The sequence below is a fragment of the Coffea arabica genome, chromosome 2c, assembly GCF_036785885.1.
Source record: "Coffea arabica cultivar ET-39 chromosome 2c, Coffea Arabica ET-39 HiFi, whole genome shotgun sequence".
In the NCBI taxonomy this organism is placed as follows: domain Eukaryota; kingdom Viridiplantae; phylum Streptophyta; class Magnoliopsida; order Gentianales; family Rubiaceae; genus Coffea; species Coffea arabica.
Genome location: NC_092312.1, coordinates 54816425 through 54888513, shown reverse-complemented (window position 1 = coordinate 54888513; position 72089 = coordinate 54816425). Strand labels below are relative to the sequence as shown.

Sequence of the window (72089 nt, the reverse complement as noted above, 5' to 3'; positions counted from 1 at the left end):
GACGAAACTCAACCTAAGTACCACTTATCACCCTCAGACGGATGGACAGTCGGAGCGAACAATTCAAACTCTCGAGAATATGTTAAGGACCTGTATTCTGGATTTTGGAGGTAATTGGGGTCAACATATGACCTTAGTAGAGTTTGCTTACAATAACAGCTACCATTCGTCAATTCAAATGGCATCATACGAAGCGCTGTACGAGAGGAAGTGCCGGTCACCGATCTATTGGGATGAAGTCGGCGAGAGGAAGATGCTAGATCCAACAACTATCCCATGAATGGAAGATGCACGAGAAAAAGTCAAGTTGACACGACAAAGACTCCAAACAGCTCAAAGCCAACAGAAGAGCTACACAGACAATCAAAAAAAAGATCTAGAGTTCGAAATTGGGAACCGTGTGTTCCTTAAGGTCACACCATTACGAAGCATCACAGCGGGTAGAGGAAAGAAACTTCAACCGAGGTTCGTCGGACCTTTCAAGATTCTCCAGAGAATTGGTAAAGTAGCATATCGACTTGAACTACCATCAAGTTTGTCCAGGATTCACGACGTCTTCCACGTCTCGATGCTTAAGAAGTATTATCCCGACCCATCCCATATCTTACAACCGAAGGAAATCGAAATAGATGAATCCCTCACCTACGAAAAGAAACCTATACAGTTGCTTGACCGAAAGGTTAAAGAGTTGAGAAACAAACGAATTCCTTTGATGAAGATCTTGTGGAGAAATCATGGACTTGAGGGGGCTACCTGGGAGGTGGAAGAGGAAATGCAGAAGAAATACCCTGAACTATTTGAAAATCAAGGTGAGAAATTTCGAGGGCGAAATTCTTTTAAGGGGGAGAGTGTGAGAACCCGTAATTTTCTTATTTTCTAGGTTTTATTTTATTTTATTGCACGTCTTTTCTATATTTTCTTTATTAGAAAAAGTTTTGAAATAATTTTTATGAGTAAATATGGTTTTTAAATTATTTTTCTAGTATAAGTTAGTTCATGAGGTTTTAGAAGTGTATACCGGACGTGGGACCCGCTAGTGCGGTAAGTTCGATAAATTCGGCCAATTAGGTTAAGTTTTGCATATAGGGATTAATTTATTAGGTGTTAAGAGATAATTAGAGGTTACTACATGGATTGATGTTGGAGAAACAAAGGGATAGCTTTGAATTCAAAATGTGACAAGTGTCACTTTCCTATTCACCCTTGGACTTTGACCATCTTACACTAACTTTACCAAATATAAAAAATTGACCCAAAATTCATCCCCATTTCTTTCCTTCTTGGCCGAGCTCTTCAAGAGAGAAAAAGAGAGCAAGCTCCAACTTTCATCTTCCATTTCTTGCACCAATCTTGTGACTCAACCATCAAAACTTGAAATTTCTCCATAAAAACCCTTAGTTTAGTAGTAGTGAGGTAGTTGGTGGAGTGGGTTGGAAGGAAGAGGTGCTAAGTTGTCTCTTTTCTTGAGTTTGTAAGGTGAGTAGTGAAGGAATGCTTTCTTTGGTCTTGTTAATGTTAAATTAGAGACTTGTGTTAGTTAAAGAGGTGATTTTGTGGGATATTTCATGACTTTTGGTAGAGGTTGTTGAATTTTTATTTTTATTCATAATTTTTCTGTTTTTATATGTTTAATGTTGGTTGGCCATGGAAGATGGCTTGGTATGGTCTAGAATGAACTTTTGGATTGTTAATTGTAGCCATTTGCGGAAAATTTCCGCTTTATACGGAAAATTTCAGATTTAGGGTTCTGAATTGGAGCTTTTCTAGGGTTGCTATAGAACTCTTGAATTGGCATTATTTAAAGGGTATTGTGACCCTAATAAGTTGTATTGAATGGCCTATGGCTTGCAATGGTAAGGGTGATTGTGCTTGGAAAACAAAAGTGAGTGAATATAGGATGGAAATTTGAAATTATAAGGGGAAATGCTGTCCAAATTGTAGGTTCTTATGCTTTCTTGGATTTGGGTTGCTTTAGAAGTTAATTGGTGACCTTAGAGTTGTCTAAACCTTTAGCACCAAGTGTACCTTATATTATTTTCAAGTGATTACGGTTTTACATTAGCGATGTGTGGTTTGGATTTATGACTCGTAATTGAGTCTCATTGTGTTTTATTAAATGTTTTAGGACGTGCCGGTGACGCGGAGCGCTCGTTTGACAGAAATTTGTGATTTTACTCTTTGTTTGCTTGGTGAGTGTACTACTCACATGATTGTTACTTCATGGCTTTGTTATACTTGCAATCTATGACATGAATGCTTGTGTATACTGTTGAGATTGATTGAGACGAGGGTATACTTTATCACTCTCGCACTCTATGACTTATGTGACTGTTTACTCTATCGATTGAATTTCCCTTTAATATACTTGAACTGGTGTCGTTTGGACTTGTATCCAATGACCTTTACTGTTAACACTGAGCTCAACCCTATTGGTGGTTAATTGAATCGAGCCAGCAAAGGCTTAGTTGAGGAAATTGACAAACCATGGGGACTATTTCTGTGGAATCTTTGAGTATGAGACTCTTGATTCCGGTATACTCGAGTATTACCATATCTGAACTGATTGGATTTCAGGCCCGGTAGGGGTATGTGAGGTGGAAGGTATTGGAGGAAGTTGGGTCTACGGTATTGGTTACTCCTTAGGCGTTGACGGAGGGTCAACAGGGCGAGATCAAGAACAGCAATCGAAGGAAAAGGGCTCTTGAGGGCTATCCGTATCCTTTTGACAATCTTTGTTGAAATGTGGTGTTAACTGGTTCATTTATTGAACGAATTTGGAATGAGTGGCTTTGTGCTTATATGAACTTCGTTGTTTGGGTAATAGTACCTCACTAGGCGAAAGCTCACTCTATTACCTTTGTTTTCCTTACAGGTATATGAATATCTTTTGGGAGGCCATGGTGTTTTGTCGCTGAGTTGAGCTAGTTTAACATTGTTTTGTATAGCTCCTCAATGGTTGGAAAACCCTAAGTGTTTTAGATCCAACATCTCTTTTGAAGTGTAAATTTGAAACCATACTTGTATAATCATGTTTGGTAACGTTTGTAGGTTATTTTGGCCTGTAAATGTCTAATATCAGTGTGTACATGATTTGTTGGTGTTTGGTTGGATTTCTGACAGGTTCGGATTTCAAACGGCAAAAGAAAAAATTTGGCGGGAAAGGGCATAGGCGAATCCGGCCAGAACCTAGCCGGATTTCCTTCGACATTTTGGAAATCCAGCCAGTGCTCTCTGGCCCCAATTCGGCCAAGAATCCGGCCGGATTGTGACGTGGCCGGCACTATTCATGTGCGGCTCCAATTTTCGTTTTTCCGTTTTGTGATTTTTGATTCGTTTGAGCGCGCTTTTATTTTCCGGAACGTTTTAGATTGTATTTAACTGTCTCATTAGTCCTGGCGAGAGTTGGGCAGGCAGTCCGCTAACCCCTTTGGTACGCCTTAGGGGAAGGTGGGGCTGTCACAGGTTGAGTCTACCAAAGTCTTCAAAAGTCCACCCTGTCTTACATGTGTCTTTGCTCAAGAGAAAGGTGGGGAACGAGGTCACTCCTATCCTCCAATTGCCAGAAACAAATGAGAAGGGTCACTGGAGGGTGGAGCCAGTAGCAGTACTAGACGAAAGGATGGTAAAAAAGAAAAATGCTGCTGCAACTCAGTGGCTAATCCACTGGTGGGGTACGGACCCTGCAGAAGCCACCTGGGAAGATGCTGAGGAGATTAAAAAACAGTTCCCTACATTTCAATCTTGAGGACAAGATTTGCGGTTGAGGGGGAGGTATTGTAATGAAATAAGAAGCTAAGAAGTGCAGGAGGAGAAAAGGCGTGAAGTAAAACTAAAGGGAAGCGTGGCCAGGCAGGAGGTTGTAAAGAGAAGACGTGAACTGAAGAAGTCAATCATCAAGCAGTGCACAAGAAAGACAAAGGCGTGAAAGCAGGAAAGGAGAAGGCGCGAGGAGAGCAAAAGGCACGAGCAGGGAAGAACGTCTTTTTTGGGTTCATGCTATTCTTGCTGATGGTTGGGACTAGTCGATCCAGAAGATTCCCACTCACGTGACAACCGCTTCATTAGCAAATGGGAGGAGTTAGTTAGAGTAGCTTTCTATAAATGATGTGATCATGTAATTGTTTAGGGATCATCCAGTTAAAATCTTTGTTGTTGTAATCAGAAAGGAGAATATCCCTTCTATTAACTTTTTCCCCAAGTTCTTCCTGCCTTCTTCTTTCCCCTTCTTCTTTTTCCCGCCAATTCCTTTTCTGTAACCAATTTGAAGCTTATCAATAAAAATGAAGGTGTTTATTGAATTCAATACAGCTTGAGTGCAGATTATTCTTTTCTGTCAATCCATTACTTCCATTCCTGCAATATTTCTGGTTCTGTACCACAACACCTAGTCTTTCATTGACAGTCACAAAACTTGTATTAGCACCTTAGATCTCTTGTATCACTACCATCACAAGAATTTGAACATGACATTTGGAGTTGCTGCCTATTTCACTTCAATAACACAACATACTGCAGTAATCAAGTCCCAGTAATCAACATGTGAACATACCAAATAATTCAATATGAAAAATGAAAGTTGTTACCTTTAGAGCCAAACTTCGATTGCCACTAATATAAATCTCTAAATCCACTTCAATCAAAGGCACGAATCTACTCTCTCTCTCTCTCTCTCTCTCTCTCTCTGCAATATGGCAAATATAGCAACTTTTGACATAAAATTTTTTTGCCGCGCTTTTATTTTAGATGAAAGGGTATGTTAGATAAATTGAGTCCTAATTTTGCATCAAGAATGTTTTTTAAACAGCCCTACCGCACAACCAGAGCATATCCCACAAGTCCTGTTACTTCCAATGAGTTCTGTTAGCTTTTCATAACACTTGAAACCACGTGGTGTTAAATTGTAGATTGTCAAAATACAAGAGATACAATGTACAAACGCTAAATCATAGGCGGGTATTTTATAATTTAACTAATTATTAAGGCTGTATTCCGTGTGATCAAATCACAAAATAAAAAGTGTAGCTAGGGAAGGGCTCTTAGAATCTTCCCTGCTATCAAGTTCAGGCTTCAAGATTCAAATCCTGAGCTTGACAGTTGGGGTGAGAAAGGAGTGGAAAGGAGCGGATGGGTTAAAAAAAATTTTTTTAAAAATTAAAAAAAACCTCTTTCGAACCAAAATTCAAACTATTGGCATCCCTACTTCTTTCCAAGTATGTTAAATGATCAAATGTAACTAAAATAGGAAAACCAAATGAAAAGTAGACAATTATCACTAATAAATAATTAATAGGTTGCTCTTATTGAACATAACAGTATACAAGAATATTTTACAAATTTAATACTGTTCCTCGATCACATAGTAGTTATCATTTCATAGCGACTTGTATTTGTGCCAAAGAAACTAACCAATCCAAACACATAAGCCTGTATAGCGGATATTTTTCTTAGCGCCAAGAATCACGAAATACTTGTTGCTGGGAACAAACACAGACATTGTTTAGACCAAAAAGTGTACGAGTCTATCACAACCTGCACTGGGATAAATATGAGATTATAAACTTACAAGGCACAATGGAAGCCACAAGAGTTCATAAACACAGTTACTGGAAGTTTCAATTCAATTGTATAGCTAGAAACCTAAGATTAAGGGTGCTAAAACAAGTATCCAATAAACTTCACGGCTAAAAACTTAAGGATTGGTTTGAATTTTGAAAGAATGGCTTTCTGTTATAGAGCTATGAAAAAGGTCAGATAACATTTTAAGGGCACTAAACCAGAAACCATATGTGATACTTATCACTTATTTCATAGAGCATTGACAAGAAGGCCACATGTTTGCCTCCTCAAAACTGTTTTGAAACAAATCCCAAAACACCCTAAAAAGCTCTAGCAGTAAGGAATGCTCTACTGATGGCCAAACAAGCTGGATGGACAAAAATTATAGTACATTCAGACTGCAAATCAGTAGTTGAGCAAATTAACAGATGCAGTGAATATGATTACAGCATTGCAACTATTCTAGAAGATGTACAGGATCTTAGAACAGGCTTTGACCGGTGTTCTTTTGTGTTTATTCCTAGAACAGAAAATGAAATCAGTCATGCACTAGCTCATTTTGCAGTTAAACTGGTGCATAATATTGAATGGGAACATGACTTCCCAATATGGCTGATTGAGTTAGGGAAGAAGGAAATGAGGGTAGTATCCCCTTTTTGGAATTAATCCTTGTACTATCAAGTGTTAATATAAATGAAAGCTATTGTTGTTTGTTGGGAAAAAAAAAAAGATATGGTCACAGAAAAACCCCCAAAATGGTGCACATCACAGTCAAGATCAACACAACAAAGGAGAAAAACCTTGAGGGAAAAAAAAGGAATGCAAAGGAAATATGTTTTGGTAAGAATGCACAACAACCAAACCAATAAAGGCCAGTCGCAATCATGCAAAAGTGCAGCCAAAACGCATACACAAAAGAGATTATCAAACCACCTAAGGCAGGATACACAGCACTATCAATCAAATTAAGAAATTAATGCAAAGAAGGAAAATATGCAGAAGTACAAGCCAAATAAACCCAGCCACATAATGCAGCATGCACTGCAATAACAAGCACAACCATGATATTCTACTTTTACATGTATCCATGAAGAGTCTCACTTAAGTCAAACCAGAAAATGAAAATAAGGAGAGATATCACTTCAAAAGGATACTATTACCTCAACTGAGAGATGCACTAAAATTTGTGTTTAGCATGTAGACAGCCACTTTGATTTGCGAAAGGTTAAAGCATCTAATATCTTATAAAGTACAAGCCTAGACCAACCCGAGTTATATATGTCTTTGCCCAGCTTTGGGGAAAATAATGTGAAATTGTTTCAAAACTGGACACTGATTTGGTTGATTCCAACGTCATTGACCTGCAAGCAAGGTTACCTCATCTCAGAAACCCTTCTATTTTTCTTACCAATTTATGATGTAATTAACAATTTCAACGATAAAAATCCAACTCAAGTTAATGTGGGGAAAAAAACTGTCTTATTCTGTTTCCTCTCATATTTTTAAACTTGTTCTGAGTGCTGAGAATATAGCTTTTTAACATAAACTATTTAATCTGACAGTAACTTAGTATGCATAAAAATATCTGTAAGCTATTTATCTGACAGTAACATAGTATGCATGGTAACTTAGTATGCAAATAAGTATCCGTGAATAATTTTTCACAAAACAAGCAAAAAGCAATCAACACAGTTTCTATCTTTAGATAAAAATGCAGTTTAAGTGGTACCCCACACATATTGCCTAATCAAGACTTGAAAAACATGTACAAATCCAAATACCTCTTGAACCAACAAAAACTACTCCCGTAGTCCAATGAAGTGTTGCTTCCTGAAATTATATAGCTTAATCATACTTGCATTGCATAGAAAAAGCACAGGATTGGTTAAAACATGAAAATTTTGACACTCTAAAAAAATACTTGGGTGATTGTCTAATGAAAGAAAGTGAAGTTACCTATGTAGCAGTATATTCTTCAACAAAATCACGTCATCAAGGAACTCTAGAAGTCTTCAATATTCTTAAAATTTCAGCACTAGAATTCTTTTCAAACCTTCTACCTTGCAATCCTATTTGCAAGCAAAGTACAGGCTGAGAACGAGCTGAATGCAAAAAATGAAACTACAGTGGTCCTTGGTCCATTCATTTCTGTTTCAGTTTCTCTGTTTCCCTTTTTTTTTTCCTTTTTGACACACAGGAGCGTTGGAAGGGTATCAAATTGTAGAAAAGCTGAAAAACTAAGACAAAATCATTATACAACATAAATTTATACAAAATCATTTCAAGACAATTTCAACCAGATCAATCTATCTCTGTAATGCAATTGAGTGCATTCATTCTTATTGTAGTTTATAAACTACATAATGAGTATTGAAATTCTGGGGTGAAATAGCACTATACTTAAATTTTTGCCTTTTACTGAAATAATCACAATAATATTACTCAAACCCTTACCAAATGCAACGACAAAACGTTACATTGTTGTCTCCAGTTTCTAATTTAAGCCCTTACCTTAAGTTATTCAACGGATTTCAAAAGTAGCTTTGTGGATCAGGTCATAAATCCTCAGGTTGGGATTCTAGTAACCATCTTGGAAGACATTGAGGATCTAACACTAGATTTTGATTACTGCACAATATCTTGGGTGCCTAGAACATCTAATATAGCAAGTCATAGGCTAGCACTTTTTGCATCAAAACTAGTTAATGACATAGATTGGGTAAATGACTTCCCAAGTTGGTTGATAGAAGCAAATAGAATAGATGAATGGGCTATTTCCCCCTTTTGTAATTAATCCTTGTATTATCAAGTGTTAATATATATAAAGATATTATCGTTGGTTGAAAAAAAAAGTGAGAAGTTGGAAGGGGACCACAAATTATTTATACAGGATATCCAACTGTGATTTAAGATATCATCTGTTATAAGCTGAGGATGAAAGCTTGTTCTGCATCTAAACCTTGTTTAGGGGAATTTATGATTTCTCCGAACTCCAGTGAAAGCCGAGAAAGATGAGAATCGTGAGGAAGTTTAACCACTCAAAAGTGTGTTCCAACTTCCAAGTCATCATGAAAAGATATAGGATGAAATTGAGCTATTTCTCTAAGTTCAAAGCAATAAATCATCTTGGTGTCAAAATCCTTTAATAAACATGAAAAGAACAAGAATACAATGAAGCCCTACTCCTTCAAATTACTCAACTACAAGACACTTATTTCATGGAGAGTCACAAGAATATTTTGTACATAACTCATAATATGTTGAACATGTCCTATGTCCTATATCATGTATAGACCACAAGTAAATTCCAAGTGACAGAGTCGTTAGAGAACCACATTTAACTCAAAACAGATTTGCTACGTGTGGAGTATCCAATATCTTATCAACATTTTCTTTCTTATTTCCGCTAACTCTTATACTTACATTATTTAATTCAATAATAAATCCAAAAAAGATCTGATACGTCTGGAAAAGTTGATATTAAGACTAGGAATATCTGAAGAGCAAGTTCAATAATTGTTACACTTTTTAACAAAAGAAAGGGCTCAGAAATTCCCTTTTTGGTGTCAAAGACCAGATGGACAATCTCTTCTAAAAGAAATCCTTGCAAAACAGATCTAAATTTTGTATTGCAATGCCCTCTCTCAAATGTGACTCGGAATAAACTTGCAAACTTAAAATGAGCTACCAATACTTCCTCGAGTATGGTGTTTTGATTAAATGAATCAAAGATTTTAGAGCAATCGTATCTAAACAAGGAGAAACCATTTCATTCACTAAAGGATAGAGGAACATTTGAATGTATTGAAAACCCAATGGCCAACTCCAATACAATGTTAAAGACTTGAGCACTAAAATCGGTCAAACTGTTAATAGACCAAGAGAATCTTGATCTTTTTTGAGTAATTAGGTAACTAAAGGAAACTAATTTAGCATAATGTGTCCAACAAAGTGAACATCATCTACAGTTTACTACATTACACATGCTATTGAAACTTAAACTATAAATCTTTAACATTTGTATAGTACATAATCCCTCCACACCCCCCTCCCCCCGGCAATAAAATAAAGGAATAAAAAGGGAAAAGAATGTGGCAATTCTTGAAAGGGATGTGCTAACACTATTTGTAAAGTGCAACAGTACACCAACAAGGTTTTAGATATAAGAAACACACTTTTGAGTTCAAGTTTTGACGGCCAAGTTTTTTCTTTAATGGCATACTGACATATTCAAGTTTTTGTGTGGCACTAAATAGACTCAGTTCAATCTCTGTGAAATTCCTAAGAGCATTGTGTAGAAGCTATTCTGAATAAACATGCATAAAATTACTTAAAAATTTTCGAGAAGCCAATTATAATGAAAAAAAGAAGCACCAGGAAAATATAAGCAAGGATAACCAAGTGTGAGTGAATTTATAGGTGTCACCTTTTTTTATAGGTGCATTGTAATATGAGCAATAGGCGTCACCTTTTGTGTAGATTGTTGTGCTCAAATTATACCTATATCTTCTAATGGTTCTACATTTATTCTTGTAATAAAACCTAATAAATTTAGAGGTTCTTGGAGATTTTAGTTTTCAAGATTATAAGATTTAATTAGAATCATAAAAATTTTCTATCTTAATTAACTTATATGACTTGATGTCCAGCTTTAAGAAGTTACAACAATGCTAAAATATAGAGGATGTCAAACTAACCATGCTGAATTTCAAACTTATATGCCTTGCCACACAACACGTGCATATACTTGATCAGCAAGGTTGTTGAATGCTTCTTAAGCTCATTGGAAAAGAAATACCGTTAAAGAAGTAATCACTCACAATAACCTTAAATCTGTCTTCAATTGTTAATGATTTTCTGTTAAATTCATATTTGATTGAGCTAATTTCTTGTAGCCCATGCATCATTTGTATTACCGTTTTCTAGTAATCTTCCCTTAGAATCACCTATTCTGCAAGATTTTCTGTTAAATTCATATTTGATTGAGCTAATTTCTTGTAGCCCATGCATCATTTGTATTGCCGTTTTCTAGTAATCTTCCCTTAGAATCACCTATTCTGCAAGATTTGGTCGCTCAATTTCTCTTCACTAGGCTAGGTTTTTTAAAGGAGTGTAAGGATCGATATGGCAAAAAATTTGAATAGCAACAGTATGGTTAACTAACAAAATGCAAAGGACCAGAAGCAAATGGTTTTAGAAGGTACATTGGCTTATGAACAATGGAGCTGTGATTCTAGCCAAAAGCTTATTCCCAAACAATCGTTCAGGGAACTCTATGATTCAGAAATCAGTAGAGTCCTCATTTTTTGCTTACTATAGGCGCTTTTTTAAATTCTTTTTCTTGGTAGATTTAAAATCCCGGTAATTTTGTACTATTTTGCTTTCTTTCTCAGAATATCTAACTCTGTTAGGTCACTTGTTCAAGTTAGAATCCTATGTATTTTGTATCATAAGTCTTGATCCACAGTGTGTACTGTATCTTCCCAAATTTTTTGCACAAAATTTTACCTATCCATACAAATCTCAAATACAACTAATAAGAAAATAAACAAATAAAATAAAAATACCCACCACCACCACCCACTGCCTGCTCCCCCTCCTCTTTCCTCGTCCCTCTTCCTCCCTTCCCCTTCTTCCTCCTCCCTCCTCTGCTCCTCCCCTCCCCTCCCGGTCACGGCTCTTGGCCTCGACCTTTTGGTCATAGGCAGTAGCCACAACCAAAGGGTGGGGGAGGGAGGGGAGGGGAGGAGGAAGAAGGGGAGGAGAGGAGGGAGGATGACAAAGGAGGAAGAGAAAGAGAGAGAGTAAGGAGAAAGGAGGGAAAGAGGGAAGAGGGAGGAGGAGGGAGGGGGTGGTGGTGGTGGTGGTGGGTGATTCTTTTTATTTTCAAAAAATACCCCAATAATATATAAAATTTTATAAACACCCCAATAAACAACTATAGTAACAATTTTTTCATATACACTGCTACAGTAAATTTTATGAAAAATAGACCTAAAAACACTTGATCCATATAGAGCCCTAGACATTCTGAGATTTTTCAATATGCATATCATAATTGTGTTTTCAATTCAGATGTTGATAAGTGAATATTTAATGTACATTTTGTACAAGTTTGGCATGAATTTTTGTTATGATTTGAGAGGATTAAAGCTATATTTGAACTCTTTTTTGTGCTAATTGCTTAAGTGTTGTTTGAATAATCAAACTTGCTAAATGAGTGGATTAATGCTTTAATTTGTGATATTTCAAAGGATATTGACATGTGAACTTCATGTACAAGATAAAGAAAAAGCAAGGATCATTTGGATGATAAAGTACAAAAGAAACTAGGAGCAAAAATGAAGAAAAAGGGATGGAATTGAAAATCTGGAAATTGATCACACGGATCCGAGCTCAGATCCGTGCAACAAGGAAAGATCCGAACCATCATCTGTACTTCTGGAGCAATGGATCTGAGGTCAATCGATCCGAGCTCGGATCCACATGAAAAAGGCCTCGGATCAGCCTTGATCCGAGCTCGGATCCAAAGCTCGGATCTAACTTTCTTCTCTGCAAGTGGCACAACCGATTTTTCTACTTTTCACACTATTTTCCAGCTGTATTTAGCAAGGGAATTCGGTTGCGCATGTTTCAGAAGATAAAGGGCGGAAAATATGGCTTATTGTCAAGTCAAAAACATATATTGTTGACTATCTTAACAAATTTTAGATTTGGGAATCCAGAGGTGGAAATTTGACTAATGGAAAAGAGCTTTTGAGCAGTTTTTATGGAGAATAACAAGGGGAGGTCAGAGACCAGACGTAGCTAGTTTTCTTCTTGTAACATTTTCTCTCTAGCTAGAAGTTCTTGATGGAGCACTTGGAGACTTCATCTTGTAATCATCTAGTGCAAGTCATAGCTGAAATTGGAGGGCTGCACCATTAACTTGGCTAAGCTTTTTTTATCCTTCTTGTACTTGTAACTTTTGATGTTTTCCATTAATGAAGTTATTAGTTTGATTGTTATATCATTCATGAGTAGCTAAATTTCTATATCTAGGGAGTAGATGAAACTTATGGCCAAGTGATATGAATTAAATATGATTTACACTTGTTGTATGTTGTATTAACTTATCTACTTGTGTATGCTTGATTACTTGTTGTTGTTTGATCACCAATAGCAGGTTTATAGTTGTATTACTCATTGAGAAATGGTAAAAACAATGGAATAACATGAGCAGAGCTTGAGTTGTAAGTTCATGAGAATAGACATACATTCAAGTGGATGAAATCTGCATTTCATGCATGAACAAGAACAGAGTTAGTTATTTACCAAGAGATTAGGAAAAACTAAGCTGTTCTAAGATCATTATTATCATGAGAATAAGATTTTGGTATTTTTGGAAATGAATCCCTAGTTAAACAAGAGTCGTAACAAGTGTTAAATTCATTTATTTGGATCTTTTGTGCCATAAGTGGAATCTACATCCCTAGATTCAAGTCTTTAGTGAATTTTTCTCCATTTGTATCTTGCAATTATTAAATCAGATTGTAGGTAGTAGTTAATATAAATTCTCTGCTTAAATTCGTTATAAGTCTAAATAATAGAGAAAATAAGGGCCTAGTACTTGTAGATATTGCTCCTCATGGGATCGACCCAATTAATGCCCTAAACTACTAGTTTGGCCTATATACTTGCAATGAACAGGTATAAATTTGAATTAAACTTGCACTCACAGAAAAAACCCGTCAGATGTAACACAAAATTTATTGGAGAACTTCCACCCAACTTTAGATTTTCTGTTATGTATGGGAATCACAGCTCCAATGTAACCAAAGGTTTTTCATTCTTATTTTTTACCCAAATCTTACTTTCTCACTGTACTTCAACATTTTTCAAGTCATTTCTCAATTTGTGGATGTAACTAACCCTTACGTACCTTTACAGGATGTCATTCCTACCCAAGTCAAATAGGGTAAATATTGAGCATGACATCCTGCTGGCATTGATATCACTAATGTAACGTTGTAGTAGTTTCCAACAAATTTTGTGTGTAATATTTTCCTTCTAAAGTTCACATGCTTTTATAAGAAGCTTGGAACTTTACTGTGCAGCTTAGAACCCTGTGGAACCACCAAACTGTCAATAGGCCTAATGATTATCAAAGCAATCTTATCAGCGTGGTAGGTGATTTTTTTACAAAAACAAATAACTAAAGAAAATAGGAAAAATCACAATAAAACCACCTCTTCATTGCAATAATCTAAAACTAAAATTGTTCAATGAGAAAACATAAGTCTAAAACTGACCTTACATGCTCTCTGTGATTGATCACAGAGAGCGGAGGTTTTCACTGTCTAATACTTTCCTGATAGCCCTGTAGCATCTAAATAACAAAAAAGGAATACAAAATTTCCATTTTAGAAACTTGGCCAACTTGGGATAAAGTGCGTCAAGAACAGAAATGATAAATGTTTGAGGCAATTCATAGCTAAGTTCAGGCCACATCTCCACATTCCGTGTTTTGCTAGGAAGGATTTGATTTACATTTAAAATAATGACACGTAATGAATCAATCTCAACTATTGAAATATTGAGTAGTAATAAAATCCATGTAAGAGAGAGAGAGAGAGAGAGAGAGAGAGAGAGATGAAAGCAAGTACCTCCATGGTAAATGGTCAAGAAACATGGATGGTGATACTATAATATCCTTGAAGGATTCTCGTTTTGCAATGTATGCTTTGTAACTACAATCTTCCTCCCAAATACTGAAGCGTTTCAATAAAGGATGATGGACATGTTCTTTTACTGGAACTATATGGATAACAAGTCCCGGTACAAACATTTCAGGGACATTATGAGATGACCGAGTTTCTGATGAAGGAATGGCTGCTGCTAATTTAAACTGATCATCATAGTGACATACGTTAGGAGGACTGAATAAATCATCGTAATTAGGTTTGGAATCAGTTAAGCTAATCTCGGGCTTGAAGCTGTCTTCTTTGGCAATTTCTTCCCAACAAGATTCCAGGTCTTCTTCCCCCCTCCCTGCAATCACATTGAGAACTTTAAGATGAAGATCTTTCATATCTAGACTATAGAAGGATAGCTTCTAAATGATGTTTTTTGTAAAAGCCAATTGCACTTTTGATCCCTAATGTCTAGATCTTATACTAAGGTCCCATAATTTTTTTTGAGAATCCCATATTCTCATTTGTTTTGGAGCAACCAAGGCCAGTCAACAAAACTGACAAATTATTAAGAGAGGAAAAGCATGCAAACTTCGCATAGACATCAACTCACAGTTCTGAAGGGACGTAAGTAGTGTACATAATGCTTTGTTCTAGCCAACTCAACTCCCATACGATGTGCAGTGCCTTTTTTAAAAAAAAAAATTGTTTTAGCAGGGGAGAGGGAAACGGGATTTGAACCCAGTACATCTAAATCCTGGGGCTTCAACCTTAGCTATTAGACAAGGCCCCCTCGGAATATGATGTGCAGTTGAAATGATGTAAGAGAGAATTTCTTGTGAATAGCATGAGAAGTTGAATGTTTCCCTTCAATACTAGAGCCGATTCCACATCTAGCTTATGTTACATTTTCCTTTCAGCAATTAATTTAAAGCTATTTATAGCTTCCCCTTCAAAAAGACTCCATTATTACTAGACCATTAAGTCCAGGTGCAACAATCCCCACTCCCACACTTTCAATATTTTTACTTGGCCTTCTTGCTTCCAATATGTCATGCCCCTCCCAGCTTTTCTTCCACCTATTACCTCTCCTTCTCTCTGGTTTCACCTTTACCCTCCTCTTCCTTACCTCTCTTTTCTTTCCTAACCTAACAGCATCTGCCCATCTCTTATTGCTTTTCTGTAGGTGCTACATGGATGTGGCTGCAAGGAAGATTGGCAAAAGAGAGAAGAAAGAAGGCAACAGTCAATGCAGTAGAAAATTAGAGCTTAAAGTGAACAGGAAATGATGGCTTTTGTTGATTACTATTTAAGTTTATGAGACGTTTGAGTTGAAGGTAAATCTTAGGGTTGGAATAAAGGAGAACGGGAAGTGACTCGAAGATGGAGCTTGTGAAAGAGATGTAGGATGATTTTTTATTGGGCTTAGCATGTGATGATGACAGTTGGTGTTCCCCTAGGGTAGCTGGAGAAATATAGAGCATGGTCGATGGTTCATGTTGGCTATATTATTCTTATAAGTTTTCTGGTCTACTCATTAATGGCTGCCTAACTATTGGAAGAGGCAGGATTTGTGCTGCCAACAATGGGTGGAATGAGAAGAAACAATGACTGGTGCTGGTGCTGCTAGGCTGTATGTTTTGAGGAGTCCTCCACTGAGGGAATAATTGCCTTTTCGTTTATCCATGTGTAAATGATATACTTAAACCAAGGCTAATATTGGGACATCAAGAGGATTGCATCAAAGAGATAAAAACTGAACATTGGGCAGGGAAACTAACACACTTGAACTTTAAGCTGTGAAGTGATAAATGGGATATTCAAGGAGGGGTGAAATTGAAGCTAACGCTCAAATTCAATTCCCATCAGTTGCATTTGATTCACCTAAACTGATAGTTAAGTGAAAAAAAAATGTTTTTAACCAGTCTTCTAGGACAAATATTGGTTTATGATCCAAAACTTGAGGAAGCAAGAGTGCAATTCGTCCTTTAGTATAATTATAAAGTCATAGAGCAACCAAAATTAACCACTACTTCAGTCTGCATTACCATATTGATGGGTTTGTCTCAATGTTTGTGTTGTCCTTGCTTCAACCTTTGACAGCGAACTGAAATCAGAAACCTCTTTAAGCATTTTGTTGTCCTTTACGCTGAAACCATTGAGAGAAAAATAACGGTGTGCCAGTGAAACAATTGCTGATCTGGCTATGCTATCTTGTGATAGTGCATCAATTGCAGCTGCACGAAGCCTCATGATTGATGCAACCGAAAGGCGTGCTGAGAATTCATTGTTAAGGATGACACTGGACATTTGAGCACTTGCGATGTTAACTTCAATCAAAAATTGAATATATACATCTTTCAAAAATAAAAAATATAAGAAATGATCAACCACCATGTGCAAGTCTGAGCAAAATTCGTGCTGCTTAATAACTTTTAATATATATATATATATATATATATATATATATATATATATATATATATTGAGTAATGCATTGCCAACATGACAGAATATGCTCCTATGTATGTATACTTTATTTTTTTAATTAACTTCTGGTATATGACTGTCTAAAATCCAATTCACTGGGTCAACAAGATAGTATCACTTATTCCAAACTTGAAAATATTAAGATTTAAAATTTGAGAGATATTATGAAGCATAACTTGCTTAGCCATGCGCCTGACGTATCTTGATCCTTCTCCTAAGACCGTAACTGTCCATGCTCTCACTAACAAATTCAATACAAAAAAATGTTCACTAAATAAAGCACGACAAGATGCAATTAGAATTGCAAAACATTATAGAAATCTTGTTACCTTGTGACAAAGTTGGAACATGCATCAGCTGCATTTAAATCTAGACATGGAAGAGGTCCATAAGCATAAACGTGTAACTTTGGGTATCGGCGATATAACTGCATGGTAGATGATAAGGAGAATTATGAGTACGTGAATACAATTTAATTTGGCTGGCCAACACAGCCATCACTTTTGAATGATGCCAATGATACTGTAAATTCTGAAAAGTCCTATCTACATTCTTGAATGCAAGAATAGAATACGAAAGTGTGTTCCTCTATTTGAAATGTTGTATTAGATAACATTACCAACAAGGATATATGATGACAATTGTTAGAGAACCAAGGCAAAATGTTTGTCAGATCAAGGGTAATACTCCATTTACAAATCTTCAAGCAAACGAATGAAGAACATGTATGAGAAACTTCTAAGCTTTTCCATGACTTGCTCCAAATTAACTGTCAACAACTTAGCCAAGTAGTAAAAATTGAAAGTACTTTAATTCATTGGTAGATACTTGGCCTCAGCATATATAAACACAATAAAAGAACTATTAGCAAATTCAACATCACTATATTTTGACCTTCTTTGTTTCAAACAGTTTTCATCCAGGAGTTCTGGTAGCCATAGATGAGCATAAGAGGCATACCTAAGAAACAAGATCAAGTAATGTAGAGAAAGTACAGAAATATGATTTCATGAGCTTACGCTTCCCCGGAGTGGGACAAACTTTTTCTTTTAAATCATGTTGTAGTTATTGGTATCTAAGTTTGAGGTTACACAATGTAAGTGCTAAGACGCCTTTGAACTACTTTAGGTACAATGAATTGTGATATTATAGTTCTAAGGGTAAATATTACGCTGGTCCCTTTAGGTTTGTTGAAAAGATATGGATCTGTCCCACAGTCTTCATAATATCAAAGACCACCCCAGCAGTTTGTCAGAATTTGAAGACTAAGATTACTAGGTGGCAGTGGCGGAGCCAGAAAAAATTTTCAGTGGAGGCAAACATAACTTTAAAATTTTTTACTTACTCTTTTTCTAATTTTTTTAAAAAAAATATTCACCAATAAGTACAAATGATGCATATATTCCATGAAAAACATAAAAAGACAAACTCAAAATTATTAATATAATAATAATTTTATTTCAAAAAACAAACTAAATCATTTACAATTGCTCATGACGAGTTTTCGTATTTTGATAACAGTTTACTACCTTTTCATTTTGAACTTCACGAAACATATTTTTCTCAATAAAAGTAACTAAATAATCATTCATCAAAGTGTCTTCTGATAAGTGACTAATTTACGTAATAATTGTATGATATTTTATATTATTTTTAGTCACTTTGGTTATATTATTGGAAGAATATGAATCATTTTGGTTATAATTGGTGAAAAATGCTTTTAAGTGATTAAATGAGGTTTTTATCACTTTTTACTTGGATTTTGTGTATTTTGACAGTTTTGACACATTTTCGTATTTCGGCTATAACTTGAGCTACAGTGATCGGATTAAGATGATTCTTGAACCAATTTGAAGATAAGAGATAGATCTACAACTTTGGTGAAGACATCTAAATCCAGTTTGAAGGTTTTCCAGGTCAAAATGCCCAATTACAATAGCAAATTTCTACTGGTCGAAACTGGAACAGGGCAATGAGCAGGTAAGGGTATTTCGGTCATTTCTCAGCCTACACAGATCCAAATGAGGTGATTCTTGATGCATTGGAAAGCTAACTCAAAGGTCTACAAATTTTATGTTTTGGTCAAGAGCTAAATCAGCTTTTATCATCAAGAAAAGTTCAGTTGAAGTTGAGTCAAAATCGGAGCAGAGCTGGAAATTGAACCAGAAGTGACCAAATGGTCACTGTAGCAATCCGGCCGGAATTTGGCCGGATTTCTGGCCGGATTGTGGTCAGAGAGGTCTGCTTTTTACGCGGAAAACTCAATTTCACCTCCACCAACTCACATGGGATGCTAGACATGTGAGAAACATCTCCAGCTGTAAAAGGAAGGTGGAGGCCTCATTTCTTGACCATCTTTCATCATAAAATAGCCAAGATTGCAATAGAAAGAGAAGGGAGTAGATAGCAGAGATTGGAGTAGATAGCAGGGATTGGAGTTCAGAGCAAGAAAGAAGAGAGACATACGGGAGAAGCTTGGAGTCTGCAGAAATGTAGCTCTTTCATCTTCCTAGTGTTAGTTTAGCTTAGTATAGAGTAGAATAGTTCATCCATTCTTGTTTATTAGCTAGGCAAAGATGAAAATGGAGGATGAAGAAGGCAAGGAAGAAAGCTCATGTGACAAGGGTTGTATTCCTTCCAAACTCTTTATCTTTTGTACTTGATTCTAAGTTTGGTTAATATACAAGTTCTGGATTTTGTGTTCAATATGTGTTTCTAAAGTTTCTGCCTTGGGTTTGATTGAACTTTCTATAATTGTTAGTGCTTATTATTTGATTATTTGACTGCTATGATTTGAGCAAGTTATTTAGCACTTTGGCTACTTAAATCATGATTAATCTGGTACCATTGATTGTGATTATCTAAGGTGTTGTTTCTGTAATGAAAATTGAGATTTAACACTAGTTCAAGAGGTGCTAAACATAGGGAGTACACTCACGAAAGTAGAGGTGCACTTATGTGGTTTTTAGTGATTCATTTCATGTAATTTCATTGAAGAAATGAACTTGTAGCTAATTTCATAACCATGAAAATAGGTATGGATTAGTTATGAGTATAGTTGATTCACTACGAAAGTAGGTTTCACATGTTTAAGGAAATTACACTATAACTAGCCTAGATGTAGTATTCAATGATCCAAATATAGCACTTGCATGAGTAGTTAGGGATACCACAACCTAAGGAGCTTTCATTTGCTATTTTCTTGAATAATTTTAGTAGGTTTTAATTTGTTATAATTCATTGATAGTCTAAATAATAGAGAAGCTTTAGTAATACCGGTAATTGTTCACTCTTCCCTGTGGGATCGACCCGATATATACCCTAAACTACTAGTTGATCTGTATACTTGCAGTGAACGGGTGTAATTCGTTTTTTTAACTTGCATGTATGTAAAATACCCGTCAAGTTTTTGGCGCCGTTGCCGGGGAAGATTTGGCAATATCGGTGTGAAGAGCAATTTTATTAGTTTAGACATAATATTAGTTATAATGTGAATGTTATTTTCTGTTATTTTAGTATTTTATATGTGTATGTGTTTTATCACCTATTCTTCTTACTAATCTTGCTTTTAAGTTGTTTAAAAGCAATTTTAGGTAATGAGGAGGGTAGGTCAATTTGGAGGACAATGCTTGAGAAGTGGAAGATTGGTAATGGATGGTTACCAAGTGCAAAGCTCCTTCAACAGAGGTAACCAAGAAATTACTGAAGGTATGTCTTTTGAAAATGGTTTGAAGTGCTTAAAGGCAAAATTTGATGTAATCATGTTACAAGTTCAAATGGACACAATTATGCATGAAATTGAGCAAGGGAGGAATGTTAATACTTTTAATTCTTATCATATGATTTGTGACTTGTGTGGAGGTTATCATGCTACTAATACATGTATGCAAGCACAAAATGTGGATTATTATGATGAATTAGAGCATTACAATCCTTGTTTTGATCAATATAGTGCTAATTGGAGCAATTCTCCTGCTTATAGTTGGGATGATCAATGTACTTATAGTGATTATTCATGTTTTTATGATTACCAACCTGGAAGTGTCCAATATGAATCAAAACCATCTTGGGAGTTGGCAATAGAGAAGTTAGCTAATGCACCTCTGCCTTGGGAGTTAGAAAGTGAACCATTAGCTAATGATTCTAATGCATCTTGGGAGCTAGCTGTAGAAAATTTTTCTAATCAATTTGATTTAGCATTAGAAAAGCTGGCAAATGTAACTTCCGACCGTTTTGATAGGATTGAGAAAAGAATAGATGAATTAGCTTCTCACTTTGGTCGAATACATGAGCAATTGAGTGCATTGTGTGAAGTTATTTCCTCTAATAATGTGCAAAATGATCCTAGCATGAATGGTGGGAATGTTGTATGTGAAAATGAGTTGCATTTTGATGAAAATGATGAATTTCAATTGTGTTTTAATGAGCAAATATCCATTTCACATGATAATATCTTTGGAACTAACTTTGAGCCTCAAGAGGTGAGTTTTAATGACTCATTTTTCATCCCTCTTGAGGAGTGCATTGAAAGTATAGGTTCTAAGGGTATTGCTGTCCAAGATACTCTCATGGCATCCCCATTGGTAAGTTCTCAAGTGGTGCATTTTCAAGGTAATATTTATGAAACACTTGAAATAGGTAAGCTACTTTCATTTCTCACATCATTAGATCATGTGGCTTTTGCTATAAAGTCACCTTTTAATGATCCACCACGGCCTAAAATGGTGGATCATTCGTTAACTAAGCCTCCTTGAAAAATGAGGTGATATAGTCAAGCTAATGACTATAAACAAGCGCTAGTTGGGAGGCAACCCAATGATTTTTTTTTTTAGTAAGTTTAAGTGTTTAATTAGTGTTTTTGTGTGTTTTAAAGGTGGCAATGGCAATGGTTTATGCAATTTGTTTCAAGTGCAGAAGAACTTATAAGGAAGCAAAAGGGAGTTTTCTTGTTCATTTGATCCAATTCATGCATTTGAAGTGCTTAATTCTAAAGTTATATTGATGCATGATTTCATGTTTCAAGGAGCAATTGGTTGAGAAAGCACAATTTTTATGTTTAAGGTGAACTTTTCTTGAAGAAAATGGAAAAGGATGAAAATAGGGTGAGTAAAAAACTTTTGAAAATGGAAAGCGGAAGGAGAAACTGCAGAAATAAAAAAATTTCTGCAGCAAATCCGGCCTCAAATCCGGCCAGTTTCTGGCCGGATATGCAGAAATTCAAAAAAAAAAAAAAAAAAAAGAGGCACTGTAGCAATCCGGCCAAATTTAGGCTGGATTAAAGGCCGGATTGAGAGGCAAAATTGAAAAAAAAATTTTCGTGGCTACTGGCCAGTATCCGGCCGATAATCCGGCCGAATATCCGGCCGGAAACTGGCCGGATTCTGGCCAGTTTTGCGCAATATAAGGGAATCCGCGCACGGATTCCCCAAGTTTTTTCTTCCTCCTTTCTTCAACATTTCACACACACTCACACCTAAAACACACACTACTCCTAAAATCCAACTTTTCACCATCCAATCTCCAAACTAAATACACCAAAACATTCCCCTTTCCCTTGAGAGTTGATTCCATAGTGTAAAATTCTTCAAAAACAAGTTGTAATTTGGATTTGAGCTTGAGAAGAAACAAGGGTTTCAAACTTTGAACTCTTCATTTGGGCCAAATTGGAGTGAAATTTTTGGGGGTTTCTTCACCATTTGCATCATTAATCATCTACCAACAAGTTTGAGGTAACAAATCTTCACCAAATGTTGTCATTTGAATTTTGCCAATTTTCACTTTTTCCTATTTTTGGGCAATTTCGAATTTTTTTCATTTTGTGAAGTTTGATGCTTTTTATGATGTTATTGAGTTTATTGATGATTATTGGTGATGTTTAACTCATGGGTTTGAGATTATTTGGTGAATTTAGCAATTTTAAGCTAATCTTGAGGATTACTTTGATTTGATCATTATTAGCTAAATTTTTGGGGCAATTGGATTGAAGAAAATTGTATGAGAGTAATGGATTGCTCTAGGATATTTACATGCTAAATTTAGGCTTAATTAGCTTATCCTTTGATTTTTGGCATGTTTATTCTAGAAAATTTGATTAAAGTTGAATTAATGACCTTTTTAAGTCTAAACTCATGGTTAAGGTGCTTTTTAGCATTTCATTATGCTTATTTAGGTCATTAAGTTGGGAGTAAGTTGTGTGATTGTTTAGTTGCTTTCTCTACTTATTTGGACATTTTATGCTTAAGTGTTTTATTTGGAAAAAAATGAAAGAAGCATTTGTTGTTGATAATCAATTGTAAAGTCTTGCTTGTGAAGTTAATTGCTAATTATTATGTGAGTAAGTTGATAAGATTGGCTAATTAAAGATAAAGAGGTAAAAGTGAATGAGTTTTCATTATCTTTACTTAGCAATGTACCAATTCAATGAAGTTAACATATAATAATTTTAATTAGATACAATGGCTCGCACTAAGAAAAGTGCAGTGAAATCACCTCCTAATAGGACAGGAGAAGCTTCGACGTCTAGACCACCGCGCTTGAAAAGAAAAGCGAGTAGACGCCTTGCGCTTCAAGACGAGCCATTATCCGAGGAGGAGAATCAACAACAAGAACAACAAGAGGAACAAGAGGTCCAAGGGGAACAAGAGGAGGAAGTCCCATATGATAAGTCGCGCTTTACCTCCGCCGAAAATGAAGCTTGGTACAATGCTAGGAGGGGAGCTAAGGTATTGGTGGAGAAAGATGTCACTCCAGATGTTGAGGAGGTCTACCATCTCAAGGCTTCCTTTGCCAAATTGGGATGGGAAAACTTCTTTAACATCCCCAACTTTTATTATGAGGAGCTTGTCCGGGAATTTTATGCGAATGTGGAGGACAAGAAGGTTTTTCACTACGACACGGAAGTGATTACCAGTACAGTGCGAGGGAGAAAAGTTCGAGTTCATAGAGCTGATTTGGAGCGCTATCTTCATGTTTCAGATGTGGGGCATAAGGTAGATTTGAAGAAAGCTTTTAAACCCAATGATTTGGACTCTTGGAACATGCTAGAGGCACTTGTACGCTTGGGGGTTGAGTATAAAGCTACTAGGACGACTGGGCGATATTCCGTATTGACTTCGTCATTTCCGGAGTCGCAACGTCTTCTTATTTATCTATTTTCCTCCAACATTATTCCGAGGGTGAGTGGAACCAATGAGGCGCGCACAAGCGACATCTATTTCTTGGATAAAATGGAGCATGGCTTAGGAAATATCCAAGGCATTCCATTGGGAAGCATTATCACCAACCACATGTGGGCTGTGGTTCGTAGTAACGACATCAAACATGCCTTCCCATATCCTCGGTTCTTGACCTTTGAGTTTCAAAGGGTTGGAGTGGATTTTTCTAATGCTATCCCTACAGGTCTCAAGAAGAAGGATGTCTTTACACTGGATTTTTGCAGGTTTATTTTGAAGAGTAAAGACATAGGTGGTCCTTCGACTCAAGGAGGTGCTCAAGGAGACATTCGGCACGAGGAGGAAGCTGAAATTGAACGAATTGTAGAAGCTCAAGGGGTTGAGACAACCACCCCACAGATCTCAACTGAGCCGTCTTCCTCACGCCGTCCATCTTCACCTCAGGACACTCGCTCATTCTTGAAGAAGATAATGGATAAGCTGCTTTGCGTCGAGGCTGAGGTGAAAAAGAGCCGCCAAGAGAACAAACGAAACTCCGACCGTCTTCGTCGCATCGAGACCAAGTTGGGCATTGAAGCTCCTCCGACTCCACCATCTTCACCTGACCAAGCGACTACTTGAGGGAGTGCTCGTCACCTAGTGACATTGCCACTAGTTTTTCTTTTATTTTCTGTAGTATTTGTGATGTTTAATTTTTAGTGGTTTTCAGTATTTCTTTTGTGTGAACTAATCCAAGTGATCTTCATCTATGTTTTCAGACTTCTTATGGTTGGAAATTCGTCACTTGGGCATGGATTCTGATTACGCAAGTTCAATTGAGCAGTATTTTCGTTTACTCTTTATTTATTTTCCTTTTCTCACATTGAGGACAATGTGAAGTTTAAGTGTGGGGGAGGAAAGTATTGAACTTGCATTTACTTGCTATGTGATGATATTTTGTGGATTTAAATGCTTAGAAATGTTGGAATTATGTTTGAAATGTTTGCCATGTGGATAATTTGCTTGAAATTGGGTTTGTTGGCAGGGAGTTTTCTTCCATTTATAAGGAGAAACTCTATAAAAAATTTTCTAAAATCTTTTCCAATATTTCACTATGGCCAAAAAGTTCTTCAAATTTTTGCATTTTCATTCAAAAAGGGCTAATTTGTTCCAACTTTAAATGTTTAAATTCTTCCAATTGTTGAAACTTTATGTGTATTTTGAAAAGTTTAGTCCTCATTTAACTTGGAAATGGTTATTATGCAATTAGGATTTTTACATTTTAGAAAGTATATTCGGTAAAGTGAGGAAAATTACACCTATAATTTTACATGTTTAATGAAATTTCTTCTCTTTACTTAATTTTATAAATAAGTGATTGATATAGTTGATAAAAGGTTATACTCCTCCTTTGATTAGTCTTATATATTTTCTAAGAGGGAATATCTATTTATTGTCCTTTATTTCTAAAAAAAATAATAATAATAAAAAAAAAGAAAAAAAAAGAGAAGAAAAGAAAGTAAAAAATTATTCTACTCCAATGATTTTTGTACCGAGTAACCGGGGGTTGGCATCTACAAATGTCGACATTCGCGTAAAAAGGTACTTGAATTAAGAGTATGTATTAGCAACTTGAATAAGTGAAATGTTGAGTAACTGGGGATCTTCACCTAAAAGTGTCGATTTTCGCGTAAAAAGGCATTCTCACTAATTAAGTAAAATTAGTATGAATAAATCCCTCTTAGATGTAAAATTTTGAGAAAAAGATGATTATAGGAGGAGAAAGGCTATAAATCGACTATATGATTTGCTTATTTGTAAAATTAAGTTAGGGTAAGAGATTAAGTTTAACTTGTTGAATTTAGGGTATAATTATCTTCCTTTACTTGATATTATGAGTATTTAGTGTAAATTGAATAATTGTATAATGATTATTTTCCAAGTCTTGAGGAATTAAATTGGACAAAGTGCATATATTGTTTCACCTCTTGAATCATTGCATTTGACTATGTGTGAATTGCTTGAGGACAAGCAATGATTTAAGTGTGGGGGAGTTTGATAAGTGACTAATTTACGTAATAATTGTATGATATTTTATATTATTTTTAGTCACTTTGGTTATATTATTGGAAGAATATGAATCATTTTGGCTATAATTGGTGAAAAATGCTTTTAAGTGATTAAATGAGGTTTTTATCACTTTTTACTTGGATTTTGTGTATTTTGACAGTTTTGACACATTTTCGTATTTTGGCTATAACTTGAGCTACAGTGATCGGATTAAGATGATTCTTGAACCAATTTGAAGATAAGAGATAGATCTACAACTTTGGTGAAGACATCTAAATCCATTTTGAAGGTTTTCCAGGTCAAAATGCCGAATTACAATAGCAAATTTCTACTGGTCGAAACTGGAACAGGGCAATGAGCAGGTAAGGGTATTTCGGTCATTTCTCAGCCTACACAGATCCAAATGAGGTGATTCTTGATGCATTGGAAAGCTAACTCAAAGGGCTACAAGTTTTATGTTTTGGTCAAGAGCTAAATCAGCTTTTATCATCAAGAAAAGTTCAGTTGAAGTTGAGTCAAAATCGGAGCAGAGCTGGAAATTGAACCAGAAGTGACCAAATGGTCACTGTAGCAATCCGGCTGGAATTTGGCCGGATTTGTGGCCGGATTTGTGGCCGGATTGTGGTCAGAGAGGTCTGCTTTTTACGCGGAAAACTCAATTTCACCTCCACCAACTCACATGGGATGCTAGACATGTGAGAAACATCTCCAGCTGTAAAAGGAAGGTGGAGGCCTCATTTCTTGACCATCTTTCATCATAAAATAGCCAAGATTGCAATAGAAAGAGAAGGGAGTAGATAGCAGAGATTGGAGTAGATAGCAGGGATTGGAGTTCAGAGCAAGAAAGAAGAGAGACATACGGGAGAAGCTTGGAGTCTGCAGAAATGTAGCTCTTTCATCTTTCTAGTGTTAGTTTAGCTTAGTATAGAGTAGAATAGTTCATCCATTCTTGTTTATTAGCTAGGCAAAGATGAAAATGGAGGATGAAGAAGGCAAGGAAGAAAGCTCATGTGACAAGGGTTGTATTCCTTCCAAACTCTTTATCTTTTGTACTTGATTCTAAGTTTGGTTAATATACAAGTTCTGGATTTTGTGTTCAATATGTGTTTCTAAAGTTTCTGCCTTGGGTTTGGTTGAACTTTCTATAATTGTTAGTGCTTATTATTTGGTTATTTGACTGCTATGATTTGAGCAAGTTATTTAGCACTTTGGCTACTTAAATCATGATTAATCTGGTACCATTGATTGTGATTATCTAAGGTGTTGTTTCTGCAATGAAAATTGAGATTTAACACTAGTTCAAGAGGTGCTAAACATAGGGAGTACACTCACGAAAGTAGAGGTGCACTTATGTGGTTTTTAGTGATTCATTTCATGTAATTTCATTGAAGAAATGAACTTGTAGCTAATTTCATAACCATGAAAATAGGTATGGATTAGTTATGAGTATAGTTGATTCACTACGAAAGTAGGTTTCACATGTTTAAGGAAATTACACTATAACTAGCCTAGATGTAGTATTCAATGATCCAAATATAGCACTTGCATGAGTAGTTAGGGATACTACAACCTAAGGAGCTTTCATTTGCTATTTTCTTGAATAATTTTAGTAGGTTTTAATTTGTTATAATTCATTGATAGTCTAAATAATAGAGAAGCTTTAGTAATACCGGTAATTGTTCACTCTTCCCTGTGGGATCGACCCGATATATACCCTAAACTACTAGTTGATCTGTATACTTGCAGTGAACGGGTGTAATTCGTTTTTTTAACTTGCATGTATGTAAAATACCCGTCATCTTCTATTCTATTTCATAATCAATTTTTCACTATATTCATAACTGAAAAAGTCTTTTCTACGGTAGCTGTAATAACAGGTAAAATCAAAGGCAACTTTAGGAGCATAAAAATCAATGAATACACAAACCTCCAAAGACACATTCGAAACTATATCAAATTTTTATGGGTATTATAGAAATTAAAATAGCCCCCACTGCCCCCAGTGTAAATCCGCCCAACAGAGGAATTTGTATGAATTAATAGCAGGTAATGCACAAAACGTGTATACGAAATCTATCAGTATTTACTATTATTATTTGTTTTTTTGTTTTTGTAGGAGTTGGAAATACTTTTGCTTTCTGTATCACATGCCACCTTTTGGTACATAAGGTTGAGAAAATGCATGGTGAGTATTAAGGCTCTTTAAACTAATTTATATACCAAAGCTTTGCATTGTAGCATTTAGGTTCATTATCATTAATCTCCCACATAGTCCACTAGAAATAAATAAGGACTCCCCTATGATGTATTTCTGGAGGGTACCAATTGAGGTCTCAACGAACCATTTATATATTCAATCACCGTTCATCAAAAAAACAAATACTGAAATTCACCTAACATTGTTTAAAAGAAAAAAAAAAAAAAAAAAAAGTTCCAGCCACCCTTGCACGGAGTACCCCCCCCCCCAGACCTGCCCAAGCTATTTCTCCCACCATTGCTTCGCACAAAAACACCCTATGACCAAAAGTTCCTCTCCACATCAAAGATTCCACCAATTATTCCATCGAGACAACCTTTTTGCATCGTCAATACCTCACCTCCCAGGCACATTCATGGAATCATATTAGGTGACTTACATGTAAGTATCCTATTCTCTTTAGTAGGTGAGTAACAAATCCTCAAGTAGTTTCCTTCGGATATAGAGGTAGAAAATGTACCACAAACAATACTTCAAACAAGGAATTTACAGTGAATCCAATTCAGTTATTCAGTGAATTAATAATTTCCTGAATATAGAAGTGTGCAATTTGGTAACTGAATGAATTAAAGCCATTTTTTATTGAGCTAGAGTTGAGTCTATAACCACACCAGTTTGCAACCAAAACTCAATCTTTATCTCAGCACAATAGCTTCAGTTCTGCTTTCAGGATTTCCTTCAATTTTCTCAATTTTCACATTATAGCCTTTTGTTCAACAGTCTTCTTATTCCCTAACGTGTACCAAATGCAGAGGTAAGTGCACTGGTGAAACCAATGGGCTCAACAGTTTATAAGTCATAAAGCTGTAACCGTATTTAGTGTCTCAGTTCTATCCTCCTAGCAAGTGCTTGCAAGATGGAGAAGGTGTAGTGGCAAGGGAAGGGGAGGGAAGTTGGCCATTGGGATGGTAATGAAACAGATTGAAGACTAGTTTTGATGACAGAGAGGGGGAGCAAGAAACAAGAACAGGAAATAAGAAATGAAAAAGAAAGGAACTACAGTAACATAATGAAATTAATTATAATGTTAAAGCTTGTTAGAGAAAAGCCAGAAAGCAGAAGGTCCATGAGAATTTAAAAAGAGGAGGTTCATTTCTTTTTATAAACTACAAGGACGGACAGTGATATTTAGCCTTTTTCGCTACATTGAAGCATTTTTAAATTTACAAGCTTTGAACATACTTAGCTCTTGTAAAATCTAGGCAAGCATCCAACTTAAATTCAACTTGCATGGTAGTTAAGATATCCTAGGAGGGCAAAGCCACATTGATCTCCAAGTTACTTTCACTGCACTAGTTAGATTCACATCTATCACTCAATAAACACGGCATTTCTGATGTTTTGCAGAGCACTATAACCTCAACTGATATATCTGTTTTTGCTATCCTCATCAAACAACAGAAAAGCCAACTTATAACACAGTAAAGCATGGCCAGCATAAAGTTTTCCAACCCTTCAATCAAAAAGTACAGAAGATCAAACCGTATTTTATTTATAAGCCAAGTTCATAAATGACTACAACCTCCAGATGAATCACTCGAAAACCTCTAGCTGTGTGTCCCATTTGGAAGGGCACTAGATAAACTTATTTGTTTAAGTTAATTAATTAAATCCAAATCTCTAGCAAGCCATTGATCACTTAATGGTTTACAAATTATTTTTTCCCTATTTTTCTTTATTTCTTCCAGATTATGTCATTATTTCAAAAGCTGAACACTTAACATAATCAATATAGATCTTAACTGAATATTGAAAATAAAGAACTTTTGGTACCCGAAAGCCTAACACTGCAGCAATGGCTCCTCCAAGAGAATGCCCCACTATTCGAAGATTATAACCTTCACATTCACAACCTTCTCCCAACAATGAAGAAAGATAACCACCTAATTTCAGAGAAAATGTGAATTAAATTAATGTCATATATATAAGTCATGTCCCAGGTACAAGTTTAACTGAAGAAGATTAAGCTTAATGCAACTTGTGCAGGTTTCAAATGGATCAAGCATAAGTAGCTTTTGTGCCTCAGAGACCACATGGATTTTTTCTTTCTTAGTTTGTTGGTGAACAAGAGGGAGATAATGGATAAATAAATCATGTTACCAGCAGAACCAGGAAATCCATATCAAGTTAAAGAAGATCATAATATCTTCATTTACAAAACCAAACCAAGAAATCATCCTCTCACAAAACTGAGTTCTGCACATTGTACTATATCAACTAGAGAGCAATAGCAAACTGTCTACTAGTAAAATGCTTGCTGGCTACTATGTTTATGTTGTTGTCGATCAAAATTTGATTTAACTAGATGCCCACTCAAATGTAACTTTCTCCCTCTCCCTATAAATGTTTTCTTCGAAATCATATAAGCTAGTTGAAATATAATGTGATGGACATCTGTTGGAGTGTTTATTAAATAATGTAAAATCTTTTCACCTAATAAAACTCTTATATATCCCCAGCTATTAGTACAAGAATTAACTACCTCCATGTATTTAGAATTCATAAACAGCACTCTTGGAGATGTCTTGTCAAACTGCACTTTTTGAGTTGAATTAGTAAAAGAGTAAGAAGAACAAATGTAGTATCAAAAACGAACTTGATCGAATAATTTTGCTACATGTATCACAATCATATCTTGATATGACAAAATCATGTACACAAATACAGTCACCATAATCCTCTTTTTGTAGAACCAACATATTCAAAGATAACTTTTAGGACAATTCTTGGAGTAAAAATGCATTTCTTGCTTAATAAAAATCTTAGTCACAAGAAATACTCCTACTAGGACGATATAATGTATATATTTGCATATTTTCTTTCTCAATTTGCTAGCATGCACAAAGTAACATTTTAAGATGTCCAAATTCAAAGCCAGTAATGTCTTTGTGCATCTTCTTTCTTCTTATTCAACTATCACAATTAAATGTCAAGGTAAGAAAGATATATCTGTGAAAATAGTCTGTTGGAAGAGCTTCAAAAATAAATTTTACACTAACATGACTCCTCTCAAAAAGGGTTTTTAAGGTATCAAGGAAACTGAAAAAATGCAGCTAGTAATATCAACGAGCAGTACTATAAGAACCAATAAGCTGTTGACAATAACTTTCAGCGTTAATCAGAGTGTCAAAATTTTGAGTAGAAGGTTGTATTTATTACTTGTAATAGCTAGTGATATAGAGAAAATTAAAAGATAGGTAACAAAACTTTTTAACTCAAACCCATCAAACAACTTGTTTCTGATCAAAATTCTAATTGAGCTAAGAAAGTGGTCAAACTAACTCCATTGCACCTATATGGCCATGCAGTTTCTTTTTTTTTTTTTTTTTTTTTATTGAGAGGAAAATGGATAGCACAAACATACAAATGCTGCATGGAAGCAGCTATTTAACCTGATATCTACGGAAATTTGAAAGACCCAACCTATCAAATTGTAAATTATAGTTTTTTTTTTTTATCATGCAGTTTCTTCTTTAACAAATTGTAAATTATAGTTTTATGTGTACTCCTTACAGAGAAATTCTGGCGCTACTTGTTTTCAATTCTAGTTAGATCCCCCAAAATATAGTATTTTACATCTCATTGCAATATGCTACACAAAGAGAATCGGGAATCAAGCATGCAGAAGAATCATTTCGTCAATAAAGAAAAAAGAAAGAAAGGAAAACAAGTTTCTGAACCTTGAGTAGAATTTCCTTCTATTTGCATGTAAAGATCCTGAGCAGCTTCAATTACACCAGAGTGACCATAATATGATAATGAAGAAACCCTTGTCGTAGTTGCACCATCACTAAGCACAAAAATTAGAGAGAGAAATAAAAACCTTATCAATGAACAGAATAATTAAGGAAAAAGTTTGAATACCGTCTCCCCAAAAAAATATCTCAAGTAATTCGGATATTATTCACACACACAAACACACACATTTTGATCAATGAATACTACTAATGAATACCTAGTCATTTTCGAAACATTAGCAGGTATGTCTAAAACACAATGACTTGACCTAAAATATGTTACAATTGGTATAGTAAATCCTTCTCGAAGAAAATTACTTGCTTGCCTTTTGAGTCTATCCACAAATGAGGTCCATATCAACAGTATTTTGGAAGAAAATTCGGTCTACCAGTTTGGTAGGCCTACAGTACTTGAAGTACTAGCACAAAATTGTAGTTTACAATAGTGCCCCCGGTTCCCCCTACAAAAAAAAATGTTGTGCTGAACAAATAACTAATTGATTGGTAGGTTTTACATGAAATATTCCGAAAACTTGCTCAACCAACTTCTCCCCGATCAAATGAAAGTCAACTTCAACAAGCTTAGTTGTCTCACAGAAAGATGAAGAAAGATGAGTGGTAGTATTACTAATTCAGCAAACAAAACATTGGGAAGAGCAGAGTGACAGGGCTAAAAAGGTCCACTAAATAGATCACAAGAATAATCATGACAGTGGTTTTGTACTCATGCGTGTCTATGGCAAAACACTGATCCATATAAATAAGAGCTGCCTCCAGAATGCAGAAATGGTATTCATGATCAATGCCAACACAATCAATAGTAATAGGAGGACTAGCAGTGCCATCTGATGAACCGTTTCTTTCTTCAAACTCCAAATAATGATTTTTATTCTCTCACAAAACTTCGTGAAAGAAACTTAGTATTTTATGCTTTTATGATTTTTACGCTTAAAACTCAAGTATTTTGTGAGGAAACTTAGCCTACCCACTGCTAGTACTTAAAATAGTGGTGCAATGCTATCATAACCTCTCACAACATCCACTTTCCTTAGGTTGCAACATCTAAGTGGCAAACTTCTTAAATGTTAGACACTTCAAAGGCTGTGACCATATAAGTTTAGGTTTACTGTTACCCTCTCAAGTTTTTATTAGTTAATATTGAAGCTGTCATGTTTATTTTTTCCAATTCTCATGAATGCATGCACAGTTTGGCTTCTCTCTTTATACAAGAATTAAGTCCAGCTAAAGAATACAGAGTACTTAGTTTGGCACAAGAGAATATCTACTTTTATTTGTACTGCTCAATTATCATGTTTGGCACAGTTTGACTACTCTCTTTATACAAGAATCAAGTCCAGCTAAAAAATACAGAGTACTTAGTTTGGCACAAGAGAGTATCTACTTTTATTTGTACTGCTCAACTATCACAATTTTATTATTTGTTGTTTTGTGATTATTCTCTTAAAACAATTTTATAGCTGAGTAAATATATCATTTTAAGACATCTTTTACATCACGCATATAGTATATTATTCACACAAATAGATGCCAAATATAGAGTGTGCTTGGCATGTCTTTGCCTTGTCCTAGAAAGGTAGTTTTTCTAATATGCCATGTATAGTAACATGTCAAAACACCCCACAAAAATACTTATAAAAACACCCTACAATTTTTACAAAAACACCCTACAAAATACATTAAAAATAAAAAACACAAATGCACACAAGGAAGTGGGAAGAAAGACTGAGGGGGTGGCCGGCAGGGAGGAGAAAGAGGGAGTGTGGCAGGTGGGGGAGGGAGTAGGGGAAAAAAGAGGGCAGGGGGGCTGTGGTAGTGGTGGTTGCTGGCCGGGTGGGCGGTGGATGTGATGGAGCTCGGAGACAGGGGTGGGCGGCATGTGGAGGGTGACAAACTTTCATTAACCATCTTCCAAACACTCTAAAGACACAAAGGTTTTTGTAAAAGTTTTACAGTAAGCTATGAAGGTCAGCCATAGAAAAATATTGTTGTTTAAAGGACTTATTTATCTATCAAAAAACTTTGAGGACTCCAAATTGATATTTACTGTTTAAGGGCTAAAATGAACAAAGAAATTCAAGACAATAACTATTAACACAAATAATAGATTATGGACTTCCAAAGTAATCTACCATGCATTATTAATCAGGGCAACAGAAAAAGATGTTATCACCATGGTGGCTAAACATATACTAAGCATGTGCTTCAGGAACTTTATTCACTTATCCAAATCCTATCAACATTTCCAATGCTTGTCCCATGGCAAGCACCAGACAAGCATCTTCCAGCATATAACAAGTGATCAAAAGAACCACAACTTACTTAATTAAGCCATCCAAATCCTCCTTGCTTAGGCAGCATTCCCTACACAAACCATCAGTAATCAGGTCTTCTGGAGTCTCAGTTCCTCTAACAGCAATCACAACAGATTTTAGATGGTGTAAGACCATCATAAAATATGATGCTTTACACTTGCCCTAGAAAAATATTACCAAGAAAAGATTATAATAAGTTCCTCACTTGCTACAAAATGCATAAAAGAGAATATGTTATGTGCATAAAATAGTTTTTAGAAAAAAAAAAGTAATAATTAAAGGAAAGCAAACTCTTCCAAACTGAAAAAGAAATAACAACTCTAACTTTATTACTGTATTTTAATCACAGCATCATTTACAAACAATAGTGTAGAAAAATGGTAGTATCAACTTGTTAAAAGACTTAAAAGAGTGAGAAAAGGCTGACAGGCCATAAAGTAAAGTTAGAATATTGCAACTATTTGATAGATTTCTTTTCAGACCACATCAAGACCAAAAGGAATTTGAGAAGAAAAGTTAGTTATGGAAGAGTTTATGTGTGTTTGTTGAGAGAGAGAGAGAGAGAGAGAGAGATGTTGTGCTTGTGTCAACAAGAAAAGTAGCCAGGCAAAAACACTGGAGAAAAACGGGGATGAGGATAACAAATTTGGGTGGAAACCTTTGCAATCCATCAGATACAATAAATCATATAACTACATAGAACACAAGAAAATTTTAACCGAGAAAGAAGCATTTTGCCTACAACGCTACTAAGATATGACAAAATTAACACAAAAGAGGTAAACAGTCCAAATTGAACATCACTATCAAATTTCCTGACATGCCAATGCACAAGCAAAAAGCGCCATGAACTAGTTAGAAAATGTGTACATACATTACAAAATGGCCTTAATACCCAAAACAGTTAAGTTTCTATGAAATCCCAGATTACACAGTACGAACTAATATGGACTCACTTGATTAATACGTCCTTTTCTAAGCGCATCTGGTGTTGACTTGACATGCTTCAAAAAGGCTGCTGCATGACCTCGCCACCAATTATCCCCTTCAACTGCAGGCCTCCTAGAGAGTAGCAGTTCAATCAACCAACAATGGTAACAGTGCCCACTATCCATAACTCAATGTACTTTAAAGGCCTTACTAGTCCATACTAAATTAATTTCCACTTACCTTAAAATGTGAATATTGATATATAAAAGTCCTTCTCTTGTAAAACCTTGTAAACCAAATATAATAGTGCTTTTACACGTTTCCCACTATCTCCTTAAAAGTAACTAACTGATATGGTGGCCCAAAAGTTTTTCACTATTTTCTCCAGACAGTTATGTGTTTTCAACTCATGCCCAAACTTGGGAAGGAGGAGTTGAAGAACAACACAAAACAGGATAAGAAACTTGCGTCCTTGAAACACATTAAACATAAGAAAAAATCGTAAATCAAACTACACAATCTTGTAAACAAATAGAAGTGGCTTAAGCGTGTTTCACTTTTTTTCTATGAGAAGCCTATGTTTAAATTGTCCATAAAATTTACACACTAATATTAAGTTTGTAAATAACCTGTTACGGCTCCAAAGACTGAAAATTCCTTGCCTATAGAGCCATGCACAAGGAAACATCAATGGGTTTCTTCCAACATCAAGTAAAAGACCCTGTAGATTACAATTCCAATGTTTATGCAGGAACAAAAACTTCTGAAAACATGCTAAGGAAGTTATTATGACAATACCGTATAGGCAGCTTCAGCAAATTGATGAAAAACAGCAGCCTCATGAACTCTTTCAGGGGGTATCTCAAGCAACTCTTCATGTGATTGAGTGAATGGTCTACATTTTTGCAATAAAGCTAATCCTGGAAAAAAAAATGAAAGGAAAAGGGGAAAAATTTTAGTTGCATCAAAGTTTAAAAGTTCTTCATTATTTTGCAAAGGTTAACTCTGAAATTAGAAACTGACATGAAAGAGAAACGACAAGCAAAAAAATCAATTGACTAATAAATACTAATGACTCTATGTATCAGTATTTAAGGATTATCTCCGGTTCTTTTCAAATGTATTCATTGAAATGCATACCAAAGAGGTGCTGTTTCAATCTTTAACTTTAAGTTAGTACCGAGCATAGATCCACGCAAACCCCTATCAGCATTGAAAGTGTATTCAATTCTTTCAAAGAACAAGGATTCTTTGCACTTGCACTAGACTATGTTCATCTTCACCAAGAGCACACCTTCACGTTGTCTTATTGACAAAGGTTAGTGACACAGAAAATGCTTGTACAAACTTTCGGTACACTTGGCAAGAACAGACCATCCCAAGGAAGAACGATCAATATATTAAGAGAAAAACTGGAAGAAGGGTTTTTTATTTAAAAAAGGTACTCTAGTCATGTACTAACTAAAAGGCATCAACCATATAAAACCATGTGCACTGTGAACATGAATTTTATGATTTATAAAACCAATTTAAAACATTGTATGCACAGTAAGTGCAACCTTTTTGCATTCACATTAAAAAAAATCATAAATAAATTGAAGCAAAAAATCTGCACCTGAAACTTTACCATAAATTGTTTAATATGTTCCTCATTATTCTATAGTGGAAACAAAAAGGAAAATCTTGGCATAAAACATACTCTACTTCATGCATTGTTGCCAAGTTTCTACTATATGGGTAAAACCGAAGTGATTGTATAGTTTTCCTCCAATAGCCACCATAATCGAAAATATAAGACAATTGACTGACATGTTCCAGTATCGTACTTTTTCTTTTGTGTATAGAGATGGAAATAGATGTGCTCATAAAATGGTACAATTTGCAACTAAACTTGTTTCCAATGTAATATGGAAACAAAGTTTTCCTCTGTGGCTCAAAGAGAGTATACAGGAGGATAATAGGACCAATGTCCACTTTTGCAACTGACATCTTGTATTATCAAATTTAATATATACCGTTGGAAAAAAAAAAAAAAAAAAAAAAGCTACTTGGTTCCTTGCAAATGCATTGGGCCAAGATATGGTGCTATTTAGTTTGTCAATCAACACCTGGATTCGCTTATGATACAATGCAGATAATTCGTATAGATTTCTTCTTTTGAGCTTTGGAAACTAATTTGAACTTTTGAAATCGGGAACTAATTTGAATTTTTGAAATCACAGAGAAGACTACAAAATGAACTGAATTTTTTTTGAAAAAGTAAAACTAAAAACCAAAAGAAAAAAACACAAAGGAATAGTGGAATTGAAGCTAGAAAACTCCAGAACATGCTTAACAAAGTTTGGTGAAACAATATTTGCTTAACATTTGAAAGACAGAATGCAAATATAGTCACTGCACAATTAAGCAATAAGTTGATTTAAGCCGAGAAAAGCATATCCTTAAATGACTATCAGTGGCTTAGGACAATTAAGAGAATGCACCTTAAGGTGACACAAAATCCTAACTCACTAAAGGTTGACATCTTCCAGTATATAAAGCATGAGCCATGGGTTTGGTGTTAAAATTTTTTTGTCAAGTTCTATATTCCCAATTTTACCCTTGTTACTAAAGATAACTACTAATGTTTAGCAATTTCCAATAACTTCCACTATTTTAACTTCGAATAACTTCTTTTTTTTTTTGTAACAAAAAAATTCATAATATCTTTTTTTGACAACAAAAAAGTAAAACTTCTAATAATTTCCATTGGTTTTAATAAAAATAACTTTATTTTGTTCTTAATTTGCACAACCTGATGTGCTTGTCCCACTGGTCAAAATAATATCTATCATCTGTATGAAGCCACAAAACTTCTTTTCAATTTTTGCAACCAGTTGAAGTACAATTTAAGGTTAACGTGTACAAAACTGCGCAATGAAGAAAAATGGTGCAAAAGAGTGGTGATTGCATGCGCAGTTAATCACTTGAATGTAGGCTATTGCACAGCAATAACAAAAAGGACTTTGCACATTTTAAAGTACATATTTTGCACTAAGTATACAATGTATATCAATTGTGTCATATAGGGGCATACATTGTAAACTTTTGGGCAAGATATTAATATCCCCCTTATTGTTTAAGCTTTGCTCTTAAAGACACCTTTTTCTCCTGTAGTTTCAGTCCAAAAGTAAGTTAAACAGTAAATCTGACAAAAAAAAAAAGAAATCAGTTTTACCGTATTAAGGGACACAGAATCATACAAAACAACAAGAATTCAATTGAACACAAAAAGCAAATTGTTGGCATAGTAAAACTGACTATGGAGGGTGCATCAGTTTTAATTCTAAGAGTATTTTGAGCGTCTAAAGTGGCGAAAACATAACATTTTTCTTTGTTCAATTCCTAGTGGTTCTCCAAGTTGTAGTTATTTGAATTGATTGATACATACAAAAATCTTTATATGTGAAGTTTATAACTGATTATGGTGGGTACATTAGTTGATTGTTCAACTTATCTTTTAGCCCAAAGCACAGGAAAGCAGAGGGTATAAGTAGCTTGTAAAACTACAAGCGGGTAAAGGATAATTAATTAAACCAAAGAGAAGAATTTGGTGATCTACCCTGAACATAAATGGACAAACAGTCACTGTTATTGTAGACAGTCAACTTACAAGTTTAAACTCAACTAGCTGCACAAGCAGAAACCTGAATTTTAGGGGCTCTTATCCATGTTATCTAAGAACAAATTAATACAAATTTGTACGGTTGTCCTAAGAATAAACATGAACCTGCCAAAAGTTCCAGATGTCCGGTGCCTGTTGCACGATATGTTACAAGATCGCCAAGTAACTGTGCAACTGAATATATTTCATCTTCCTCCAAGGCAGTTCTATGCCATGGAAAAAAAAAAAAAGAACTAGAGTTAAAAATATCAGATAATGAAGTGTACAATGAACAAAACATTAGGACTTACAAGTATTTAACACGTCCCAGACAGCAGAAAGCCTCACGAATGCCATGATCAAATACCTCCTGGTAATGTGCCTTCCAAAGGTTGCCTTCAGTTGCATAGAATGATCTCCATCTCAACACATCAGATCCAGCACAACATTGGACCACTGTAGTGCAACATACTACGCCCATGAAAAGGGCAAGTGTCTTAAGTTTTTCCTTAGTACCACGCAAAGCAAGTCCTGTCGTAACATTTAGAAACTTTTAATTTTCAACGCATAAAAGGAAAAGATTAACAATTTAAAGATTTGTGACACCACAAATCAAACAACATGATAGCATCTATACAGATTGACTAGAACTTGATAAGGTAGTTGTATTTACATACTTTTACTTCAGAAAGAATTTTAATATAAGGGGAAGTACAAGGATTGGAAGGAGAATGGGAAGTTGAGATTAGACTATCGATCCATGACCAGAAAACAAGGCCCTTGAACATTGGCTATATTTTGATTCTCTAGCTTATGATTCACAGTGCGAGTATGAAAATTATGAGATTGAATTGAAAAGTTTTATGAAGTCACCATGTAGAGTTGTTGACGCACCAAATTTACATTATTGTACCTCACAAAAGGTCTGGTCTCAGTCTTCTGTCATGCCTGCAGCATAACAACATACATCCCCAAGTTTCCAGAAATAAAATATTCAATATTTTTGAAGTAGTAGTGCATGCTTTTCAACTATTTCGAAGGCCCCCTTCAACTGGACGATACACACACATATATAATCCATATATACATATATACACACACACAAACATATATATGTACATATACAAACATATCCCAATCAAAATCCGTTCCATTTCCCGGGCGATATTTTTCGTTCAATTTCATTCACTTGGCCGAGCATTTCCTTTAATGGTTGGGGGGAGCATTCCCTTGTCCGAACTTGGCCGGCATTCTTTCCATCCTTAGTCAAATAGGGGGTGGGTCGAATAAATTTTTTTATAGGCACCCTACTCCCTTGTTTTCGTAAGATAATTTTTTTGAATTCAGTTAGCTCTTCAACCAAGCTGGTGGTGCTCTCACTTTCGAAAGAGAGTCTCTACGTGGTTATTAGATTGCGCCTGCTTTTTCATCCCTAGATCTTGAGTGCTTTCATTCATTACCCATGCAACTTAACAGAGACGCAACTTAGCATTGAGCTAAGAGTCACTTTTTTTTACTATGGCTGGCGTGATGCTGCTGGGCATTTCTATATGAGCACTTCTGCTACCCTTAACCGTCTATCTCCATTTTGAGATGTATGTATATGTACATATATGTGTCTATATGTACGTACATGTGTATCTATATGTGTTTGTATATATATGTGTGTGTACATGTATATATATATATGCATATATATGTATATACATATATAAATATACACTTGCATGTATACATGTGTGTGTACATATATATGTATATATATGTGTGTGTGTGCATATATATATATATATATATATATATATGTGTGTGTGTGTATATGTATATGTATGTATGTATATGTATATAGATATATATATGTGTGTGTACATATATATATATATATATATATGTGTGTGTGTGTGTGTAGAGGTAACTGTAGAGGCTTTACAAGAACTGTACGCCCATATCTATGCTGAAGCCTCAATGACGTTATGTATAAGGGGACCCAAGAAAGTAAATGGAAAAAAGTATGGTTTTATATACATATTAATCAAGCCACTGCAGGAACAGATTGCCAATGTTATTTTTGTAAAGAAAAAGGACACTTAGCAAATCAATGTCCTAAGAAATTTAATAAAAAGAGATTTGAAGCGGATGAGGATATAGTAGACTTGATTGATAATACTGAATTAATAAAAATAAAAAGATTTGCAGAAATAGAGAAAATTTCTTCCGATGAAAGTATATGTATCTTTCATGTGGAAGACCACATATTGCTATGGATGTAAAGTAGCGTGATGCACGGGAATATAATCACATCACATGCACCATTAAAATGGTAAAACTTACTTTTAAACTGAACGTAATGAAAATAGATGAGAAAAGAGGCTTTTAACATGTTCCTTTAATAGTTCACATGAGATTGAAGAAGAATGAAAAATCTGATACTGAGGACAAACCAATAACAAAAATGTAGATGGAGAACATGGGTGGGTAGCATGAAAATATTAACGAAGAAAAGATTCATATGTAAATTTTTGAAAAGAAATTGAAGGAGGCAAAGATGAAAAAATGGAGAACTGGATATGACCTAATTAAGTGTCTTGTTTACCATGACAGAATGGGGGATTTAGTTCCTATAGACTAACTCTCCTTTTCCAATGCACCCATAAAAATAAATTAAAAAAATGTGAGATAGGGTGAGAAACATGATATTCAGCATCAAGTCATTCTGGAGGAAATGATTCTATGTAGTGTCTTCAACTAGTTGAAGCAAGTCCAATCCTTAGGTGGTAAACAACATTTATGAAGTGAAAACTACCACCGAAGTTGTCAGGATGGTCAGATAGAAGCCCTTAACCATTAGATAAACAAGTTTACAGCTGCACAATGATGGCTAATTAATGAAAGAAATCTGTCAGAAGGGCCCAAGTATTTCGACAGTGATGTATATCAAAAGAAATAAGTTCCATATTGCAACATGATGGAGACTATTTGAGTGAAAGGATTTTTTGTACAATGCATATGAAGAGTACCTGTAATTCCATGCAGTGCCTATTGAACAAGATAAAATCAAACACATAATAAACAACAGTGATTTTATTTGGCAATACCAATGGATCAGACAAATATTTCCATCAACCTCAAACAATTGACTAACAACCAATAAAGCAATCTTTTTGAGATTCGAAAGTTCAGAATTTGTCTCCCAAAAAGTAGTGTCTTAGAAAGGTTACATTAGCTAACAATAGGCATTTCAATTGTGGTTGATTGGAAGCAACCATCATAGGTAGAACAGTTAACTTCAAAAAAAATAAAAAATCAATAAAATGGTACAGTGACTAGGCCAAATAGGAAGAGAATGTAAAATGACAACTTATACAAGCCTACAATTTAAAGTTCACCAATGAATATTCATAAGCTAATAATCATTAAACATAATTTTGTTATAGGTTAAACTATTGAAAGAGTGTGTTACTCTGAGCATATTGCATAAGCCAGCAATATTAACCTTACAAGGCTCTGTGAGTAACAAGCTATGATTTTTTGTGTATTTTTCACTTTAGCAATTTCGTCTCCCTCTTCTTAATGTTTAGACACTCAATCTTATCAAACTGACCTACAGATGAATTTTGGTCAAAACACATCAAAAAGGTGAGGTGAGAGAACCAATTTTCTGTTTAAATGCACCTATGCTTGCCTTGTTATCGAACCAAAGTCCATATCCTAAAATTCTCCAAAGGACTCCATCTTACAATGCAGCTCCACCAAAAATGCATCCTGGATTCGGCAAGGATTAATGGGAGCAAGAAGTTTGGTCAATGAAGGACTGATCAGGAGGATAGGGAATGGTCATAGTACAAGCATCTGGGAACACAAGTGGATCCCAGATACAGCCACAGGAAGGCCAACTACATGTCGATTGAGCAATTGTGAGCTGGAAAGGGTGGATGAGCTAATAAGTCATCATAGATGGAACAGGAATATCATTTTCAGAAATTTCAACAGAAATGATGCGCAAAAAATTCTAGCTATCCCTTTGAACCTATTAGAGAGGGAGGACAGCTATTATTGGCAACCAAAGGTGGGAGGGCTATACATGGTTAACTCAGGATACAAATTTCTGATGAAGCAAAACAGAAAAGGAAAAAGGTGTAACCCTGAGGGAGCTAGCTCTAGTTATGTAGAAGGAAATCTACAAGTAGTACAGATGTGGAACACACTGTGGAGGCTCAACATTAAGCACAAGATCAAATTTTTCATCTGGAAATGCATTCAAGGAGCTTTGCCAGTGAGGGAAGCAATGAGTAGACGAACGGGGGTCGGTGATCCTATATGCACAACATGTGGAACAGCACAGGAAACAGTTGAACACATCCTGCTGACTTGTCCTCACGCGGTGAACATATGGAAGGCAGCTCCTATTCAGTGGGATGGAGCTAAGGATCAGCAGGGAGATTTCAAACGTTGGTGGCTAAGAATCTCAGAAGCAAGGCATAGGCCAGAAGGGATGGCACATATTGGTTTGACTGCAAATATCTTGTGGCAGGTGTGGAAAGAAAGAAACAAAAAGGAATTCGAGAAATCAGATAGAGGTCCACCATTAAGAACAATAGGAAGAGCACATAAGGAATGGTTGGAATTGCTGCAGGTAGAACTCACGAAAGACAGAGAGAGCACAGAAGAAACAGTCCCTAGGCAAGAATTACATGACCAGGACTATGCAAATGAGGGAGCTATGATTATGGAGATGGCAACAACCAAGGAAAAAGGACAGCAAACTTTTGGAATTGGAGTCATAGTCAGGGAACATGTAAGTAATAGAATGGTAGGGTGGGTGCTGAAAGAGACAAGTCTGGGAAACAAACTCCTAGATGAAGCACTACCACTGAAGCTGGTCTTGTGCAAAGCTGTGCAACGCAATTGGAGCAAGGTCAAGCTGAACTTTTGTAACAAGGAGCTGCGGAGACAAATCATACAGCAGAGTCCTGCGGACAACAAAATGGCAACAGTGCTGGAAGACATCTCTAAGCTACAGAGATTGTTTTGCATGTGCTCCTTTGGCTTGTGTAGGAAAGAAAATATGATAGTTAGCAAAAAACTGAGTGATGATGCCTTAGGCGTTATTGTTGATGAGGAAAGACTGTTTCCTCAGTGTCTTTGAACACTTCTTGTATAGTTTATCTCGAGCCGTTGCTCGTACATGTAATCTTTTTCCTTAAAGCAATGAAATTCTCTTATCGTTTGGAAAAAAAAAAGGCAATCAACCACCATAGATCCAGACATTCTAAGAGACTCACAGTGAGAGGAAGGTGTGGAGCTCAAGAAAAAGAGAGGGAGTGGCATATGGCATTTGGAAGTTTTTGGGGTGAAGATTCGCATACTAGTGTATATTGTTACAGTTTTGTTTGGACAGCGGAGCCATGGAGGTGAGTGTGGTGAATGCTGTTGCTGGTGGAGAAGAGGAAGCTTTGAAAATTGTCCCTTAAATCTTAAAATGCATTATTGCCCTCCTAATGGCTGATTCAGAATCAGCTACTAAAATTCTTTTGTTTTCCACACAAACAATTTATTTCGACTAGTGAGGACTGGAAATCAAATCTTCCAAAATTACTCATTTGAAATCCTTCATCAGTTCCAAGTCCTCTTATCCAAATGCAGCCTAAGAGAATTAGGCTCCAAAAGAGCTACAGCTTCAAATGAGCATTTCAATTTAGATGCTGTATATTGCTACTAAATTATTGGGAGGACTGAGATGAATAGTGTATTTTTCAAAGAATGACATGGAAATTTTAGGATATGGACTTTGGAACTGCATCCTGAACATCCAAATAGCTTGTGACAATGTTACTGCATTTCGACATGAAATGCCCCAAAATTTGGCACCATAACTAACTGCTTGAGGCCTAAATCTATGATAAGAGATCTAACTTTACCTAGCACACAATTGCTGGATGCCCTTTCTTGATGAATGGATTTTGTGACATTGACCAAAAGATATGCTGCATCCAAAATTTGAAACACTGTAATTGTCATTGCAAAGCGCGTACACCATACCCACCTCTTATATCTCTTCTGTTGATCAAAAATAAAACAAAGAAACAGTTGTGAGACTTTCTTGGGGAACAATCCAATGACGAATTTTCTGTAAATAAGAAAATCAAGATGATAACATTATTGCAAGTCCATAAGATTGTAGACATTACAAAAGGAGACATGCATCATTTCAGGAAAAATTGGTTTCAGTAAAAAATTGGTTTTTTGGTTTTTCCATCAATTGCATATGGATTAATCATTGCATTTACATCAATAAGCTTGAACAATAGTACAACAAATCAAACTTCCTTTGAATTTTGTTATGTTCATCATCTTTCAAGCAAATAACATAAACTAGCAGCTCGATTCATGTAAAATCTTAATTTAGAGTCCAATGAACTTCAACTTGTTTAGGTGTCTACTTGGCTTCCCAAAGAATGTCTTTGAAACCACAAACTTCAACAATAAAATCCACAATGAACATGCCCTCAACAGGGATATCTTTTACCATGAGAGTTCTACATCATGGTTCTTAAAATTATGATCCTTCAGATATACAACTACAGAAAATTGTGCCGTCCACTCAAATTTGGAGACGGATGCAAGAGCTTAGTATCTTAGTAGAATGAAGTTCTTCAGAACTCTTTGATGTTGATTATTGTTCAAACCAAACTGAGGTCTATGAGCTGAATTCCCATTGTAAGATTGCTCATGGTTTAAAGGAAAGAATATCTTCAGCAGTTTTAAGCTAGCAAAATGAGTTTGCGTCCTAACAAAAATTATGAAAAAAAAATTGAAAAAATATTGGCTCCCAGATTTTTCCTCTAACTTCATCTTTGATAGTATTCGAAGTATAACACTTAGAAATAAATAAAGAACAGTAAACTCCAAAAATTAATTTTTCAAAATAGTTGAAGATTGTTTAAAATGAGATGTATTCCAACATTACAAACCTGCATCAAGATGTAAACAACGTATACAAACCATGTTTTTTAATATTTATTAAACGGTATGTGTGTACTCATATATTTCCACAAAATGAGTATTTTTTCTCACTATCTAATTTACATCCTCCATGACATTTCTGTTTGATATGTGATTATTTGGAAAAATATTTGTACTTGCATCACAAACACATTTTTCCAATCACCTTTTATCTTTCCATCCATCTTTTTAACTCACACTAATTTTAACATGGTCTTACTTCAATTTTCTTCTTATAAAATCTTTCAATTGTAAAATAGATAGGAGCAATCCTTGGATAAGTATTAACTATGTACTGTAAATTGTAAAAGTTCAAACATTAAAATGTTTGATCAAAGATGACCACCTATTCTGGCGAAGTGCTTAAGAGACAGAACATTAAAAAAAATTTTAAATTTTAAAATTAAAAAAATATATATACCTGAATTGGAAACATTTGGCATCAGCTGGAGAATATAATTAATACAAGCTATGACTTACATTTTTTTCAACACTCAAAAATGCAGTATTGAATCCCGGGACTTTTTTATTGTTCCATGCAATCACAAAAGCTTCTATTATTTCATGACACTTATTTTGATGGATACAAAGCAAGAGGCAAGACATGTGAAAAATATGCAATGTCAGCCTGTAAAACCATAACTCTAGACTTCCTTGAGACCAAAACCTATTCATGAGCACGTTAAACCATAACTCTAGACTTCCTTGAGACCAAAACCTATTCATGAGCACGTTACTAGCTTTGAGCGCTCCACAATGCTCTTGATATTGTACTCCCTCCGTCCCACTTTGATAGTTCTGCTTCTTTTTCATACAGTTTAAGAAAAAGTAGTTAACTTTATTGGAAAAATAAATTTAGATTGCTATTTTCCTAAAATACCCTCACATTAAATATGGTACAACTTTATGGGAACTTGAATTGATGATAAAAAAAGAATCAACTCTCATTAAATGGGATAGGTTTATAGTAACAATTACTTACATTGAATAAGGGTATTTTAGAAAAATTAAAATACAACTACATTTTTCAATTAAAAAGTGGAATATAATTTGGAACAAATGAAAAAGGAATATAGGACTGTTAAAGTAGGACGGAGGGAGCAATATAAATGTCACCGTGTACATGGGGATCTGCATCTGATTAATAGTGGGCATGGGTTTACCTAAGAAAATTGCTCAATCACTTGTTTTTCTAGAGCAATTTTGTTCATTGGGACTCTGACATTCTTGGAAAAGTACACTATATCTCAAATAAGTCAAAGTGTATCTACCACATTCACACCTTAAATAAATGGCCAATACCGCCACTATCCTAGCCTGTCCTTTCGTCCTAGAAATGAGGCATGGCGACTTAATCACCCCTGAGGCCCTGACATTCCTTTGATTCTCAAGAAGTGTTAAACGAGGCGAGTTGGGTCGAATTTTAGTTTAATCGAATCGAGTTTTGATTTAATTTTATTGAACTCGAACTCGAACTCGACGAGCTGACAATTTAAAGTTCGAGCTTGAAAAAAATAAAAAAATAATTATTTTATTTTTAAAAAAATAAAAAAATAATAATATTTTTTCTTAATAAATATTAAGGATATATATGTAATTTTACTATTAAAATAAAATATATATATATACTTAAAGTAAAAAAAATAATATATATATACTCGAGTTCGCGAGTCGACTCGAGTTTAATATTTTGAGATAGCGGTTCGATTCGTTTGCAACCCTATCGAAGTCTGATTGTTTAGGCTTTCAGCCATGATTAGTCAGTTCAATCTTCCATCTTTTAACCCGTTCTAGGGTGTAATGGTAAACCTTATTTCCAAAAACTGAAAATAGCTGTGCACCAACTCAGGCTATTCCCTGAGGTACTACAAAAGTTTATCAATTTGTTGAAGAGGGGTTGCGTAACTCCTTCCTGATTAATATGCAACTTTTTGAAACAAACAACAATAATGTCTACTCACCCCAATCACTTTTTGCAATACACAACCAAAGAAATCAACCTAATTAAAGCCAAAAAATTGTAGAAGAGTTTGATTTACAGAATGAACTATTCAATCTTGTGGACATACCAATCCACAATACATAAGACAGAAATTAGAAAGTACAATGCACATTAACAAAACGAAGAAAACCAAATAATTTTCTTTCCTTACTGCAAAGAAGGGAATCTTAGCCAAGCCACTAACAAGGGCAATAACTTTTTGTCTTATCCGTAGTGTATCTTCATATTCTTTTGATGGTACAGGAATCAAATTTGAGATACAACATTAAGTCAGGACAAAAATTTAAACAGCCTAACAATTGCCCACAGTCTTAAATCACTATTTCTTCCTTCCGCTTTGATGATAAAATTGCAATATGAGAATGGAAGCTGGCATCGGCACTCCTATAGTTCTCAATGGCACTTTTCATGATTTTTGTTATCCCATAAAAATACAAACACACCCCTATCTTGCACTATAATTAACTAATGGGTAATTTTTTCTCTTCACATGACCACAAAATTAACTGCTGACCGCCACAAATATGGAAGTGCCAACATGAATTCCCTATTTGAATCAGTCAAAATACATTTAAGTTAAAAAATTTCAAATTTAAACAAAATCTAGCCAGCAGTGTACAAATATACTCCTATCTTGCACTATAATCAAATAATGGGTGTTATTCTCCTTTCACATGACCACAAAAAGTCAGTACCGAATGCCATTAACGGATATGGTAGCGTCAATACCACTTCCCCATTTGAATTAGTCAAGTGTACATTTTTTTTATTTGGATTAATCTTCCATACAGTGACAGCAAATACATCATTATCATTGGATGTATAACAACTAATCAGAATTTGAGTTTAAAATCCAAATTCTGCATATATATCATGCATCCAATGATGATAGTATATATTATGATTAACTCTTTTTTAAAAAAGTAGTCAGATCATACTTTAACTTGGAAGTTTTTAAAAACTCAACAAAATCTAGTTATCAATGTATAAACACACCCCTATCTTGAACTATAAACAAATCCCGGGTCATTTTGTCTTTTTAGATGATATAAAGTCACTGGTGAATACCAATAACAAATATGGAAAGCCAATAACAATTGAAATGTTTTGAAATAAAGTAATTTACTTCATAAATTTCAATTAACTTTTTATCTCACATACATCATATCACACAAAGTACTACAGTAATTATTTCAAATAAATCATCCAAATAAACTCCTATCCAAACAAACCTATATCACTTCCCTATTTGAAATAGTCAAATATTAAGTTAAAAACAAAAGTTTTGAAAAACTCAACAAATTCCAGCCAACCTTAGATGGTGATCTTACATTGGGTGTATTTGGATAGCAAACTTTCTCAAATATTGTTTTATTTACATCACAAACACATTTTTCAATCAATTTTTTTTTATTTCTACACTATCATTTTAGCTCTATAGAAATTATCTCAAATAATATTTCAAATACAACAATAAAACGATAAAAAAATCTTTTAATATTGACTTCATGATAACATAGGAATACCCGTCTTTCATGCCGGAGGGTTGCAGCATCAACGACGCGTGTCTCCGTCTCGGACTGGGAGTCGATGATGATCGTAGCCATGGCTCGCTGGGCAAAGGCAGTGCATAGCATGGCAGGAATTCTGAGGCTAGAGACGAAAACAATGGCAAGAAAAGGCGCAATATCACCTTTTCTACAAGGTGGGTTGGCCCCAAACATGAGAATTATCCCAAGAATGATGGTTAAAATGTTTGAAACTCCCAGAAATATTGCAGACCATCTTAATCTTTTTGATTCCCAAGATGAATGCATTTTTTAGTTTCCTTTTGCATTGATTTTCTAGGATAATATCATGTTGAGATTCTATCCTTTATCTTCCTCGCCAAGGATCGGAGATGGGAAATGGTGATTTAATCCATGAATTTGGATTGCGATCTCCAGGCAATTAAAGGAGGTAGGTTTGTAGAGAAAATCAAGCCTGGAGATCGCATTTGCTAAATGGCATTGCCAGCCTAGGCGGTGATTTCTCCAAAGCGATTATTTTCTTCTTTTTTTTTTTTGATCAAAATGATAACCATTTTATATAGATGTACTAGGGAGAAGACCCATGCAAAGCATGGGAATTTACACCTGTGGGGTTGTTAAATAATTTGGTACGTTGGACAATTTGTTTTTACCTTAAGCAAGGCATATTATTAATGGTAGCCAAAAATGTCATACCATGTATAGATAAAACGTTGCATACTATTATAGTAGATAATCAGCTGAGAGAACTATAAAAGTTTACGCAATCATAATGAACAGATAATAGACATAGTTGTAATTCAAAATGAGGGTTGATGCTAAATGATTCTACTATTCAACCTCATAGTATTTACATAGATAGATAGATAGATAAAGTCGTAGTCTTGAGATGTAAGTAGGCAAATAGTTGAGGTACAGTCTCGCAATCCTTTGTATTGAAGAGTAGGTGGTATAGAGATGAGAATGGACACAATTAGATTTCTGCTTCTCCAGGTACGGCACTTCTTGGTTGGTGGCTAAGCGCCTTCTACAGAGTTTTGAATTTTAGTAATTGTGGTCACTGCTTATGGTATGGAGTTTGGTTTTGTTGTTACTTCGGAAGACTTCTGTTTCATGAGTTCAACTAAATTTAGTAAGAAAATAACATAGCATATGAATATAGAGACCTGTCAATTCAAATAGCAATTTCAATCCACGCACACCATCTCATGCACTTAACGATTGAAATAAAAAATTGCATCATCTGTAATATAATTTTAAAATTGGATCAATCATTCACACACTTGTTAAAGATGCCACATAGTTGTAATCAGTGCAATAAAATTGTAATCACATTTAAACAACAGATGACATGCATCAAGTGGAAATACACAATTACCTTGTACCTTGGAGCAAAGTGCAATCTAACAAGAAAATTTGCCCACACTTCACCCACCTACAATAGCTACAACAAAAGTTAATTCAGGAATTTTATTGTGCAAATAAAACTATACAGTTCATACCATTCACAAAACAAGAAGCATGAGTGAAAATGAGCATACCTCTACAAATCTGACTCTGATGGTGTGAAATGAAAACATCTGAACCCACAATTTTATATATTAATGACTACGATTATTGCCACTTAGTTTGGAAACTAATCTACAAATGGTGGAGAAGATGGAGGGTCTTTAGTTATAGTTGTAATGTTGAGATCAAATGATTCTGACGAGCGTGGGGCATACATATACAATTAAGCTCATCCACAATCATGTTTTATATTTATAAACTCCTAAATACTCCACACGTGATTTATCGCAAGTATACGAATCGTGAGCGAGTATAGGGTATTAAGGGTCGATCCCACAGGGAAGAGTGACAATTACCGGTGTTTTTCGAACTCCTTTATTATCTAGACTACCATAAATATAAAATTAATGAAAATAATACTAGAAAACTCCTAGAGGTATGGAATTTCTTACTATACTTGCAAATGAGATTACCGGTTAAATGAATGCTATTATCTTGGCTAGTTATGGCGTAATTTCCTAATATATGTGAAACCTACTCTCATAGTGAATCAACTATACTTGTATTAAGCCATACCTACTCTCGTGGTTATGAAATTAACTATAAGTCATTTTTTCTATGAAATTACATGAAACAAGTCACTTAAGCCACAAAGGTGCACCTCTACTCTCATGAGTGTACTCTCTAGGTTTATCACTTTCTTGAACTAGTCCTAAATTCCAATTCTCATTGCAAATTTAATACCTTTAGATAATCACAATTAATGGCCGGTTAATCATGATTAGAAAAGCAAAAGTGATAAATAACTTGCTCAAAATAATATCAGCACATAACCAAATAAACATCACTAACAAGATATAGCAAGTTCAACCATAACTCTAGGCATAAACTTTAACTAAACATGAAAGTAAGATCCAAACTTGTATTATAGTTAAACATGAAATCAAATACAAAAGAGAAAGTAATAGGAGAGAAGTCACCCTTATCACATGAGCTTCAAACTCTCCATCTTTGCTCCTCCAATCTTTATCCAAATTTAACTACAAATACAAGAAGGAAACACTACACTAATTACTCTATACTACCCTAACTAATGAACTAAGGAAACTCTAATGAAAGCTATATTTTTGGTGAGTTTCTCTAGCCTTCTAAAATTTTTTAAAATATCCTTCAATGGCTGCTATTTATAGAGGATTCAAGAGCCAAATGAGTTGTTTCTAGTTGTCATTTTTTACTCTTGAAACTCTCTAAGTTTGCTTCTCAAAGTTTCCATGCATCATCTGATCATTTGCAACCGGAATCTTTGCAGAAAAAGTGGTCAAAAAGGTTGTGTGAAAAGGGCACAAGTTGCAGAGTAAGTTGCAGCCAAAATCTACTAAAGCGCGGGTAGAAAACGCGGCCTGTGCCCGCTTTTTGACCCCCGTTTTGATCTTTGTAGGTTTACACTTTTCTGGGCAGAATTTATCCTTGCTTTATTTTTGGCCCAATTTCAACTACTATTTTCTTAATGTTAGAGGCTGAACTAGCTCTTGTATAAAACATGAAAGTTGTAGCCCTTTGAGTTAGCTTTTCAATGCATCAAGAATCATCCAATTTGGAAACTCTGTGGACTGATAAATGACCAAAATACCCTTAACTGGTTAGAACCTTATTTCAGCTTTCGACCATAAAAATGCACTTCTGTATTTCGACTTTTTGACAAGGAAGACAACTAAAATGGATTTTGATGTCTTCATACCAAATATAGATACATCTCTTAGCTTCAAAATAGTATAAGCATCACCTCAATCCGATCATTGTAGCCCAATATATAGTGAAAATACCACAAGGTGTCAAAGCTGGAAAACCTTTCTTCTTTTGTTCTTAATTGCATTTCCTCTCTTGCACTTCATATCTTCTTTTTATCACTTTAAACCATCATCAATCATCCAATTATCTTCTCAACTCATGCCATTTGATGATTGAATCATTAAACCTACAAAAACATGAAGTGTTTGCGATTAAAATCTATAGAAATGCAATTTTTACCAGTTAAACCATAAAATACATATGTTCACTAGAAACCTAGTTAATTAGCTATAAAGCTAACTAAAACTACCAAATCTAACTAATAAAACACACTAAAAAAACACGTAAAATATACGCTTATCAGATTCTTAATCTCCCACACTTTAATGAACTCTTCAACATGTTTAGTTCAAATGAGTGTGTTTTGTTGGAAGAACTCAATTAATGTTTCTTGAGCTTTAACAATGAAGAGCACAAAACTTCTACAGTTACAGTTCACAAATAGTCTTCAAATGGTTCTTCTACTTTGGCCCATTAATATATCGTCTTAAACACATTTAATTCAATTGGATGGTTTTACCCCAATTCACCCCATTTCCTTTCTATCTTACCATTATACTAAACGAGTAGTTAAAAGGGTGAAATTGTCGCTAACAACACATAAACACCATTTGCGAATGTAATTATCATCTCACAAAGGGCACTTTAGTAAACTCATACTCCAATGAGCTTGGCCTGCTTGTACACTAAGGTGGATTACTTGTATGATATTTATACAATCCCTAAATTGCCCCTTAAAATGTCAGATGAAAATCACCCAATAGACAAACTACAACTCCTATATATATATATATATATATATATATATATATATATATATATAACTTAATATTACAAGTATATATACTTACAAAAGCAGCATGCTGCCCTCACCGTTATTTTGGGCTAGATCTTTTATTGAGCACTAGATCATTTTGAAATATTGCAATTACGGGTGCAAACGAGTCGAGTCGAGTTTTGGTCTAATCAAATTGAGTCTTAACTTAGTTTTATGAAACTCGAGTCCGATGAGTTCAAAATGTAAAGTTCGAGTTTAAAAAAATAAAAAATATAATTATTTTATTTTTAAAAAATTAATAAAACAATAATTTTTCTTAACAAAAATATTAGAGATATATATATGTAATTTTACTATTAAAATAAAAATTATATATAAATACCGCGAGCTAACGAACTGAATATTTTTGAACTTGAGTTCGACTTCGAATTCGATTTGGTCAGTTTGAACTCGACTTGACCTACTCGTGAGCGATTCAATTCATTTGCAACCCTAATTGTAGCCTTCACCAAAGCTATTGTTTTTATTTAAAATATTTTTTAGTTTCTTTGAAAAAATAATAACTTCATGGGTATTTTGTTTTATAGTAAAATAATTTTACTACAGAATGTGCAAAGTATATGCAGATTTACCATTCGGAACCCTCAATAAGGATACACATATTGACGGTATGATTTCCTAGGAAGACCATACAATTTTTTCTAAAAAAAATGACACTTAAATATATTTAGTCATATAATAATTTAACCACCACAACTTGCATATAACTACTGGGAAAGATACATGTCGTGCATGTACACTTTTAAAAAAAGTGCCAAAATACCAAAAAAGATATAGAAAGTTATTAGTAGAAATATTTTAAAAAATTTGATTTTAGATCTTTTTTATAAATATAAGTGTAATCAGTAGTGAATTGTGATTATATTTTACTGATTCGTAATATAACAATATATTGAACAAACCATAAACTGACAATTTCTTTTAACATCATGCTCGGTGGTGAATAGGACAGTATTATACTTTAAATAGGGCATTATTATACTTCAAAAATTATTGAATTATTATGTAAAGAGATATCAATGTACAACTATGTATTTATTTGGGTATTTCTTAAAATTTTCTAGATTTTATTCAAGTAGTATTCAATTTTCTATTTAATTAGCTTTGAAACTATTGTACCATAAGGAGAGATGTCTTCAAGTTATTGGTCAATTAGGAAACAATGTAAAGGACATATAGATTTTTCAAAATATAGGTCGTAATTTCAAATGAGAAGGGTATTCCTTAGAATTGATTTGGCGCAATTGTGACAAAAACCTAAAACATCGTATAGTTTTCATGATTTTTCCATCAAAATTGAGAGGGAGGAAGAGGGGTAATTGCCCACTCTCGTAGACTCATAGTGTCGCTCCGCTTCTTATCATGCTGGTGTCTACATATAGAAATAGATAAAGATATTCTATTCATTCGATTGCTTATTAATTTTGATCAAATATAACCAGTGTAAAACTGAACAACTAATGTATAGTGTTTTAGGATCAGGTACAAATATAATATGTACACTTTGCTTATTAAATACATTACACGCGTGTTAATAGGGCGGACAAATTTGAGCTCAGCTTATTAATTTTAATCAAATACAACAAGTGTAAAATTGAATAACTAAGGTATAGTGTGCTAAGATGAGATACAAATATAACACGTACACTTTGCCTATTAAATACATTACACAGGTGTTAATAGGATGGACAAACCTGAACTCGACCTATAAAAAATTGTTTCCTATATATGGCCCAAAAAAATATATGTGCACTTTGCCTATCAATTATATAGAGGGTATACATGTCTGAATTCGGCCTATATTAATAGGCAAAATGTAAGTGTCTGAACCTTGTATATCATTGAGTTGAGTTGAGTTTGGTTTGGGTCTCAAAATGGAATCCATTTTGATATCCAATAAAATTGTGAGCTGAATTTGGATTTAATGAGGCTTAACTTGATGAAAGTCCATTCCGACCAATTAAGAAGATAAGTATATATATTTTTAACAATAATGATATCAATTATTAAATAAATTATATGTATTATAACGTACGTCATTTATAATTTACATACAACTTAAATATTCCGTATAATTATGAATTAATTGTGAACTTGAATCAAGCCCAAACTAAACCTAGAACTCTAATATCTTTGGAATCGAGTATGAACCTTATGCAAATCGGAAACCGAACTCAAAAGCCTGAAAATTCTACTAAAAGGTAAACAATACTAAATTCCACCAAAAAATAATAATAATAAACTTCACCACCATTAGCACATCATATCATAAGAAACTCCTGTTTCCAACAGTTAAAGTGTAAAGAAATATGAAAAAAAATACAAATTTAGCTGCCAAGGATACCTGACCAATTCGCCGGTGCAAAAACCAAAAATGAAAAGGAATGAAATTATCAGACCCTGTTCATTTCTACGTCTGCTAGTTGCCTATTCATCTGCGCTTTATAACAGTTCAGCCTCTTTGCACCCGGATAACTTCAGTACGTTATGGTATAGTATTTCACTTAGCTCAAATTCTGTTATCTTAGCCATCATTCCTGTGGAACATAAGAGGACCATAAATATTTCTTGCAACCTTTCACAGAATCCCCAATTAGTAACCTCTCTCTGAGCCTATGTATGCGTCAAATTCGTCCCAATGAGGCATCTTCTTGCAATTTCCACGGTATACAAGCCACCTTCATTTTGGTATACACCAGGGTACATCGTGGCTTGGCCACACCTTGTTTTGGAAAGGCATCATACCTTTGCAATCAGCCTAACTTTTACATACAAGGCGCAGAAACTTGGTCCTTAACCATTGATTTGATTGTGTTACACATGTAATAAAATTCCAACTGGATTTTTGCTCATGATGATGATTCTGGTTCCATCCCTATTTAACGCACCTTTGACATACAGAAGACAGGCATACGGGTATCCTGGATGAAAAGACAGGAAAAATGTGCATCGCACCCCAAAAGAAAAAGAAGCCATTGTATCAATTAATCAAGACAGAATTTACAAAATACAAAACATTCTCAGTTACCACTTTACAAATACCTGTGTACAAGTCTCAAACTTTGTAAACTCTGGCTGGCCATCTATGATTGGTCGGTCATACATAAGTTGAAATTTTCTCGATGGTTGCTGCTGCTGCTCAATTAATCAATCCTCTCCTAACAAATTAAATTACTACACAACTAAACACACTGAACATGCCCGGGGTCAGAACTACATGACTACACACGGAACTTTGATCATGTATACACTGCTGAACCATTGGATTCCACGTGTAGCCAGTGAAGATTCTTTGACCCTCTCCCTTGCACAAATAACATAATACAGCCCAGTTATCATCCCGCAGTATATTTCTGTAAAAACAGAACTAGGTGGCTGTTCCATCCATTTCAGAAACTACGAATTGCAGTCCAAAATCATATCTTTTAGAACATTGTTGGTAAAAACAAAAAACCAAATCATTCTTAGCGTACACTAGAGAAAGAAGGGACTCTAGTGATCAGCACCAGCATTAAACAAAGATTATGGACTCTTAAAAGCAAGCAATGGAAAAAACAAATTTTCTAATATAAACGGGGAATGTAGGGCATGAAAAACCAAAAGAACTTCCACACATTAAAGAAACCCGAGTCTTGTAATCCTACAAATTCTACCATGCCAACAACTAAAAATTCTGTTCAAACATTCATTTGGCTGATATCAGTAAATATCTAGATATCATCCATAGATCCAACGACACAACTAACTTGAAAATGATGTGGCCCACTCAGGAAACTAAAGTGTTAAAAGTTTTGACAAGTGGATGACCTGATAGTAACCAAATTTTCAACCAAAAACCATGCAAAAATCTTCAATAACAAATACATGTATCCTTGAAGATTTGCCAGCACCTCTTAAAAATTCATAAATGACATACTGCTTTTATAGTAAAAATTGAAACACCGTAAAAATAAATAAATAAATAAAACAGTGAGGTGTAACTGAAAGAAAAGAAAAGAAAAGAAACCAAAAATTATACCTCTTTTCCGCTACCATTGCCTGGGGGGGGGGGGTGATGGCACCATGTCAGTGCTTTGTTGCATATCCACTAGATTGCCAGAAGTTTCTCAGTTTTGCAGATCGTATTGTTGAGTAGGTGAAAGAGGAGGGTTTTTTTTTTCAGTAAGAGAGATAAAGTGTTAGTGAAGAACAATGGAGATGACGCATTTTGATTCTCTAAAAATTTTATTGGAATGCAAATATGTTTACCCTAAAAACATGACTCCACAACACACACAGAGAGAGAGAGAGAGAGAGAGAGGGCTTATGATTCACACCTGAAAAGCATCAATCATATTTATTTTGATTTTCAGCTTGCGTGACCTCTAGAAAAACTGGAAGTACGTAAAGATACAGGACATAGATAACAGCCTTATCAAGCCAGAAGCCAAAATCAGGTATCACAATCAACTGAGCACAGCTCTGAGAGTAATGGATGCAAGAGAAATGAAGATAAGAAAACTTTGCATGCAAACTGCAATACAATTGTCCTGGGCAAAACAAAGGTCTAAGAATCATTTGGAACTTTACTTCCAAACTTCTTTAACAAAAAATCCACACAAGAATGGTACTACCAACTACCATGTAAAGGATGCTGATCCGGCTATTGCTGCAATGTACTTTTCCCACTTGTCCGATTCTTCTGAACTTCAAAAGCATTTCCTTGGGTACTTTACAAAAATAGTGAAAGAACCATCAAATTAAGGGAAAGCAGTTTGAGTACAGACAGTCGTTCATCATAATATGCCTAATCATGTACTAAAGCATTCATTTCCATTATTAGTCTGACAAGACTTTCAGAACAGGACATCAATATGCTCTTCGAAGGATCAATTTTTGGTTGAGACGTCTACACATCAAAGTCATAAACAGTTCCAAGGCACAAGAAAGCATCCACTGAATTGCATAAGGTTTAGCACCCAAGATACGATTGGACAGGTATTACAGGGATGATCAAAGCAAACAATATGAGCCTCACATATCATTCAGATTCTCCTCGAAGTCGTAATGCAAACCTTTGCAGGGATAAAAGAACCTCCTTTAACCTCTCTTTAGCAGCAGCATCAAGCAAATTGCCTTCACTATCAAACTTTGCAGGCTTTTCAAATGCATTAAGGAAAAACTCAGGTTTGTTGATGAAGTGAAGGTCAAGGTAAACTCCGCTCTGCCGGAGATGATACTGCGATCGTCCCCCACCAAAACTTCCTCCAGCACTAACAATTGCAGCTGCTTTATCGGCCCAAACATTTGGAGGTCTAGATGCCCAGTCAACTGCATTTTTCAGAGGTCCTAGTAGGAATGGGAAAAAATTGTGTTACTATAATTAAGTGGCAAAGAAACATCAAATTCAATATATTGGTGGATTTAGCAATGGATGACATCATCATTTAAAACCCTTACATGTGCAGATCTCTGCACTGCAGTTTGTGTATAACGCTTTCATACTCCCTGATTTATCACTTATGATCAAAAGAAGGTTCATGAACCAGTAAAAGAGTAAAATTGAATGGAATTGCCCTCTAGTATTGCAACTAAACTATCATAATCCTACTCAGCTTTTAAGATTTAAATTTGACAACTTGGAGCATAAGCAGTGTCAGATGAGCAAAATGTAAAGCAATGAAATCATACTAACAAAATTAAAAAGACAACCTCATCTTAGCTCAAAGAACCAGTGACTCTATCCTAAGCTTGCTTTGCAAGATTAGGCTGGATAAAATGGTGGAGGATAAAAAGGGTTTATTGGGATGACAGAATCCAAGTATCTAATTATTCATTAATGATATGGAGCTTACATTTATGTCTGTTCTAAGCTGTGCAAAGCACAAAAGGTAATCTCATTGTTAACTAAAACAGGATGTTAAAAAGAAAAACAAGGCTGACTGAGAATATACTCCTATGCTTCACATATCTGCCTCTTCACCATCTCTACCAATCCCCCAATCCCCCCTCCCTATTGATGGACAATTGCATTCCCACACAAAATGATGAGGAACAGAAAAGAAAAGTGTCTTTCCCATAACCCCGTCTCTTGGTTATCCAATCATGTGAACACTCCTATGGATCATAACTGCCTGAACTACAGCCTAACAATTGATTACTAATAAATTTCAATCAAAACAATTTTGTTAATAGCATTTGGGGACTGTTAAATAAATATGCTAAATCTGACAAGAACATAATCTAAATGATATCGAGGGTCAATATAATCAGTTACTTGATAGCATGATTGCCAAGAAAGTGTAGCAATTATTACAATAAAATCAGGGAAACCATAACAATATAAATTTCAAATAAGTATCATTTAGCGAGCCTCATAAATCTCAGTACACAAACCTTTATCTTCTTGTGACTAAATAAGACTTTAATCAATAATTGAGCACAACATTAGACATTCAGGGGCTTTAACACAATATTTACAAGTCAATACAAGAGAAAACTTTTCAGTCACAAACTCATTAGTCATGGAAACCCCAATATTAAACATGGAGTTCAGCATCAATGCACAACCTTTCAAGTACATAAATCCTGTTACACTTCTACCTTGAAACAGCTAAATCTAATACATCTAACTTCAAAAGAAAAGGAAACAATTCCATCATCATAACTGTCTCTTTCCTTTGTAGTCAATGTCCATCTCAAGCTCATATCTCAACCACAACCTATACATGTTTCAGAGTTGAGAACTAGCACCAACAGACTACTACCAAACATGATGAGATAAACTAAATCACAATGAAATATCAAAAATAAAGACCTATCTGGGAAATGCATAAAATTCTTTGTACAAACCAAAGATAACTATATTGTTAGATATGCATTTCGTACTCAGGTCGGATGACCTGCTTTAGAAAAATAAAATTTGTTTAAAACACAGTCTACAATAACACTCTAAAACACCCACAAGTTTTAGGAAAGCACCAAAAAGTGAAAGTACATTACATAGAGTACTGGTGGCAGAGATGGGTACCGGCAGTGGGTGGCAGGGGTGAGGGGAGGTGGTTTTTTGGAAAATAGAGGATGTTTTGAGTGTTTTAGACAAACACTGCAATTTTTTCTAAAACTACTACAGTAAGCAACAATAAAGTTTTAGACAAACACCCAAAGAATACACCATCCAAACAGTCCCTCAAGCATTTGAAAGTCTTACATGAAATCTTAAGTGGGCATCAATCAATAATCCCCAGCCCAAGAGCCACTACTACAGCATTATTTGTTAAACTGGTTTGATTCTGGGATTTGAATATCTCCTTAACTCAATGTATACACAATTAGCAGCCACTAAATCCAGTAAACAATGTTACTTCTTCACCTGTGCTTGGTTTGTAAACATTTTTGCAAAGTGTTCTCAGGTACAACAAAGTACGGAAAACCTTATGTTTTCTGTTAAAGTACATTTTTCAAAAACACTCATTTCCACATCCTTTGAAAACTATAACATTTTTCTCAGGCAACTTAAACAGATGTCTAATCAGGAATACACTTCAATTGCATCCGTACCAAATGCAACTCATATTTTTCAAGTTCAAGATTTATTTTTCTATTTCTTTCCCGAAGAGGAAACTACATCCACAAGCCATAAAATAGATCTGATAAAGTAGAGTAACAAGAAGCAGAATCAGGATTTACATGGAATCGCATTTCAACTGTGAAAATTACTTTGTAGGATAACCCTCAAGGCCTGGCATGTTATCAGTCACCCTCATGTTTATTTAACAAGGGAATAAAGTTCCATTTTCTTCTTGAAGTTCATACCTTGCATTGGCAGTCCTCTGTATGCTTCATAAGTTCCATTCAGGCCATTGATTACAGTAAATATGTTGAATACAAAGAGAATTATATTGAATAATTATAAAAGTAAACAAAACAATTGGTATTCTTAACAGCGTTAATTGTAAGTTTAATAAACTTGGAGATGAATTGAGTTTCAGTACCAGTAACAGAGTAATTATACTCTGGAGAAGCAAAGAGATAGCAATCAGCTTGTTGAATCTTTTCCCTAAAAGCCTCAACTTCTGAAGGATATGTCCCATCAACCTCCAAGTCCGTATTTAGAAATGGCAATGGCGATATGTCCACATACTCTATGTTCAAACCCTTAACTGACTCCTTAGATATCTCCATTGCTTCAATAAAATCAAATATAAAAGGAAGTTACAACCTAATAACACATGAATTAAAGGTAAAAATTGAAATCTAACTTGAGAGCTTCCCAAGAATCCGTTTAGGTTTTAACAAATTGTTCAAATGGTTTTTTACCTGTAAACTGATATAATCAATCCAGAAAACAATTGATATTTGGCACTACTATAATTGATGTTGGCACAACCCCTGACTTTCTGAATCACGTGAAGAGGAAAAGGGGAAAAAAAAATCGTCTTTCATTGTGTTTACAGCCATCATTGCTGTATCACAGTGAAGATTTCTTTCTTTCTTTTGTGTGTGTGTGTGTGTGTGTGTGTGTGTGTGTTTTCACATAATTGGAAGTCAAGGGAACCAAGAAACTATTGGAAATATGAAAAGAATCCAAATTAGGAAGTCCAGTTACATGTTTTCAGGGGAAAAATACAAGGAAAAAAAATATAAGCAGCATGAAAGAGAAAATTCTTTAAGTATGCTCGAACTTAAAACCATGCTACAAATGGGTCCATTTCGAAGTGGAATTCTAATTCAGTGGTCTTTGCGTTCCTGAAATACAAACCCAAGTCCAAGCTCACATTTACAACATGCAAGCTCAGAGTGGCTTATTTTCTTCAAAAAATTAATATATTTAATAGAGATTGCATTCAAAGAGAGTGAGCACTTTTTTCAGTTATTTAGAATTAGGCAACATATGAATGCGACAACTTTTCATCTAAAACAATTATAAGTCAAACTGAAGCGTCAGCTCAATCAAATGAAACTCGATACGCATGTAAGAAAACATAAAAATTAGACTTTTCCTCCATTATTCCTCCATTCATCATCAGGCTCACCGACATATTATCACCACAAAAATTGGCAGAACAATATAATAAAATAACAATATGAGCTCAAAATTACTGAAACCAAAGTCGTCTAAACATCATTTTCTTTCCTATTCAATAGTTTTAGAATTTGCTCCAGCATGAAGTTAAATAAATTAGACTACATTTTCCTGTTTCTTGATTAACAGGGTTCCGTTAAATTAACATCCAACAAAAGAAAAAGAAAAATACAATATCTCCTAAAATTACCAATCAAGAAAAATTATACTGTAAAACTTCAATCAGAGATTATACATCCCGGTGTTTTGCTATCAACGGTTGATTCAACTTCATTTCTTTTATGGCTATCACAAACTCAATCAAAATGAGTAACCAAAATTGCTATAGGAAGGACAGGGGAAAGAAAGGAAAGTAATATTTGGGGAGGAGATTATTAGGACAAATAAGCATAATACCAGCTCGAAGGAGGCCGCGGTTGTAAGAGCCTTTGCGAAGGGAACCGCAGACAGCGGCGACGTTTATCAATGGTGGACCACGGACTACTGCAGCTTCCATCCTCGATCTTAAAATGGGAAGATTTTGTTAAAAATTGGATGACGGGCCAGAACTGGGATAGGGATGGGGAGAGGGATGAGTGAGAGTGGACTAGAAAATCACATGATCCTATCCTTGATCTTAATAACATTGAACGTGTACGGTAGTTTTCTTTTCTCTTTTCTTTTTGGTGTAAACTTTACTAAACCCGACCGATCTGGAATCAAGCACTGGCGGATCCTTCCGGGTTGGCTCTCCCATGACGTAGGGACTGGCTCTGCCATCGTTTTCTTCATCCGTAATTAGCTTTAGGGGTAAGAAAATGTTGGCAAAAAAAAAAAAAAAATTAGCTTTAGCGGTAGCAATCGGTCCAAATCGGATTGAGATCCGGGTATAACAAAAAATTCGCTGATCCAAATCCGACTTGTCAACCCGAAACGGGTCAGGAGAGCTGATCTGAACTCGAAAATTTCAGGTTGACGGGGGTCGACCCGAAATGACCCGAAACTTAATTTTAATTTTTTAATTTACCATTGTAATTTCTAATAAAACCAATTTCGCCCAAGACTAATTACATAATCAAGTAACAAAAATTTAAATAACTAATCCCAAACCAAATCTAAAATAATTTAAAACACCATAAAAGTGTTTTATCCCAAACCAAATACAAAATAAATTAAAACAGTATAAAACTAAAAAATAATATAATACATTATTTGTCTAAATATAATAATTTCAACTGCACACAAGTTAAATAAATTCATTTAGGATTAAGTGATTAATGCCTTTGGAAAAAAAGAATAACTTAGTTTAGTTAGATAAAATAATTTTTATGTTTATTAAATTATTTTTAATTCGTAAACGGATTATCGGGTCATATCAGGTCACCTACGGGTTGATCCGAATTCGACCCGTTTTCTTTTCGGGTTCATCGGGTTCGACCCGAGTCTGACCAGAACCCGCGAAATCTCAATTCAAACCCATTAATTTTGTGTTAGATTCATGTCGTATTTTCAGGTCGTGTCGAAAATTGCCGCACCTAATTAGCTTCATCATGTCAATTTTATGTACATTGATGTAATTTGGAGGGGTTTTGCTGGGTTTTTGGTCCATCAGGCTTTAAGGGTTGGGGAGACGAGAAATTAAGGGAAACAAAAGAAAAGAAGAAAGGACTCACTTTTGAGACTTGCCGTCACCACATCCTCTATTTATCTTGAGAAATTTCCCAATGGTGTCCCTTTTCTACAATTTTTCAAATAGGCTATCTTCTTTCGTTTTTTTTTTTTTGTCACTCATCACTTATTTAATTTACTCTAACTCTTATTCTCACTCTAGTTTAATCGAGGGGAGGCTCAATTGGATATATAGGGGAGCCGATGGGGACAAAACTGTGAGGACCCGAGTTTTTCCTTACTTTTAATTCTATTTTATTGACTTATTTAATTATTTATTCAACCGTTTTCTCCGAATAATTTATTTCAATCATTTTAAATCTATTTACATGAAATACTGTCTCACTTATATTTTTAAAATGTCCCGTTAGCAAATTTAATTTTTCGGAAACTCATTTATTAAAAAATAGTGAATACACATTTTTCGAGACAATATTTGAATCAAGAGTGCAATAATCCTGGAGAATTAAGAATGAGTAATAGTAGACTAAGAAAAATTAATTGATGGATTAGAGGTGAGTGAGTTAAAAATTTAAGCTTATACCGCGAGTGCATCGAAAGTTTCCCGAAAGTCCCGCCTGTACAAGCTAATTGGAGATTTGAGAAATTAATACTTGTGAGGACTCATATTTTTATTTCAAAATAGTTAGTTTTTAGGATTATTTACCCTCGTATTAGTTACTTATATTATCGTTACAAGAATTTCTTTTAAGTTTCGCTTTATCGCGCGCGAATAAGAAGTTCCGTATATCGAGTCAGAACGGCTAAGTGGAGATTTAAGAAATTAATACTAGACTACTAAGAGCGAATAATTATAATGCTAAAGGAAGTACATTAAAGGTTTAGTGTACAAATGAAACAAACCCGAGAGAAAACAGATACGAAACGCGCGTGCGAGCACTATTGGGAGTTGACTTTTGTTAGAATTTTGCCCAAAATCTTTAAGCTTCTCACGGAATCTTCACATAATATCAAAACCTTCTCCTCACTCCATTAGTGCCGGCCGAACAGCAAGAAAAAGAAAGAAAGAAGCTCACTCCATTTTTACTTCAAATCTTTTTCCATTTCATCTCAAACTTTGCATCCAACTCATAAATTACGTGGAGATTCACTTAAGCTAGAAGAAAGGCATCATCCTTGCGGTTTTTTGGAGCTTTAGTGGTGCAAAAATTTCTGGTTTCTCTCAAGGTTAGGAGGTAATCATCCAACACCATCCAATCTTTTATTTTTGGCTTTGAAACTTGTAGCTTCATTATAGTTATTGTTAGTTGGATTGGATTGGTTGAAGTGGGCTCTATGAACTCCCACCTTGGTTGTAAGGACTGATATGATGATAATATGTGTGTTAGGGTGTTTGTGGTGAGTGTTAGTGTGTAGATGAGTGTTAAGATTTGAAAAGGAAGAGAGGAATCGAAGGAAAAATTTCGCAGGAATGCTAGACAAATCTGTCCTGTTTTTGCCGTACTTATATTTCGAAATTTTGGGGCTCAAATGGTTGTGAAACTGATATATATATATATATATATATATATATATATATATATATATATATATATATATATATTGTATATGGTGTGCAGAAAGATTCTACTAAAAATCATTTGAATTGGTTGAGCAAAACATGAAATTTTGAAAATTTCAGAAAACTGGAAAACGTGTTCTGGGCTGATGAATAGTGTCTCTTTAATGAACATATCTCTCTGTACAAAAGTCAAAATCGAGTGCCATTTGTGGCATTTGAAACTAGACATTTTTAGCTTTCCAATGGTATAAAATTCACCATCTAGTTCGAATTGAGTGACTCGTAGTGGTTCACCAAAGTTGTCTATTCTGTTCTGCTATTCTGTTCGAATAGCAGTGGGAAGATGCAATTTGTCGCCTGAGTTTGAACTATCTATGAACTGATTTTCAAAATGACTTCTTCTGATGAAATGTAGCCTTTTGAATCTAGTTTTCAACGCCAACGACCATTCTCAATTCCAAGTTGTATTGAGTGAGATATGGTATAATTTGTAAACTGCAGCAGAGCTGGAAAACCCTACTTTTTGCTGGCCAACTGATTTGGTTATTTGTTAGATGCTTTGCTTTGAAAATTTCGATGTCAACCAACTATGAACTGCTTATGAAATGTTTCTTGGACCTTGGTTTCACAAATGAACTAAATTGGAGTTGATTTCATTGGGAAAAATGTTTGAAAAAGGAAAAGAAAGCAAGAAGACAGATTTGTTTTGGAAATTCCTTGAACTTTGGTAGTTTTGTTAACTACCTTTCCATACAATTTTTACATGAAATTTGATGGGGAGTAGTCCTCATATGGAAGTTGAATTGTACCAATTTTGGTGTCAATCTAAGACCATTTGGATATACAAATGATGTGCCAAATTTGTTCTTCAAATCTGGAAAATTGACCAAACAGTTTTCATTCTGGCCAACTTTGAGCTGCTATATCTCAATGCTCAAAACTCTGAATTTAGTTCCGTTTATTATGTTTAAAACCTTGATTGGAACTCTAATAGTGTTACAAATTTTAGAGGCTAGTTCACTTTTTGTAAATTTTTCCGAATTTCCAAATTTTGCTAAAAAACATGATTGAAACTTTCTTGTATGCTCAAGTCAGCCACTTTGAGCTGAAATTTGAATGTTTTCCGTCAGGAATCTTGGAAAGTGTCTTTTGGGAACTTTTAGTACTTTGAACCAAGATTCCAACAGTATAAATTTTTCTGATTTTGGACCTATTGAGTGAAAGTTCTGATTTTTCTAAATTTGACGTACAAAACTGAAATTTTTCCGACTCGATGGAAAATGAGTTTTGGAAACTCTTCCCTATCCTTTGCTATTGGTTGACTGTTTTAAACTTGATTTCATAAAGAAAATCAGTTTTCCTTGTATTATTAAACCCCACTTTTGAGTCTCGAATTACGAGTAATTAAGGCTCTCTTCTATGATATTTTCTTTGTTGACCTTGGTTCCTAGCTTTTGATATTTACAAAACAATGGATAATTCTAATATCTATTCAAGAAATATTTTCAGCTATGAAACAAATCAGGTTCAAAGATCAAGTGCAATTGAAAGGGACAAAGGCTGTTGAAAGCTATCGGACGCTTGGATCGGACGTCCAATAATCATTGCGCAACTTCGGATGCATGAAGAACTCTACCATCGGACGTCCGAAGGAAAAAAGACATTCCCCCTGGATCACTGACGTCGATCGGACGCAAGCATTGAACGTCCGATAGGATCCTTCAAAGTCGACGAAATTATCGGACGCTGAATATGTCTCCACCGGATGTCCGATAGAAACAAGATGATTTCTCAAATCTCTTTGCTTGCTGTCGGACGCATAAAGAACTTGCACTTGACGTCTGATAGAATTGAAGAAAATTTCTCAAACTCACTGCCTGCTGTCGGACGCAAAAAACAGGAGTACCGGACATCAAGCACTTTCTTGGTCTCCTATAAATAGAGCATGGTCAGAATTTTCAAATAACTTTTGCACACTGAAGATACAAAAGATCTAGAGTAATTTTAGTGAGAAAATACTCTTCAAGGAAGATTTGTAGTCTTAGTGGTGTGAGATTCATTGTAAACTTTTCATTTGTGAGTGAATACTTCATGAGTGTAGCTCTGCGAGGGTTGTCCTGAGGGATGTAAAACGTCTTAACTTGACCGAGTGGAGTTCGGGGCAAGAAAGATTTGTAGTTGTAGACACCAAATTTTTGGTGTAATTTCTTTTACTTTTTATTCTCATTTGTCGTGGTTGCTTTTAGTTTTTTTTAGTTTCTAGTTTCTATTTTAATTTTTAAGTTTTAACGTAGAAAAATCATGGAAAAAAAAAAAAGGAAAAGCATTCAAAAATTATGCTTTAGTTGTTTTGATTTAAATTCAATGTTTTCTTGGAAAAACATGATAAATGAAAAAGGGGGAACCCCGATTGCGGGTTTTGGGCTATTTAAGAAAAAAAAAAAAAAAAATCAAAAATCATAATTCCATTTCTGCCGAATCCATTTCCATTTCACTTCCCAATCTAGCACCTTCCATTGCTATTGCCGACCAACCCCACTCACAATAACCTCAATATAAACATTCCATTAACCATACACTCCACAATATACCATTCCCAATGCACTACAATAGCACTTCCATTTTTTTTCTTTCTGCCGTGAGCTGGAAGTGATCAACCTTCCTTGGAAAGAACGACCGAGTGAGAGAGCCGAATTCCTTGCTCATTTCTTTTCTGTCCGTAAACTAGAAAGAGAGGAGAGAGACTAGCTGACTATCTTCCTTTCATCCGTGAGTTGGTGAAGAGATTGAGAGCCACATTATCTTCATCCTAGTCGCAGGTTGGAGCAAGGGAGAGGAAGAGTTGCAGGCTGCATTTCTGGACTGCCGAAGGGAGGAAATATTTTTTGCAGCTAGCCGAGGGTGTTGAGCTCCAAACTGAGGTAATTTCTGGACCTAGACTAGATGTTTATAGGTTGATGAAGTTGTTTAAGGGCATGCATGTGAGGATTGTGTGGCTAGATGATAACTTAAGTTATAGAAAAATCTGTTTGTGAAGAAAATGGTTGCCGAGAGTTCAAGCTGGAAATTTGCAGCTTCGGTTGACCAAGTTTTGATGATCTGAGCTATATGTATGTTTAACTAACCAAAGTCTGGATGATCTAGCTCTGCATGAAGCTAATTAACTTGGATTAAACAAGAAAATTGAAGGAATACCAAAAATCCGGTTGCATGCATGTCAATCGAGAGAATTGGGATGAATTTCTGGTTAAATGGTGATTTTGATGACATTTGAACTTGATTTTTGATCCAATCTGATAGATAGTTTGTTATTTGGTCTTGCATGTGATCTTTATGGCTGGGAATTCGGTTGTACGGCTGGAAAATTTTATTGGATGTTGCTGGATTGTTAAACCAATCTTCCAGCTTAGCCGATGGAGTTGTTTTGGGCATTTTAGTATGAAATTTGCTGGAAAGTGCTTGATCCTCACTTGGTTGTGTGTTTAGCTAACTAAATACTGGATGATCAAGCCCTGCATGAGATTAATTGGCTGTGTGTAAACCAGAAATTTGAGTGAAGCAAAAATCTGTTGCACGCATGTTTATTCCAGAATTTTGCATGATATCTTCTTGGGTTTCTTGTTTGTTTGGATTATGATGGTGGGTTTAGTTGTGGGCTTGGTCTAAAGTTGTGACGTTGAATTTAATTACATCTAATCAAGGTTGTGATAAAAATCTGAGTCATAAAAAATTTGCTGCAAAGTTGTTTGGCCGGAAACATTGCTGAAGCTGAAACCTTTTATTGTTGCTTGCATGTTATTTCAGACCTGAATATGATGTTTTTCTGGGTTGTTAGCTTGCTTGGATCATGGTTGCTCAAGCCAAAGTTGTTTGTTGCTTAATCTTGGTCAAAGTTATGTATTTGAACCAGAAAATTTGAGTTAGTTTGCAAGTAAAAATGCAGCAGATTTCACTTTCAGCTATAGCAGTTTTCATTCTTCAATGTTTGCATGTTCATTCTTCAACGTTTGAATGATTTCCACCTTTGTCTTTGCTGATTTGGGATGTTAAACTTATGTTTTTACTGTCTAAGTTTAAAGTTTTGGATGTTAGCTTTGGTTAAGGTATGTGATTGGATGTGGAGTTGGCATTTGGGAGTGAAACCAAGGAAATTGCAGCAGTTTTATATCCAGTGCTGCATGCTTTCTCTACCTGAATTTTGTGCTTCAAATCCTAAAGTTTTGTGTTGCAAAGTGAGATGATTAGGTGGTTGTCTTGTTGCTTTAGTTCATATTGAATTTGAATGTGTTTAGGAGCTGTGGAAAGCTTTGCGGATAAGAATTGCCGAAAAACTTTGCTGCACTTTCTTTTTCTCTTTCGATAAAAAATCAGATTTGTCATCTTAATCCTGCAAACAAAATTTCATGTTTTGATTTGGGTCAATAATTTTTGGTTTGGTGAACTTGTTTGTATGATGAAATGGATGTATTTGCTGCTAAAAATTGCTGAAGTTTTGGAAACAAAAGGGCAGCAGCATGCGTTGGTTCTTGATTTGCAGAAGCTTGTTTTGTAGCTTTGAATGAAAACCTGCATGAAACTTTTCCAACAAGTGCATTATTTAGACATGTTCAGCCATGTTTTGATTGGAACTTGTTTCAAAGCCGTGGCATAAATTTGGTTTGCTGAGATTACGTGAAGTTGCAGCAGCTTTCTTTCTTCAAATGTTTGCATATGTTCCAGATTTTTGCACTCTTTTCCCTCTGAACCTTATGCTGAACGTAGGAGTTTAAGGTTAAAGCTGGGAAAAACATTTGATGATCTTGCTTCTTTGATCTAAGTTTTAGTTTGTTAAGCCATTAGCTGAGTCGGTTTGGCAAACAATGGGTTTTGTGCATTTTTCTGGTATGAAACATGCCTGGTTTGGAGATGCAAGAGTTGCGGCAGAAATTGCAGAAGAGTTTCTACGTTGATTGCATGGCTTTTGCATGAAAATGACTTTCAAAAATCGTACTCCAACCCCTTGGCTTCCATCTAATGCTTCCATGGCCCAATTAATTGGAAACTTAATTAATTTTGTCCTCCTAACATGCCATTTCCTCTTTAATACATCTTGATTTGTTTTGGGTAAATACTTAAGGGATTGTAGAATGAATTTGAAGGGTCTAATAATTTCTTTTTCTTAGACTTGTAGTTAATTTGATTTTTTTTTTTTTTTTTTTTTTTTTGGATTCTTTGGCATTTGGTTGTTTAGCTACTAGTAAATTGCTCCTCGTTTACCTTTTTGTGAATTTTCTAGTTTGATTTGGTAAGTTTCACCTTAGATTCTTAATTTTATTTTATGTTTTTTAGTTCCTTAGTGTTTATAATAGTAATAAATTGGCCCTTTAGACCTCTTTATTTTTTTTCAATTGGGTCTTTGTTTGTCTTAATTGGTTAAGTACGAGTAGTTTACTTGCCTTGGAATGCTTCGAGTGATTCAATTGGATGGTTGTTTCCATTTTCTTTTAATTTTTCTCAATTAAAGTGGTACCTTGACCTTTTTATTGTTTTGAAGCCGTTTTTCTTTCATTTGGACACCATTCAAAGGAGGCGGTATATTTTCTTTTATTCTTTTTTTGTGTTTCTTCTATGTGATCCAACGTGTTACGTGGAAATTACATGACTATTTGCTTTTATTGCCTTTCTTTAGTTCTTTCATTTCATTTACTTTTGCTTTTATTTAAGTTCATCTTTATGGGGTATGTGTACACCTTTTGGCTTGTAATAGATAGGGCTTGGAGGAGCATTCAATGAAGACCTATCGAAGACGTGTGCCTAGCTAGCAAATGTAATAGTTAGGGCTTTAATTGCCTATGTGTTATGTGTTACTTGCTTTAATTAGGTTCTTGCATCTAGTTGAGCATGCTAAGTGTTATGTGCTATGTGTTTATAAGTATTTGGCATGTCTACTCGCTTTCTATGGTCATGAATGAATGTGATGGACGAATGTACGTTTCCACTAGTCCAACGCTAGTCGGAATTCATAGAATGGGCTAGTCCAACGCTAGACCCTTAGGGACTTCCCCTCGTTAGTACATGCTTGCATGTTCATTACATGTCATGCATTTTTTTTAGTTTTATCATTTTGCATGCCCCTCGAACCCCTTTTCCCTCCATTTTAGGATTTTTGCATTTCATGCTAGTTATAGGGTTCCATTTGCTTGAGGGTCCCCTTAAATATGGGATATAGACGAGTGTGGCTTTTTCTAAGCCTTAGCACGCTTGTATTCCCTCTATAAAAGGGCAAATTGAGTCACGATTTAGGTCTCCC

General features: G+C 35.0%; 2 protein-coding genes across 3 annotated transcripts; both read right to left on the bottom strand.

The window, feature by feature from the left end:
• Nucleotides 1-13869: 13869 nt before the first annotated feature.
• LOC113724407 (uncharacterized) lies at nucleotides 13870-49806 on the bottom strand. The gene is made up of 14 exons (XM_072077038.1): nucleotides 49370-49806; nucleotides 44758-44896; nucleotides 39151-39370; nucleotides 38966-39066; nucleotides 35995-36116; nucleotides 35826-35917; nucleotides 35223-35328; nucleotides 34274-34428; nucleotides 31865-31986; nucleotides 29970-30079; nucleotides 17048-17145; nucleotides 16277-16530; nucleotides 14202-14586; nucleotides 13870-13924 (listed from the first exon to the last, which is right to left on the bottom strand). Exons 1-14 carry the CDS (start codon nucleotides 49658-49660, stop codon nucleotides 13870-13872), a joined length of 2250 nt encoding a protein of 749 aa, XP_071933139.1. The 5' UTR covers nucleotides 49661-49806.
• An 8141-nt stretch (nucleotides 49807-57947) lies between these two features.
• LOC113727360 (NAD(P)H:quinone oxidoreductase) lies at nucleotides 57948-63315 on the bottom strand. 2 transcript variants are annotated; one of them, XM_072075979.1, is made up of 4 exons: nucleotides 63028-63315; nucleotides 61541-61732; nucleotides 58585-58895; nucleotides 57948-58276 (listed from the first exon to the last, which is right to left on the bottom strand). In XM_072075979.1, exons 1-3 carry the CDS (start codon nucleotides 63125-63127, stop codon nucleotides 58588-58590), a joined length of 600 nt encoding a protein of 199 aa, XP_071932080.1. In that variant the 5' UTR covers nucleotides 63128-63315; the 3' UTR covers nucleotides 57948-58276; nucleotides 58585-58587. The 2 variants fall into 2 exon arrangements, with proteins under 2 accessions (XP_071932080.1, XP_027107285.1); XM_027251484.2 differs by having other exon boundaries at nucleotides 58054-58895; nucleotides 63028-63313.
• Between the last annotated feature and the right edge of the window lie 8774 nt (nucleotides 63316-72089).

Coding starts and splice junctions, on each gene's coding strand:
- LOC113727360 (XM_072075979.1), bottom strand. CDS start 63,127: ATGGAAGCTGCAGTAGTCCGTGGTCCACCATTGATAAACGTCGCCGCT. Junction 61,733..63,027: donor CCGCGGCCTCCTTCGAGCTG/GTATTATGCTTA, acceptor ATTTTATTGAAG/CAATGGAGATATCTAAGGAG. Junction 58,896..61,540: donor GTATAATTACTCTGTTACTG/GTACTGAAACTC, acceptor CATTCCTACTAG/GACCTCTGAAAAATGCAGTT.
- LOC113724407 (XM_072077038.1), bottom strand. CDS start 49,660: ATGCATTCATCTTGGGAATCAAAAAGATTAAGATGGTCTGCAATATTT. Junction 30,080..31,864: donor TACTCAAGGTTCAGAAACTT/GTTTTCCTTTCT, acceptor CTCTGAAATTAG/GTGGTTATCTTTCTTCATTG. Junction 16,531..17,047: donor TGTTCCAACTTTGTCACAAG/GTAACAAGATTT, acceptor TCAAATGTCCAG/TGTCATCCTTAACAATGAAT.